Source organism: Bidens hawaiensis, unplaced genomic scaffold, assembly GCF_021521415.1.
Source record: "Bidens hawaiensis isolate Kalapana, Puna unplaced genomic scaffold, B.hawaiensis_p1.1 tig00053942_1, whole genome shotgun sequence".
Lineage (NCBI taxonomy): Eukaryota > Viridiplantae > Streptophyta > Magnoliopsida > Asterales > Asteraceae > Bidens > Bidens hawaiensis.
In genome coordinates, this window is record NW_027499707.1 from 14622 (window position 1) to 82907 (window position 68286).

Genomic DNA, 68286 nt, shown 5'->3' on the forward strand with positions numbered 1-68286 from the left:
CTTTGCAGAGTGGTGGGAACTCTTCAAATGTCAAAAAACCGGCTGATAAGAATCAGTTTTTACGCAGGAATTTGTCGAGTCAGATGAACAGGCAACAGTTGGGTCAGTTAAAGACGGTTAAAACGGAGGCACTGGCCAATACAATGCTTCCTAGTAGTAGAATAACAAGTCAACAAGTAGAGAAGCCCGTTGCAGACGAAACTGAAATACTCAATCCGAGACAAAAGCAGTATGATCATACACCAGATGAGGCTCATTATCGTTTTGATAAAGATGGGAACTCTTCGGTTGTGAAAAAACCGGCTGACAAGAATCGTGTTTTACACAGGAATACGTCGAGTCAGATTAACAGGCAACAGATGGCTAAAACGGAGGCACCGGTCAACACAATGCTTCCTAGTAGTCAAGTAACAAGTAAACAAGTAAAAGAATCTGTGGTAGACAAAACTGAAATGCTCAATCCGAGGCAAAACCAGTATGATAATATTCCAGATGTGAAAAAGCCAGCCGACAAGAATCGAGTTTTACGTAGGAATGTGTCAAGTCAGACAAACAGACAACAGTTGGATCAGTTACAGATTGCTAAAACGGAGGCAGTGAGTAGTTCTGAGATTACCGAATGGCGGGACCCGTCTGTTGGATATGGTAGACCTTCCAATGAACAACAAAAAGCAAAAACTAGTAAGACATATACGGATCAAACGGATTATTATAGAGGGAAACATGAGGTGGTTGACCCTAAAGTTTTAACCTCTGTCGCAACTCAGCGGCTTCCGGAGAATCCAGTTTCCAGCTCAAACTATTCAACTCAGGTTCAAAGTCCAAGTCCAGGTCCAAGTCGAAGTCCAAGTTATCATAGTTTGAATGACAGTGAAGAATCTTTACATGATCATAGGGAGGTGCATTCGGAATCAAGCGGAAGTGAGGCTCACGGAAAGAGTGAGACGAAGTTGGCCTTGGTTTTAAGTTAGTATCAGAGTCCTAACAAGGGTGGTTCATTTGAATCTTCCGGGTCAACGCCAAGGACGGTTCCTAAAAAGGGTGATCCGAAAGAATCGAATAGGAAACTTGAGAACAAATTGACCACAGTTTCAAGTCGGGATCAGAGTCCTTACAGAAACAGTAGCTCAAACGAATCTTTAAGTTCAAATGCAACTGAAACGATACCTAAACGAGGTCACAAAATAAGTAATCAGAAAGAACCGAAGAGGAAAGATGAGAGCAAGAATAATACGGTCTCAAGTAGATCACACGAATCTTCAGGGTCAGGGTCAGGGTCAGGGTCAGGGTCAGGGAGGATGGTTCCTATTAAGGGTCTCCAAAAGAGTAGTAAAAAAGAACTAAAGAGGAAAAGTGGGAGCAGCAGCTCAAACGAAATTTCAGGGTCAGGGTCCGGGTCAGAGAGGATGGATCCCAAAAAGGGTAAACAGAAAGAACTACAGAGAAGAAAGAGTGCTAGCTCAAATGAATTATCAGGGTCAGGGTCCGAGTCAGGTTCCGGGCCAGGTTCAGGGTCATTGTCAGGGTCAGGGTCAGGGTCAGGGTCAGGCTCAAGGTCAGGTTCTGGGTCTCGGTCAGGGTCAGGGTCAGGCTCAATGTCAGGTTCTGGATCGTATTCAGGGTCGGGTTCTGGGTCACGATCAGGCTCATGGTCGGGGTCGGGGTCAGGGTCGGGTAAAGAGAAAGAATCTGATATGAACACGGTTTCAAGCGAGGATCAGGGTTCTAACACGGGTAGTAGCGCAAACGAATCTTCAGGGTCGAGTTCAAGCAAAACGGATCAGAAAGAACCAGAGAAAAACCAAGGTTGGCGGCTGGGAAAACTCAAAGACAAGTTAGCAGTCATCTTCCACCATCACCATCATCACCACCACCACCATGGTGATGATAAGGATGATCATGATGATGATAACGATAACGATAATGATGATGATGAGGGCAGTCACAAAGACAATTACAAGAAAGCCTGGAAGCAGACTAAAAAGATCATTGGTCATAGCAGTAAGACTGGTGCGCACGCTGCTAAGATAATCGGGAAGGAGACTAAAAAGATCATTGGTCAGGGCAGTAAGACTGGCGCAAAGGCGGCCGTGATTATTGGGAAGGAGACTACAAAGATCATTGGTCAGGGCAGTAAGACCGGCGCAAAGGCGGCCAAGATAATTGGGAAGGAGACTACAAAGATAATTGGTCAAGGAAGTAAGACGGGCGTGAAGGCGGCCAAGATAATTGGGAAAGAGACTAAAAAGATCATCGGTCAAGGTAGTAAGACCGGAGCACACGCAGCCAAAATACTTGGGAAACAGGCGTTGGTGTATGAGGCTCATGCTGAACACGCGGTCAGGAAGATTGCGGTCAAGAAGGCGTTGGAGGCTAAGAAAGACAAGCATCATGGTTCACACGCGTCCAAGAAGAGCGTAAGCAGGGGGTTGGAGATAAACCAGGCTCATGGTGAACACGCGGTCAAGAAAGATGACGTTCATGGTGAACACATGGTCAAGAAGGATGCTGCTCATGGTGAACACGCAGTCAAGAGGGATGCGGTTCATGATAGCAAGGCGTTAGTGGTAGTAAATGATCATGAGGCGCATGGTTCACATGAGGTCAAGGACGAGAGTAAGGCGTTGGTTCTAGTGAACGATGGAGGGCATAGTGACCACTCGGTCAAGAAGAATGAGAGCCTGGCGTTGGTGTTAGTAAATGACGGAGGTCATGGTTCACACTCGGTCAAGAACGAGAGCAAGGCGTTGGTGGTCCACAAACCGGTAAGTAAAACTAAAACAGATAGCAAGGCACTGGTGGTTCACAAACCGGTAGTTAAAATCGATAGCAAGGCGTTGGTGGTTCGCAACTCAGTAGGTAAAAAACCGACAGGGGTGCAGTCACTGATGGGTGGATTATTAAAGCAATCTAAAGATTCTACAAAATCAAGCAAGTCTAAAAGTGCAACAAAGGGAACTAGTGGTGCTAGTAGCAGTGGTAATAAACCCGGTGGTGGTAGTAGTAGTGGCGGAAAGTTGAAAACTAGTATGGTGTGCTTGCAAATGCTACGGCAGAAGCGAAGACTAGAGCGGATGGAGAAACTACGTCGCAAAATCGCCACTGATAAGAAGCATTAACTGCGCATATATGATTCTTGTAAATGTTTTTTTTACTGGTAGTGACATGTATAAAGACAGATCTTCATTTATTTCCATGCATATCGAGTTAATGAAAACGCAAGTTGGGGTGTTAAATGAGTCGCATTGTCGTTGCACACATTAACCAAACATGACACGAGTATTTGCATATTGATGCGATAATGCGAACTTGATCCATTTAACCTATAAGTTTTGTTCAAACTTTTGCATATTAATATTCTAAAATCAAGTTAATTTATGATAGTAAACTTTTTTATTCAAATATATAAAATAAACGGGTCAATCCAAAACGACCCATGCTTGTGGGTTTAACTAGAAACTAAACCAAACCCGTTTAGACTAAACTTAAACACGTAAAAATATATGGATTGACAAACAGGGCAACAAGAAACGCTTGGAAACGAGTATGTTTGTAAAAATGTAACGTAAAATATGACCAATAAGTTATATTACTACACAATATAATTTAAAAAAAAAAACATAACATAATTTCAAAAAGAAAAAAAAGATTTATGAAGTTGCATTTATAGTATGCCATAAAAACCAAAACTATCAATATTCACCAATAAGAAGCGACTTTAAAATGGCTTCTTTGTTACCATTATAATTTGGGAGCAAATGACCAACACCCGGTAGCTCATGGTAATGAATCCATGGTAGCTTTTTCGCTATGTACCTTTCTAAACTCACAGGTACAAGCCCGTCTTCATCCCCGTGCCATAAATGCACACGACCCTCATTGTTTGGGAACAGGTTCTCTATCTCCATTGGGTCGAACTCCCATTTACCAAACCCAACGATCATGTCCCTAAAAATCGACTCCATTAGTCCTTGTTGCCTCACATAGTCCTGTTTACAAGTACTAGCTCGAGTTAGAGGTCGAAAAATGAGTGTGTTAGATTAGCTTGCCAACATTTTTTTTCTGTTATTATTTTATTTTTGTTGCATACAAAATGTTGTTGTTTTGAAGATAAAAACATTACCCAAGTTTATTTTTCTTTCATACTATTACAGTAGATGGGTTGAAATGGACTGACATAATAAATATTTTAAAAATTCCTGCTTTTGTGGATTTTAGTTACCAAATAATTTGAAAATAGATCAATTGGAAAAATTAAATAGTCAAAATAAGACTACTTTGACCCGTTTTTTTAGTTAAATATTTGTTTGACCAGACTCATATAATAGATGACTTAGAAGTCATACTTTTGTTGCTTTTACTTTAGTTACCAAATAATATGAAAATAAATTAATTGAAAAAGTTATGTAGATGACTACTTTGATATCTTTTATTTAAATTATTATTTCAGCATCTTTTTATAAATAAGACCATTAAAAATAAATTTTCGTGATATTCCCATTAGTTTTACACTTTTACCTTTAGGTTCGGCTTTGATGTTGGTGACCCTTCGTTTTGACGCTTTGCAATAAGCTTCCAGTCTGAAGCAGAGAAATTAGGCCTTCCGGCTATAACGGTAGAGCCCATAAACCATTTTTGAGTGTTCCACCAATAGACCAGCCATGGCGCATAGTGTGACACAGCAACTGCCAACTGATCTTGAACCGGTTGCAACGTGTAGGCCGCCAATGTTAAGTTTCTTGGAAAACTAGGCCACCAATAGTTCACAACCGGAGCTACCAATGCCACTCCTGCTAGCCTGTTACAAATACTTATTTTATTATTTTTATTTTTCATTTTATAAATACTTTTAATAATAATGCAATTACATAAAGTTAAATGTTAAGTATATTTTAAGTTGAAAGATATATACCGGCGTAATTTGACTTTCAACTTCTTCCTTTTAAAGAAAAACATGAATAAAAAACTAGAAAAAGTATATGACGTCTAGAAAGATCAAAGATATTGGTTATGTTTGGTTTACCAAACAATAACTTTTAAAAATAGTAATAATGAAAACAAAAACCAAGAAGTGTAATAATTTTGTTTAATCCAAACACAACTCATATTTTATTCACGTAAAACAACATAAACTCTAACCCACACACACTTATAATCGTATAATTTTAACATGTCTCTTTAACCCATTTATTTGAACGTGTAAAACTAAGTTGATAGTTGGTAATCCTAGTTATTAACGAGTTAACCGGGGTATAGGTTGTAAAACCAACTTAAAAAGATTATTAACGGGATTAGAGAACCGACCTGTTAATTTAAATGGATTAACATGTCAATCCAAACACACCCATTTAGTTAATCCTATCAACATATTTTACCAACCATATGAAAATTCAAAATTTTATAACCTATCATACAACTCATCGATGCTGACGTGTTATTATTAGGAATCTTCACCATGATCTTCAACATTCGCGTGAAGAAATAATCTAATTATATGTGGGCCACTACAAACCTTAACTTTTAGGTGAAAGAAAGTAACATGTTACCTATGAGGAATGTACTTTAAACTGCCCCAAGCTCCTTGTTGGCCCATGGAGTATCCAATAACATAAAACTTTGACCCGAGTTCCAGTTCATCAGCAAGATTTTCTATATCCAAAGCGAAACTCCGAATCGTTCGCTTCGGATCCGGGTCACTCTCTCCGTAACCCGGCCTATCAAACGTCACCATGTAGATCTTTAGTTCTTCAAACAGTTCCTAAAAATTGTTCACAAATTCACAAATCATTTTATTTAGTATTATCTTTTTAAAACGTCTTATCATACATTCTTTAACTTTACTCTTAAATTTTAACCACTCTAGAATTAAATAAATAATAAAAGGTTATTCTAAACTAAATTGATTAACCATTAAATCCACATACCCAATTTATATTTAAAATAATTAAGTTTAATTACCAACCGACCATTTTCAACTAAAAAAATTAATCTAATAAATAAAAATGAGAGTGCAACATTTTTATTTATAACAGGCAGTGTTGCAAAAATCCCGACTAGGCGTCGGTTAATCACTAGTCTCCACTTCTCTAATTAATTTTGGACAAATTGGTCAATGGTCAAATCCGGCCAAAATCGACGGTAGATTCCAACCAAAATAAGCGGCTTCCAGCAAGATTCAATTAAAAACTAACGGTTTCCAGCAAGATTCAAGCCAATTTCCGTGCAAAATGTGTTTATGTTATGTATAAAATTGAAAATTTTACATAAAGCCCGGTCCGATTAACTGCTAGACTAATGATTTTTACAACACTACTCACAAATAAGACGTTTTAAACTAAAAACTCAATTGATGACGGTCTCCGGTTGTAGGGGTGTGTATGAGTTAGTTTTTAACTTTTGGACTAAGAAGACAAATCAAAACTGAAAATTCAGGTTTTATAAAACCCTTCGGAAATATGAATATAAAATCGCACTATTTTTAAAATCCATAATAAAATGATTTCTCAACATGTGACTCAACCCGATTGTAGAAATTTAGATACCATGAAAAAAATTTCTGGATCTGACGCATTTATTTTAGAAAATCTGGAAATTACCGTAAAAAAATAAAGTTACCCGATGGAAAAGCGATTCGTCATGGCGGCAAGACCCGAACCCATGAACAAATACAATCTTATAATCAGCTAAGTTTCTGGCAACACCGTATTCACTGTAAGCTAGATGTCTACCGTCTCTTAAAGTGACACGTGGTCCGGTGACCGGTGGACCACCGGGAGAACCACAGAGTTGTGGTGGTGGCGGGGTGATGGTCTGGTATGCCCATGCTAATAATCCGATGAAGAGTACCACGGCGGTTCGCCGGAATGTTTTGTTTTCCGGCTGGTGTTGCTTCATCTTATGGTGCTCACGTCGCCGGAAAGTGACGACGGAGATGGCAAGGTGATTATTATTATTATTAGTAACAAGTTGAGCGGAAGACTTGTTACTATTTGAATTATTAGTAACAAGTTGTTTGATTTGGTTGTTAATATTTGAATTATGGAAACTAAAAGTTATATATATAATAGAAAAATAGCCTACGTGTGAAATTTGAATTTGTTTTATATTTAAAACTTTACATTAGTTTTATATTTTGAGAAAATGATGAAAGTGACCGTTTTGATCAAGTAAATTCCTTGATTAGCCCTCATTTTTACAAATACCTAAATTGGCCATATAAGAAGTTTTTATATGGCCAATTTAAGAACATGTAGAGATATAAAAAAAAACCTAACCTGGAATCGGACCCGAAAATATAATCTATAACCGGGTTATTTTATATCCGGGTTTTTAATACTCGACCCTACCCGTAGGGTATAGAGAGGGTATGCATTTCAGTACCAAAACCCGTACTTGGAACCGGACCCGATTTGTACCCAGTTATACCCTAAAACCCGAACCATACACGGAACCGAACCAAAAACCGGGTTTTTCAAATACCAGAAACATATCCGGAAAAATACTCCTAAAAAATGCAACCCCTTAAGAAATCCAATTTATACCCGAAAATAGGGTATTCAAATACCCGGTTCTATACTCGATCCGAACCCGATGCATATTGTATGGTTTTTAAAGACAATACCTTAACCCGACCCGCAATACCCGGTCATACCCGGAACTGTGTATTTGGAAAAGCCGATTTATGCACCTCTAAGAATAGATGAATCGTCCTGTTAAAATCTATCATCTGACAGGTTATGCAACCATTCACAACTAGACACATGTACACATAAAAAGTCAGGTCCGGCCATTTAAAAAGAAAAAAGACGACACATTTTGCTCAAAACCGATAAGTTATTAAACTGTACGTGTCGCTGTTTAAAGTTATGTTTTCATCGGATGCGACTGTTTTAAGTTTGGTCAGGTGGCCAATCTAAACGATCGGATTTGTATAAAAATGGCTGGATGACCAACCGTGTTAACAAATGAAAGGATTTTATTGGGTTACAAGTCGGGTGGATGAGATAAAAATGAACAAATGGCAGATGAAAACGGACGGCCAACGATTTTTAAAGTAACCATTTTAAGAATTTTTAAAACAAAGGTCTAGTCTTAAAATATCTTTTGTAAAATGGCACCACTTTGGAGATTTTCGGTTTTATAATTTATTAAAGTTATATCAATATGCATCTATATTGTTATTTTAAAGCTAAATAATAGTAAAATGAAACTGATAATACAGCAATGATTAATGACATATATAGTAGTATTGTTCGGTGGTTGAACGTGTTATAAAGAGACAAGTTTTAACGTGTGGTGCTATTGTAGTTGGTGGCGAACTCATTTTAGGAAAAAGAAAAACGGATAGTATATATAAATATAAAATGATTAATATAATATAATTAATATACTAAAAATATTAAATTGTTTTGTTCGTCCGTATAGGTAACACGTTTTTTACTTAATTGTTTGGTGAAAGAAAATTATTTTTTTATAACTAGAAGTCTAGAACGATAGCAATGATAACTACTCCAACAAATAAAAACACGTATTATAGAAGAGGTTTCGGAGTTTAACTCGTTCAATTTTGACGAAACTTTTCGACAAAACTATCAACCATGTTTTTAAGAAACGACAAGTTGGCCTGTCAGGCCTACTTGTTTTATTGGCCTGACAGTTTATCCAATCTGTTTTGACTGTTTATTTTTTTTTATATACAAAATCATTAATTTGTATTAAAAGTTTTAAAATGATAAAGATGATTCATGTTAGTATTTTAGTGTAATTGGATAAACGGGTCAATCAATGTAATCATAGTAAGCATTAAGCAAGTTAAAGATATGCGGAGTGTATGCTTGCTTTAGTTTGCCATGATGTTATGGGTGAAACCCCTAACGAATAAGGGACCAGGGGCAGCGCCCCGGTTAACGGGGTCCTAGGGACGGCAACACCTAACGGGGTCCAAAGGGCAAAGCCTAATTGTTACTAAGTGCTTCATTAAAAATTCATTTTTATAATATGTAACAAAATTATAAGTTTTAATTTAGAGGTAATATTAATGAAATTTCAATTTCAAAATATAAGTGCATAAGACAATTATCATAATCTAAATTGTTATGAAGATATACATTGTTCGTATCGATTGGCCGTCTCTCTGCTTCACAATTCTTACGAAATCCATACTAAGTTCTTGATATCATTTATAGAGTTTTTTCCGATTAACGTATTTGAAAACCATCATATAACTTTTAATCTGAAAATTTTCATACAACTCTTTAAATTATCCAAGTCAAAATGCCCAAAATCCCCATCAATTCATGATTAATAAAATAATCATAAATACTACACGTTCCATAAATGAAAATGAAATACATTAATAAAAAAGATCAAATGTCCGGTTTTCTAAGTTGCAAACCCGACAACACCTACTTGATTCCAGTTGTTTACGTGTTGATACTACTAGAGGAAGCTTCCATTTAATCTCTTTATGGTTCATTGTTATTATATGTGCCATTGGATCGTGGTGGAAGATAACAAAGTTTAATATTAATACTTGTATCTTTAAAGCTTGTAAAATGTTTTGTAAAGGCGATCAAATACAAGAATTAAAGATCATATACAGTTTTTAGTTTTTTAGTAGTTAAAGATCAAGTATAAATTTAGAGAACAATATCAAATATAGATTGTATTGAAGATCAACTACAAAGAGTCGAAAATCAAAACAAGATGCAAAAATCAATGAACACATGAACATGATAGAAGTTGTGGCGGACAACCGGACACTAAAGTGTTTTGTTTTTATTTAGTGTAAAAACTAATGATCTCTTTTAATTTTTCTATAAATTTAGAGGTTGTTTATGTTAATCATATCTGATCGATTCATATATAATTCATCCTCTTTCCCACTCCACATCAATCTAGAGCCAACCGATTCAGACTTAATTTTGTTCCATTCAGATGCTTTTTTTTTTTGAACCAAGCGGTCGAAGCTCTGATCGAATCAGACGTCTCCTTCTTAATGGTTTCGTTCAAAAGTAAACATAAAGGTTGTCGTTTATAAAACTTTATGTATTAACATGTATAAAACATATTAACATAATTACTTATAAAATGCTATGTTTATGTATACATCAAAATATGTCAATAATACCTAATTCAGTTCACACATCTGCCTCACCTATCTCTGAGGCACCCCTTTCTGTTTTGGACCACAAGTTATGGGTAATGGCTTGTGGTCTTTATGTATGCATGATAGTGTTTTAACTTTTTTTGAAAGGTATATATGATTATGTTTAATATTCATATTGTTTGTAGCTTACCAATCTCTCATCACCTAGCTACTTTTGTTGTGGGCCATTTTGTGAGACTATTTAGATACCTAATAAGAAAAAGATACCTCAATCCTCATACTGTCATATACCTCTCACCCTTTAGCCAAAAGTTAAATTGATATTTAAATCTTGTAAATTTTAAAAATCTTAATATCTCATTTCTATTTAATCCAATGTCTTTTTAATAGCAATTTATAGATTTTCTATGACCAAAACATGCACCTCTAACCTTTTGGTAAGGGGCCGGGTACTCTACATGATTGAACCCATAATTTTTATTAGATAAGTATTATTTTATTTTATTTTGTTTTCTCCAATTATTTTGTCTTTCTTCCATTTACAAATACCAAGAGAAATAAGAAGAGTTGATAAGAGTCCCTCGATACGAGTATTAAGAAGTGCGCTTTTAAATTTCATCCTAATTTTTTAGAACGAGGTTAGTGTTAATTTAGATGAAATGCTTAATATATTTCATCAAGTTACTAGGATGGACGATATGCATGAATTAGGGATGACAACTAGTCGAGTTTGTGATACGCATAGGTAACTACAGTCTTTAGTCTATCCGACTGTAAAATAATATCTATACCCGGTCCAATACTTTTGGGTATCGGGTTTAACACGGGTATCGTGTATACTCGTTGCTTTGTTAAAACTACATGTTGTGATTCCAACTACATTTCTTACTATTCTATTTTTATAGAACTTTATTACACAAAAGAAGTCAGAAATACAAAATCCAAAAATTCATGGGATGAGTGATTAAAGAAAAGAAAAAACTATTCCCGAGTATAGTTCGAATAAATGACTGTATGTTTTGAGTAACTAAGTTAGGTATCATTAAATACCATATTCATGACCCATACCCGTAAAATAATTTTAAAGTAACTCGTACTCATTCCCATGTTGTCAAATGTGGGCTTGTCTGCCAACGCTAGCATGTTTATAATTGAGACATACTAATGAGGTATGTTCCAGGAGACAAGTGTGTATATAGTCAAAAAGACAGATTATTGGAGATGAAAATATAATTCAAATAAAAAAACACTAAGGTCGGTATTTGGATATTATATTGATAATTTCTATTTTTTTTCCAGGTTTTGTGCGATACCTGACTTGATTATGCGAAACTATGTACCTGTTTATTCTAATCGTGTATCCAAAAGATTCAAATTTGACTTTTCTTGACCTTTATCCAATAATATTTCGTTCAGTACTTTTATAATGTGAAAAATAAAAAAAATTAGTTTCGTATACGTTTTATTAGATTATTTTGGTATCAAGTATCAACTTGTCTTTTGAAACTTATATTGTCTTGAAATTTACATGTTTTAGATATTTCAATATTTGTTAAAAACATGAAATTATATAAGAATGGTAAAAAAAGAAAAGAAATATACTTTGAAAAAAAGGTCTTATGAACCACGCAAATTACATTTTTTTAATTAAAAAAATAACTTTGAATGGTAAAAAATTGTCTAATGAGCCAATGAGTTTTAACTCAATTGATATTGTACGAGAAGTGATGGTTTATCACAATGTGTATTCCGTCAAGTGACAGGTTTTTTCAGAATAGAATATGATGGGCTTGGGCTACCTAATGTTGTCTGCGCTCACAGACGTATGAAGTCGCATTTACCATTAGGTTATCCCAAATAACCGACTTTATTTGTTACTCCTTCTAAACAGGAAAAAAAAGGTCTTATGAACCACTTAGAGCATTCACATCCCGTTCCCCATCTTCATCTCTATAATTACACTACAAAACACTACATTTCTCTTTCCTGTTTAATTAAATAATACTTTTATTATTACAGTTTCTCTCTCCTCTACTCACAACCAATCCAACAAATATTAAAAAATAAATAGGGGCAAACAATGTTCCCCAAATTTATAAAAAATCACTACATTTCTCTCTCCATCCTATAATTTACACCCACAATCATTCAAAACTCCATCCTATAATTTATCAATTCCCCTCACATAATTATGAGGGATGGGATGAGAATGCTCTTAGATTCAATGTAGGCGTTGAATTGCTACATTGTCACATAGCACACAAATTCTTACTAGATTAATTTTAATTTACAAATTTAATAAACATGTGTACTATACAGTCAGAAGTTTGAACAAAAGAATATAAGCTTATGCGTAGTGGAGATGCTACAAATAGGGGCATATTGTGATACGTGACGCCCAGTCAGTAAGGAGTGACAATTTGTTTTTTGAATGTAATGGTGTAGGAGCTACAAGTTGGGCCCACAGTATATATTTTTATTATTTTCTTTTTATAATTAAACTAATTAAATAAAAACCAATTTATTTAAATAATTAAATAAAAATGTATTAAAATTAAAAAATAAATACAAAAAATACATAAAACTAAAAAAAACACATCAATAATAAAAATAAATTATAATAAAAAAACACACCACAACAAAATACATATAAAAATACAAATAAAAAAACTAATCTATTCATCTTCATTTTCGTCTTCGTCCCCGTCCTCGTCTTCGTCCCCTCCTCGTCTTCGTCCTCGTCTTCGTCCTCCTCAACGGGACGATTATCCCACACGTGTTGAACCAAATCCGCCTTCAGTTGGTTATGTATATCACTTGATGTGAGCTGGTGAATTTTATACGTTCGTTGGTCTTGGGTTGGTTCAAGGAACTGTTCTAGAACGCTTCCTGGTATATAGTGTTGACATATTGCGTTTCCCTCGTCTTCTAAAATCATATTATGCAATATGATACACGTATACATGGTATCGCTCATTTTTGCCAGCGTCCACACACGACAAGGGTTTTTCACATAATGCCAACGTTTTTTTAGAACCCCGAAACACCTCTCGATATCTTTTCTCGCGGACTCTTGCTTCTTCTTAAAATAATCTCTTTTTTCTTCGATCGGGTCTTGAAACATCTTGACGATGATCGAGTACTCTGGATATATCTCATCTCCCAAATAGTATCCGTGACGATAGAAGTATCGTTGGCATAAAACGGTAAGACCGGTATGCTACGGCTGATGTAATACTCTAGCACGGGTGACGCGTTGAGAACGTTTATGTCGTTGTTGGACCCGACTGAGCCGAAGTAGGCTGACCAAATCCAAAGGTCGTGTGAACAAATGGCTTGAAGACTAACCGTTGGCACTCCATGGTCGCCACGAGTGTATTGACCTCGCTATGCGGTTGGACAGTTGACCCACTCCCAATGCATGCAATCTATACCCCCGATCATGCCTAGAAAAGAATGTTTGCTTTCGTGTACATCTTATATGCGAGTCATGTCGTTTGAAGTAGGAATCCTCAGATAACGACGAGAGTATAATTGTATTATCCCTATACAAATAAATTATTAAAAAATATTTATATTAAAAACAATAGTTAATACAAACAATTTAAATTTTACCGATGCAAAAATTCTTCAATGCATCTCTCGTTGTTTTCTCAGCCATCTTTAAATACTCGTCATTGATATCGGTCGTGTTTCCATATGCGAGGATGCGTAGAGCCGAAGTACACTTTTGGATGGCGGAGAATCCTAAATATCCTCTTGCGTCGGTTTTCTGTTGAAAATACTTATACTTCCGCTCCATATCTCCAACGATGCGCAAAAATAAACGCTTGGACATCCGAAAACGACGTCGAAAAATAGCGTCGTTATATTTAGGTGTGTCGTTGAAGTAGTCCTTCATCAAACGAGCGTTCGCTTGCTTAAGATCCCGAAGGATATATGACCGTCTACGTGGTAGCGTATAGCTAGTAGAGCCGGACACCATGTTATTGGCGATGGCCCGAACCGCGTTCGTGACCTCTAAATGCTCTTCTGCCACTCGTCGATGAATCTGATGAACTCTTCGACTCTTGTTGATTAATTGATCCCAAATCTCGGCAAAATTCGTGGAATCCGGGGAACTCATTGAGTTTGAAGAAGTATGAAATGATGAAATAGATTGGTATTTTTATGTTTGAGTTTGTGTATGATATAGTGAAAATGGTTTAATTGGTTTGATATTTATATCAAGTTTTTAATTTAATTTTTTTAATTAGCCGTTATCCAACGGTATAATTATTATTATATTATTATTTTCATCTCTCGCCGGCAACAATATAACCCCGCCCCCACCCCAATTCGCCCACATATCGTCGGGAGGGCGTTGTTTGCGCCCTTTCTCGCCCAACTCTCATCCAAACTCACGCCCAATATACATGACCTAATGAGGATCCTTCAATTGAGATGACACCACACGTACGATATAGGGACTTCAAAGTTTGGCAATCTATATATTCCAACTATTGGTGGTTGTCAGTCCACATCTTCACAACCACAGCTTTTAACATAATACAAAAACGAATAAATATATAAATAAATCACAATATTCTTAAAAACAGACAAGGATGACTCAATGCCCGTAGAGACTCACAAACGGCAAGGTGGCCCTTTGCTACAACCGCGACAGTTGCACCATGGGTTCAAAGAACATGATCGATCAAATACTTTATTATTGCAATGGAAAACTGACACAAAAACTCATTACAATAAATCACACATCTAATGATCTATAACCTCTAACCAAACCCTATAGTACCTTAAGACCAAGACATTATCATAATAACCGTATTACAATTAGGAAACTAAATCAACTTGTCAACTTAGGTCCTTCCACATTTACCAACTTGTGAACACGGTCCGGACTTACCAACATGGTTCATGCATAGACGAGTCCATTTGTGTTCGTATGTATTCATTTTAAAGGATTCTGGTGGTTGATGGAAAAAGGGGGAAAGAAAACGTAAGAAAGGAAAAAAGAAATTGTGATATGAGGGTGTGCATGTAATTGTTTCAGTTTTGAGCCGACCCAAACCGAAACTAAAATCTTGGTTATTGGGGAATGCTAGCATGTTGATTTTCAGTTAATCTGTTTTGCGTATGGTTTGGTTTTGGCTAGATTAAACCAATCTCTCGTTTTGAATGGACGGATCTTTCTTAGATGATATTATTTGCGTGTATGACGTGTGTGTTCTTACAACATTAAACTCATACGCCAATTAACTTTATAAAGAATAAAGGTAGAGAACATTGTACTATGCTCCTAATGTTCACTTTCTCATAGGCATGCAAAAAACCGGTTTGGGACCAATGAACCGGTTTACAACCCGACCCTCTCGCACTCTATAACCGGTTTGCCCCAACCAGTTTGGTTGAAGACCCAGCCCGTCGGTTTTCCATCAGTTCAGTAGTTAAGATTGTGAAACTGATTTGAAAAAAATTCCGTATTGCGACCCGATTATAACTGTTAAAAACCTGGCTTTCAAGTCCCAACAAAAATATTGCCGTTGGGGACCAAATTTTGACCCTTTTTGTCCACATTTTTGTACCATTTGGCCACCTAAGTGTTGGTATAAATATATGGTGGATGCTTTTGTTCAGTCACAACACTAAGAAAAAGCTATGTACTCTCTCAAATGTAAAAGAAATACACATTAATTATTTTCTAGAACGTTCAAGCAAAAAATCTCAAACGTCTTCATCTAGTATGCAATCTTCCTTTGGCTATGGCGTCACTAAAAGCGAGGGGATGGTTCGAACAATTCCTATGAAAAGGAACCAAGATGTTTGGCAACACTTCGGGTTATGTGAATTGTGAAATGGAAGTCGATCTAAACAAGGCTCATTGCAAGTATTATGGTTAATTATCTAGAATACATGCGAACACCACCTTATAAAAACCACATTCTACTTAAATATTGCACGACATTGAAAAACGAAGTGGCTCGAGGTTAAACATCAGTGGGAAATGACGGAAATACATTGGTTATGCCTTACAACATTGATGGGGGGTTAGGAAGCAAATGACACATTTTGTGATTCAAGTAAGCTTGTAAGAAGTGACTTTAGAATGGCTTCTTTGTGATCATTATCATATTGTAGCATATGACCAGCACCTTGTAGCTCATGGTAGTGAACCCATGGTAACTTTTTTGCTATGTATCTCTGCAAACTCACAGGCACAAGCGTGTCTTCATCTCCGTGCCATAAATGAACACTACCCTCATTATTTGGGAACGGGTTCTCTATCTCCATTGGATCGAACTCCCATTTACCAAACTCGATGCTCATGTCTCTACAAAGGGACTCGGCTAGTCCTTGTTGCCTCACGTAATCCTGTTTACAAATATTAGCTCGGGTTGACGCCTGCATAAAGATTCAAGGTGGAAAGACGAGCGTGTTAGGTTGACTTACAAACACTTTTCTTGTCGGTTATGGTTTTTGTTTTGTAAAAAGTTAATGTTTTGTTTGTGATTACAAAAGTAACTTCCTTGTACATGTTTATAAAGAATGGTTAAACTAATTATATATAAAGAAAAAAGTATTTTAATTAAAACGACCATTAATATGTTTCACTATAGTTTTACCATAAGCTTCATGTCCGAAGCTGATAATATAGCCCTTACAGCCATAACACTAGAGCCCGGAAACCATTTTTGAGTGTTCCACCAGTAGACCAGCCATGGCACGTAATGAGACACGCGAACTGCCCATTTGTCTTCAACAGGTTGTAACTTGTAGGCAGCCGTTGTTAAGTTTCTTGGAAAGCTAGACCACCAGTAGTTCACAACCGGAGCTATCAATGCCACTCCTGCTAACCTATTACAAACACTTTTTTTAATTACAATTTCTTTCATTTTATATACTTTATAATATAATATACATATATAAAAACTCGTTATATTTTCGCTTTTACCCATAACCTGAACACGACCCGTGCTTTTAATTATTTAAAAAACATCAACCCTAACCTGCACACACTTATTAACAAGTATCCCCGACCCATTTAGCCCATTTATCTAAGCGCAACAAGCGGGTTAACGATTAATAATCAAGTTGTAAACCATAAACATGTTGATCTGGTTGATGAATTGTAAAAATAGGTTAAATGAGTCATAATCAGCTACGCAACTCATCGATACATGCCTTGTTAAAATCTGAACAAACCCGTTTAATTAAACATGTCAACCTGGATTATGTACTAAACAAATTATATATACAACTTTATCATCCATCATGATTCATGCAACTCTTCCATGCAAAAATATCATGTGTTGACAACCAAAAGTCAAAACCTCTTACCTATGAGGAATATACTTTAGACTTCCCCAAGCTCCTTGTTGACCAATGGAGAATCCAATTACATAAATCTTTGACCCGAGTTCCATTTTATCAGCAAGTTCTTCAATATCCAAAGCAAAACTCCGAATCGTTCGCTTAGGATCCGGATCACTCTCTCCATAACCCGGCCGGTCGAACGTCACCATGTAGACCTTTAGTTCCTCAAACAGTTCCTACAAATTATTCACAAAAATTAAAATCATTTCATTTATTATTATATTTTTATAACGTCATATCATGTCACGTCATACACTATCTGATCATACTCCTAAGTCCTAAATAAATCACAACTTTTTTTTTCAACAAAATACATCAATGGTGGCTAGGATTAATTAATTACCGGATGGAAAACCGAATCATCATAGCGACAACCACCGAATCCATGAACGTAGACGATTTTGTAACTGGCTACATTTTTGGAGACACCGTATTCAGAGTAAGCTAGATGTCTACCGTCTCTAAGCGTGACACGTGGCCCAGTTACTAGCGGACCGCCAGGGGAACCACATAGTTTGGGTGGTGGCGGGGTGATGGTCCGGTACACCCATGCTAAGAATCCTATGAAGAGCACCACCGCGGTTCGCTTGAACATTTTATTTTCCGGCCAGTTGGGCTTCATTTTATGCTACTCAAGTGAGTAATTTAAGTAGGAAACTTATATATATAGACAGAATATTAACATATGTGTGACATTTGAATTTATTTTATAATTAAAATTTAAAACCAAGATTAGTTTTTGTATCTCTTATCATTTTAAAGTTTTATTAAAAGTTAGGAGACACTAGTGAATTGAAACATCAATGATTAATGACTATATATAGTTACTTTTGCTATTTATATGACAACATATAGTTATATTGGTCGGATGATAAATGTAACAAAAATGACAAATTGTAGCGTATGGTGTAGTGTTAGTTGGTGGTGAATTTGATTTGAAATAAAATGTATCATTGGAGAATATACAAAACGACATATTTATGCATTTAATCGACAAACGGGTTAGAATCATTAGGTAGTGTGTAAATAATATCTCAAACACATAAGAGCGGATACTTTTCATAAAAAAGCGAAAAAGGATTGTTACCAAAGTAAAGTTAACTTTTCATTAGAAAAATAAGGAAAAAAATAACATTGATATCAGATACATTTATTTAAGTTATGATCGATCAATACATCTACAAGGTTTTAAATCTTTTAAACCGAACCAAGGTCCGAATTTAAATTAATTTCATTTTTGGTTTAGAATGAAAAACAATAACTTTTTTTTCTTTATTTACTATTATATGTAGGGGTAACTTTGTATAATGTTAACAAAGTTTTAAAAGTGTTTCGATTAGGTTACATAAGTTTAAAACACGTTTCAATTAATTCACTAAACTTTCATATTTTATTAAATTATAGATTTTAACATGCTTTTTTATCATGTTTTGATTTTGTTTCAATGAAGATATCATTTTATCTATTTTTTATGTTGATGTCGAATGGTAATGTGATTTTTTTTATTTTTAATATAATTAGCGTTTTAAAAAAAATTAAAATATAACTATATATATTGCAAATCCCGACCCTCATATGTTCTCCTTCATTGCTTTTTAGACGCACAAAAAATCGGATAAGGTTCGATTTGAAGATTTATTGACCCGATTTGAAGAAAAATTGTATGTGTGGCCTAATTGAAACGCTTTGAAACTTGGTTACTGGCGTACCCGTCAACATAATTACAAAGTTTTGGCGGTGGCGGGGTGGCGGTCTGGTACGTCCATGCTAAGAATCCGATGAAGAGGACAAGTCAGTAATTGAAGCAGGAAACTTATAAATATACTATTTTAATATATGGGTGGGTGAAATTTAAATGCATTTTATATATTCAAAAAACTTTTTGGGTTAATTTTTATATCTTCTATTATATTGAAGTTATGTGTGTATCTATATGTTTAATAAAAGTATTTATAAAAGTTAGACACTAGTAAAATGAAAATCAATAGTTAATGTATATATATAGTTGCTTTTGCTATTTATGTGATAGCATATAGTATATTGTTCGGCTGATAAATGTATTAAAAATGACAAATTGTAGCGTATGATCCGGTGCTAGTGGATGGTGAACTCTTTTTTGCCATACAACAGCCTATATAATATATGTTAATCTTCAAGCAAAATAACTTCATTTAACATATACATATATGCAAGTGTTTCAAGTTAACATATACATATATGCAGATTAAAGAGTGTTTCAAGTTAACATCTTGTGACCCGCAACAAACATCACATTCGTGCTTTTAGTTGCCAAATGGGTCAAAGTCGTTAGGCAGTGTGTAAATTATATCTCAAACACGCAACAATGAACATTTTTCATCCAAGAAATGAAAAAAAATAAAATTTACCAAAGTAATTTAACTTTCCGTAAAAAAAACGCTAAGTAAATTTATTTTTAGTTATGGTTGATCAATACATCTTACAACCAACCAAATTAAGGTAGTTTAAAACTGAACAAAAAAAACAATTTAAATTAAGTTTGTTTTTGCCTTTTTGGTTTCGAACGAAAAAACAATAATTTTTTTAGCTTTATTTATTATTATTTGTAATTGAATTGGGTTAGACTAAAATTATAGTCGGGTTGTGGTATATCCGTATATGACAAAAGCGATATAACTAATAGTTTTTATGTAAACCTAAAGTTGGTCTTTTGGAATCGAAAACCGAATAAGCAATTCGGTTTAATTTGGTTTAAAACTTGAACTACAAAAAGATAATATTAAAAGGTTTGACGGTAGATTTGCAATTATATATTATGATTTATTAATAATTTTAGGATTGAGAACGTACCAATGACCATCCATTGTTCTCTCATAACCCCTTTAGAGTTGAGCACACATTATGATACTTTTCTTTTTTTTCTCTATCAAGCTTATTCACCATATACACTCTAAAAGTGTAACAAATACCAAAATTTAATTTAATTACATAAACATTTTAACAAATACAAAAAGGATTGAAATATATATCATGATGAATGTGTAAATCACCTTTGATGTTTTTTTATTTGTGCAACTTCTAGAGAGGCTAAAACTCTTACACACCTATAAGTCCAATATTACAAAATACAATTAAAGGTCATAAACCTAGCTAAACGCAAATTGCAAAATATATAGGGTACGATCATGATGACATATATGAAGTCTTGCCAAAAAGAAGACACTCGTATTTCTAGTTTGGGATATGTTTCGGGTATCCGTTTTCGTGTTCCATTTTGTACAAATTAAGCTGCAAAACCACGTTCAATTTGGTCAAACGTAAGAACTACAACATGTCTTTTAAGGTATTTAACTATTTAAATGCAAATTGCGAAAATGATGATGAATTTATTTTAATTACAATTAACTATTTGTATTGATACATTGATGTGTTGTTATTAGTGGATAATTTACTTCTCAGCAACACTAATTAACAATTAGGTGATTTCTCACAAACAAAAGTAAAAAAAAATGGCTAAATTCATAGTGTCAACTCCATCCTCTCTCAACTTAGACTTTGTGTTATGAGCAACAAAGCACATGTGAGAAATCACACGTTTTAGCGAAAAGTTAGTGAATGCCACATGCTTACGTGACAGTGACGTGACTATATTTTTGGTTAACCGCCCCCCTCCACTACACTTGGTCTTACAACGTAATCTTCTTTCTAAAATACTAGTAGGAAATCCGTGCATTGCGGCAGGAGACCCACACCCTTCTCTTTCAAAAGTGTAACTGAACGCCATTAGGGACTCAGTAACTGTTAGTTAAACCTTCACCCACTAAACTGATAACATATCATAACATTGAAGACTCAAAATAATAATAATAATAATTAATAAATAAAACTAACATCGCCATTTAGCAACTTAAACATCCTCATGTTGAAGCTGGCATGTCTAAAGCAACCTCTAATTACCAAAGAAGGCAGACATATCAATCAAGCAAGTAACGAGCGAACACAACACCTACTAATTAAATAGCAAACTCGAACGGACCATTATGACAAAAGCCTTATATAAAACTAGTAGTATACTACAGGACGCAACTGAAATTCGGTCGATTAATACAGATCACCTTAATATATATATGTAGAGGGTAAGGTTATAATAAAAACACATTGTTTTATAGGAATGGTATGAATAAATATAGGTCATTAGATCAACCAATCTAATGGATGAGATTAGAAAGCTAGTTAAAAGCATGGTGTTTCTTAACTTTATCCTTAGTTATGTGTTCATTTAGGGCATTTTTGTCCATTTAGTATAATTACAAATGAACCGCCAATATTTTTAAGTGTCAATCGTAGCTATCAATCTGGCTATATTCTAGCATTTTTTGAAAAAAAGTTTATCACTTAATTAAAGGATTATAGTTCTTGTATTTATCATTATTAACCTCCTGATAAACTTTATCGGTGTAAATTGGATATATTTTTCTTCAGTAGTTTGTGAGGAGGAATCAAAGTTAGAGACCAAAAGGTTTGAAATTGATACAAATCTTTTATTAGTTAATTGTTTTAAATACTTATTGAAGGTTGTTAACTGAAAGTTGGTTTTTATTATTTGCAATCAATATGCTTAGGATGGCTGAGGAGTTCGAGAAGTCTACAAAATGTGAGATGGCAATACGCAAAGGTGTGCTTTGGATTCAATGGTGTTTATTTTTTGTTCTTTGGTTTTTGTATTTAACAAAAGTTCGTAGTGTTTATTGAAAGTTGTTTAAATATAAGTGGAAATTTTTTCCAAAACCTCATTGTTGACTTACGTATGTGAATGTTGTGTTTGTTTAATAATGATCTTAGTATCTAACACACTAAAGAGGAGCCCCCGTATTGCGTTGAATACCAGTTTCAGTTTCAGTCAGAACGCGAACACTTTGGATTCCGCGATTGACTTGACTATGGAATCCGACGGATCTGCAATACCTAAAAGAAGTAGACAAGGTAGACATGAGAATTCCCGTGTTAATAGTTATTCATCATTATATAATTAACAGCTTAGTCATAATTTAGTTGCTATTGTTCAACAAACTAGGTGAAGGGGTTGAAAAGAAGGTAGTTAGTGTCAGAGGAGAAGGTAAGGTTGTTTATCGTGCTTTGAAGACACCAATTAAAAGTGTTTTACCAAATACGAGATTGGCTAATGACGGTTGTTTGTCAATTTTCAATAAGACTCCCACACCAACAAAAGAAACGGAAGAATTCTTTAAAGGTAAATTTATAGTTGTATGTAGATATTATTGTATTTGGAATGTTTTTTGAAATATTTTTTTATGGTTATGTGTATGAGTTCAGCTCTAACGCCGAACAATGATTCGGACGATGATTTTGAATCACTGCCGAATAAGCGATTGAAAACAACAAAGGCAGCTATTCAACATGTATTTTTTAAGATGGTACTAAAATACGACCGATAATTAAAACCTTTAAGTTTTTTAATTTCATTAGACAGCTCAATGACAATAAAAAAAAGCTTGTTAAAGAGATCGGGTTTGGCACAATACTTGAACTTAAGATAGACCAGATACCAACAAGTCTCGGATACTGGTTGGTGAGGAACTATAACCATAAAACTAGTATCCTAGACATTGGGGTAGCTAAGATACATATAACACCACAACTGGTACATATGTTGCTCGGAATCCCGATGGGTGATACTAATGTGAATGAGATGAGTAGAGCCCGTAATTCGGATGAAGTAGTTAATGAATGGAACAGTCAGTTTAAGCAGACGGCTCAAATGTTGAGGCCGTCAAGGTTTTTTGAATATTTGGGTAGGAAAACAACCATTGATCGATTGTTTGTGTTGAACTTCTTGGTTGCATTTAACAAATGTGTTCAATGCCAACTGGTTGGTATGCATTATCATCTATAAAACACATGTACTTATTTAACATACACAACTTAATGAGATTAGAAATATTAATGTATAAAAATAAAGAACCGTAGTTTAACTATGTGAATTCCCTATCGAACTATTATGTGGAAAATTACATAATTATATCAAGTAAAAAAATATGAAAGCACAAATTCAATTGCCATTGAAATACATTAAAATAACACACGAAATCATGTTAACAGTTGTTTCCATTTACTCTTTTGATTTTGTTAATTTGTAAAACTAACTAACAATGACATGTTAAATGGATATACTTTTACAATACCACTTGAACAAATTCAAGTATTTAATAGAAACACTTTTTTTTCCGTAGACTAATAATTTAATTGGGATTACAAAATCAACTAGTATTCCATCGAAACATCTTTTAGTTATATAATCATATAATCAACAACAATCGTAAAAATTAAATAACATACTTACCGTTTTCACCATCCATCATCGAATTCATCTTCTTTAGGTTTCTGAAAGCTTAATCACGTATACAAAAGTGGGAGAGGAGGGTTGACAATTACATACTTATCTATATATTAGAGAATGAGTCTTCTAATAAACCCATAAAAATAGGAAGAACACCGGTGTTGTTATTTTTAATTATAAATTAATATATTTTAAAGTTACCTAACTACCCTTTATTGTTATTTTAAAACAATGCCATGTGTCACTACTGTTCTTACCATTCTTACAAAACTATTTATTTTTATTTAAACCCTTTTCTATATATATATATATAACTAATCATAATAAAAGTTATGAATCTTTTCATCAATTGAGATGTTATACATGAAAATGGTACAAGTCACAAAATATACAAGTTGAGTGGTATTATCATAGTTCAATACACGGGTATTTTTAATGAACATGAATCCAAAACTATGCATTTTTAATATGCCATTCATACCATATTAGTAGAAATAAAAAATTCACGTAAAGGACATGCATACTTCATATGGTTGAATGAAAAGAATAAATATTTATAGTCTAAAAGACTCTCTTTTAAAAAGGCTCAATTTTGTTCTTTTAAAAATGGTTGTTTTTTACCCGAACAGATCCTGTATGAGCCAAACTTGGCATGTTACATTTTCTGGTACTAAAGATAAATAAAGAGGCGTTTATGCAAACATACATTTTGGCCAACTTCCAACCCATTTTGACTTAACGTTTTAGTTTACCATTTACTCTATAAATGTAAACAAACGTGAATTTACTTGTTTCATAAGTAAATAACTTATCATGTTTTAATATGACTAGTAAGTGTGCCCGCGCGTTGCGGCGGGAATGCAATGGGGATGTGGTCGATATGAGTTTAGTTTGCGGTGCATGAGTGATGCAATGGGAATTCAGTCAGCAACTATTTAGGGCACTGTGGCGGGGGCTTGACAGACATTTGATTGTGTTGGATTAGACTCATGGGTCTTGTAACTGAACAAATTATTTATACAGTTGTATCTGAAACAAAACTATTAGAATTGTATCTGAAACAAACTTTGGATCAAGAACCAAAGGTTTACTTTCTTGAAAATAAACTAACTTGACTTAAGCATAAAAAAAATGTTTGCCCAGCTTCCCAACTATAATAAAAAGACTAAGCATCAACTTCCTTGCCAATATTTGCCCAGCTTCCTAACTATAATAACAATAAAAATGATATCTTTTAAATACCCTTTTGTTTCTTTAATGTGGTTTTGTTTCGTTTAACAAGAATTACCAATTAAATTCATCAGAATCATGAGCTAGAAGTCATTGTCCGTGAGATCAAAGTGTAGACGAATTAGAGCACTCTAAACCCGCAACAAAGACGGAACTGGTTTCTCGGGCACATCCGAGAATATAGATTCTTCTTCGCTTTGATTGTAAATTAATATATCAGATACAACTTTGACAGCCTCGTCAAATATAAAAATATACTTTTGTAACTCTGAGAACAGTGGTGGGTCACTGTTTGGCTGGGAAAAAGTCAAAATTTACTGGTCATTACAAAATAAATACATAACAAAAACATTAGAACACAAAAGTACCTAAATTTCAAAGAAAATGTATGCGCTTCAACGTTGTAAGAAGTAACCTTCACGATAGGTGTACCCGCTTTTGAATACCTGAAAACGAGTCACAAAAAATAATCATTTTATCCAAACTACAAAAACTGAAAATTGATTAAAAACATACCATAATAGAAAATTACCAAAATATGACTCATTAGCATATTGCATAGCAACAAAGATATCTTCACAAGTTACTGCTTGTCCATCATGCCTTTGAAAGTACAAATCCATTCCCTAAAATAGAAATGTGACAATTTAACCACAAAATAACCACATAAACATCATACATTCAAGTAGGCCTGTAAACAAACTAATCTTTTTGCAAACCATTTCGTATATGTAATATGTTCGTTTATTTATTAAACAAACGAACATAAACGCATGTCTCGTCGTTCATTTAATATTATGTATGTGAACATTCGTTTAAGCTCGTTCATTTAAATTCCTTTATGTTTATTAATTTACGTTTGTTTAAGCTTGTTTGCTACGTTCATTACTATATTCATTTAATTGTTTAGGCTGGTTAAAATTTAGGCTTGGCTTAATAACTTTTTAGGCCCAGTTTATTGTTGTTCACGATCACATTTAATTGATTTTAGCTCAGTCACATTTGTTCATCAATGTTCAGTCATTCAAGTTCACGAATCGTTCGTTTATACTTTAAACGAACGAACAACGAACACAAACATGTACACGCTCAAATTTTTAACAAACGAACACGGGCAAGAAAACCCTGTTCATAACTTTCTGTGTTCGATCGTTTGTTTAGTTAAAGTTAAACGAACGAACATGAAGATGCTCGGGTTATGTTGTAGGCCCGCATTCAATCATCATGCCATCTTTTTTACCTTTCGGAACCCTTGACTTCCCAGTAATATTTTGTACATGCACACAATGTCAGCTCCCTTTTCATAAACCTGCAATCATACATTTAATAAAAACAAATTTGACATGGCTTTTATGTTAAAAAGTAATAACATTTACATACCAATGACAAAAAAAATATTCAAAAGCATATTGTCACTGTATAGAAGTTGTCCATCTAGAAAGAAAAAAAAATGAAAACATAAAGAGTTGGAAAATTTAAAATTATCATGAAACTAAATACAGTGGGAAAGAGTTTGAACCTTGATGTAAGAGTGAGGCCTCAAGGGGCGAGCCATAGGACCTGCAGCCTAAAATATATGACAAATACGATATTTCAAGCTTAACGTATTTGAAATCAATGATATGATGTTACTAATTTTTTTTTAACTAAATCATATTTAGTGTTTATGATAACCTGTGGAAATTGGTATGTACGAAGCCTTGAAACAGCACCGAACTGTGTGACCGTATGACCTCCCATATCAGATGAAAACTCTTGCAACACGTAAAAAACTTTTTAACTTAGAGTTAAAATAAAATCTTTATGAAAGTTAAAAAGCGGTTAAAGTGTGCACATGATCACGGAAAACGGTAAGACCTTTTAAATTCAACTGGAACCAGTCCCTACATGTCACCCTACAAACATTTAGAAAACTTATAAAAAACCGAATAAATTTCTATATTTTAATAATAATTTACAAATGGATATAAACTTGTTGCTAGTCCAATTATGAAATTACTGCAACATAAAGAACGAATTAGATGAACATAATTATAATTTAAACAAAAGTATAAAAATAAATAAGGAAGTTAGATAAGCAACATACCTCGTGGCCAACAACATTCAAAATCTTAGCATTATTTGCATCGGTAGCAGTTTCTGGTGATGCCAACACAAAATCTGAATTGAAGATCTATTTGAAAAAAAAGATTATTATACGCAAAACAAATGAAATAATGAAAGTGAAAATTATTAATGCACATACGTTCATGCTCTTGTTTTCCATGGCTCCCCTGTGACAATCACATAGTAAACGCAGAAATTAGAGTTCTGAGTTCAAACATAATGCAGAAGAAACAAATGCTAATTTAATCAACGAACCGCTAACAACACTAAACTTAAAGTCAACACCAAATTGCTATCAACACTTTAACATACTTTGTTGTTTAAGACTGAGCACTTATAAAAAATTTAAGACCGATATAATTCCATTTATAATACATTTTTTAAAATCAGAATTACTTACATAAGTAATTGGGAAACACAGTAAATGAACTTGTTGGCAACCTCGTTCGATGTAGCCAACCTGCATAAGAAAAAAGAAATCGAAATTCAAACCCTAAATCGTGAATCAAAGAGTGTAAAGTAAATAACAAAAATAAAACTCAAAACCCTAAATTCTATCCATATCCCTTTACCTTGAATAATAATAATAATAATAATAATAATAATAATAATAATAATAATAATAATAATAATAATAATAATAATAATAATAATAATAATAATAATTCAGGGTGTTGTTGGTGATACATGTACTGGATTCTGGCAAATTCGATGCGTGATCCATTCAAATTAGAACAACAAGAACATCGAAAAATCAATGCTTGTCATCAGCTTTTAAAATAACTGTAAGTAAAGTAGAGTACTCACATTAGTCGTTGATAAGACACATGCTTGGAAGAATTAAAATGATTATTTACCCAAGCCCTAAACTCAGACAAGGTTGGCAGTTGGTTCACCTATCCAACCAAAAATTAAATTATTAAAACTTAGGGGAAAATCAACATAAAGAAAATTGTATTGGTTATTGAAAGTTTGCTATCCAACCAAAAATCAACATAAACTTAATTGGTTATTGAATAAACAATTAAGTTTGTCAAACAATTATTTTTGGTTAGCAAACTCTCCAATTTAGTTTCTAAAACTAAACTACCATCAACTTATTAAAACTAAATCTAGGTTACAAAACACGAGCAAGTGTCTATGGTGCAGTTTGATGACTTTTCTTATAATCATATATTTTCAAATGCATATTTTTCAATTTTAATACTCTTATTACATATACGAGTTAGCCATAACCAAGCTGTTAACCCAAAATCAACAAAACCGAACCGAAAATAACAGAAAATATTTATCGTTGTACACTCGGTTAACCAAAATTAACAAAAAACATTTGTATTTTTCTATATTTGTGACTTTCATTGATTTTGGTTATTAACCAAACCAAACCAAACCAAAGTTAACGAATAAACTGAACCGATCAGTCAAAAACTGATTGGGTAATTCAGTTGAGAATAATAGTCGAAAACATTGTCAGGTTCATATTTAGATTAACTCAGACCATTACCTTGTCATAATCATTTTTTTCATCTAGAACGGGCTTTTGCTGTCAAAAAACGGTGATTCAAGTTATGATCTGAACCATCAAAAAAGAGTTTTACCCGTTGTACACTTGTAATTGTAGCTTTCTTTATCTGTTCCAACAAAAAAATAAACAAATATTTACAATAAACCTAAAAACGAAGTATGTACCAGCCTGGTGAAGTGTTCATCTATAATCAATCATCTCCTGTGGTATCGATGGCATGAAAGGTGCCTATCTCTATTATAATCTAATACAGATATAGATTATGTTATAAGAAAATTTGTGACATCTTTAATTTATTACATAATGTCTAAATAAATACAACAATATTAATTAAATTAATGTAAATGTTTACGTCTATTTATTATCGTTTGTATATAAATAAAGACTTGGTAACTAACATTCACACAATACCATACTACTAGCTAGTGGAATACAAAGTAAACATGAATTGATGTTTCATGGGGTGTTCATAATACTCACAATGATATCATCATTTAGCATTGCTAATGTTACAACCTCGAACGCCGTTTATATATGGAACATGAGGATGTACGTCCATAACCTCGTTGACGAAGGTATTACCGTTAAAGTCTCTAGTAGAGATGGCGAAGACGATCAAGAAGAACGTGAACTAGTTTTCAATGAAGGGTTTGATTGGAGGTTTGGGGTAACATTCGGCACGTACTACAGAGGCGAGTTTTGGTGGGGATTAAAGTATCAATCCATCAGTCTTTTTAACTCCAACATTGATTGTCTTAGTGTGCATGTTTTTCGTGTTCAAAGATGTTATTGGTTAGTAAGGCGGGATTGATTTTGGTATAGTAATAGTAATGACACGTTTCCTGATAGTTGGAACAAGGTGTCAAGTTGGCCAACTGAGGAGAATATGTAATCAGTTGCAAAACTAAATAAATATATGATATATATTTATATATGTCGAAATCTTCGTGTTCACAGTTTTGAGATTTATTTATGTATGTGTGTTTGAATGTTTGTTTGTCGATTTGCCTACGTGTTCTTCTAACCAATTTATCATTCAAAACTATATGCATTGTAATCCTAATTAAGAATACTATAGATGCTGATGTTAAAGTTACATCTGCTAATTCAGATGCTTATATTATAGATGATTTGATTATAAAGTTAATATTCTGATTCATCAAACTTGACCTTAGTTATTATATTTTTAAGTTTATAACATAGATGGTGCTAAAATTTTTCTGACTTACAATCTTACATTGCTTCTGAAAAAGATCTGTGATTTCTTTTTATTATACACTTTTTTATTTCATTTGGAATTCTTAACTTCACCTTAAAGCCTTGATTCATTAATAGAAAAACAGTTTTATCGGTTTCGTGGAAAATCACCGGCCAAGAAAATGTGATTAATGATATAATCCCATTACCTCTGAGGTAATTAGTATAAGTAAGGTTAATTTTGTTTGTTGCGCAAGAAAATTGATTCTAAGTTTTCTACTGGCTACTAGATAACGAACGAGAGAAGGGTAATTTTGTAATTTGAACCTTTTTATGTCCTGATTGGAATTAAGCCTTTTTTACCATTTTACCATTCTTGTTGCCACTGTGAACTAAAATACGTGAAACTAGAACGGCTGATATAGCGAAGAAATATAGTATTTGTCATCATAAAGCTTAAAAATGCAGCCATCGAACGGTCAAAGTCAGTTGACTCTGCTGTTTATAGAAGTATGAAACATTTGACATTCATGGAGTGAGTTATGAAACATTTGACATTCCGCGAGTTAATGCCCATTATTAATGTGGGCACTCTTTTAGTGGTGATCAAAATGGATCGGGCCGGGTTAGATTGACCTGCAAATGCCTTTTCTTTTCTATTAATCCATATGCTTTGAGTTTTATAAATAATTAATGTATAAAACTTGATTACAATTCCTGCATAATAAAAAGAATAATCTAAGTTATTTTAATATAATAATTCTAGAGGTTCCAGGCATTTCAATACACCTTGGAGGACTTTTGACCTGTTTCATTTAAGTTATCAGAGAATGTATGATATGAATATATAGGAATAACTATATTTAGCATTTTCATCAAATATTATCCCAGTCATGAACACCTTTCACATTCCCATGCCATGATTATTATAATTGCTACAATATTTCAACATAGATGTTTATTTTCCGTGCGTTACAATTCACACAAATGTTAAAATGTTACACAATCTTCACATTGTCAAGTGATTGCTTCCTCTTGTTCCAAAAGCCTACTATAAACGAGTCGATGATAACCTACACAAGATATTTCAAATGTTAGTTATATAGCTTTCTACAAATAGAGAGAATACAATAAACCTGGATTATATGTGCCGCAATACACGGAAGAACAAGTAAACCGGCTTCACCAAAAGCACCACCAAGTTGTTCCACAACCGCAACCAGCACCGACATAGTTTTCTGCACATAATAAGCTTGTAACATACCAGGTCTCATTTAATGTTAACAGTTGCTATTCTATTCAGGAGTAACTAAACTATCAGCTGATTAATGTTACCTGACTTGCAACAAGCAGGACTGTCTTATAATTATCCTCCTTCGCAAACATTGATTTGCGGCCACCCGACACAGCACATAGGATTTGTATTAAGAGGGCATTAAAACACAACAGCATAAGGTGAAGAAGCCTGCATTTTATAATATTAATACTTTAAAATAGTAACAAAATCTGAAGTGATAGATCCCATTTCGGATATTCAATCTTGTTTATTCAAGCGAGCATGCGATGTAAAATGCATAAATTAAAATCATGAAATTTATATGAAATAACCATAATATGTAAAATATCAAAGGAAGTTAATTTATAAGAACATACGCTCCCATTAAGACCGCTACAAGAGCGACTTGAGGTTTAACCATTAAAAGCAGTGGCCTTGATTTGCTAACTTGTACCCAAGGGATCTGAATACAGTTATAATCATAAAACAAAATAGTTAGATTCAGTTCCTCAAGGCACAATAATGACGATAAGTTATTCATTCATTTAAAACTTCGTTATTAATCTGTTTAATCTCCACAATATGATCTACAAAAAGGTGGTAGTTATTTCTGTTGCTATTAAAGAAACATATGAGGTATTTTTATTATAATATTTTTGCCATGGATAAATATAAAAATCAAACTAATACAAGAGACAGCTTATTCTCACCAGGCCCAACAAAATTGCACTCAGTACGGATAAGCGCTTACGATTACTATCAACAGCATCTGCCATGCCTGCAAAGAACATGTTTGAAGAAAACATCAAGGCAAGTGAAGTAGTTAAAGATATTAATCACTTAAGTTGTAAAATATTTGACCGAGTAGGAAAATCACCATTAATAGATTCCCGAAAAAGCTGTTATAAAGAAAGAAAAGAAAGTGTTAATCTTGTGAGGCTTATAATATTGAGGATCAAAGAAAATATAAATTACGAACAGATCCGGATTAGTTATTTCTTTTTTTAATAAAATTTGTTGGGGTACCGTCCCTTAAGTTATTTCTTTTTTTAATAAAATTTGTCGGGGTACCGTCCCTTGAAAAAAAAAGGAAGTAATACCTTTCCCAAAATCAGAGGTATCAAAACTGTGACAATAAGGCTTCTAAACATCTCATCAGCCGGAACGGTTGCACCAACTCCACCAGCAATTAATCTTGATATAGAAAAAGGAATCTACAAATTAAGCTATAGTTGGTGATTATAATGTACAATATGCAGCAGTTAAAAAAATGAGCCAACATTATTATTTTTGAACTTACAATCAAAATTCCTAACAGACTAGATAATACAGTCATTGCAAGAGCCAAAGTCGAATTTCCTCCGGCAAGCTGCATCATAAATAATAAACCTTGTTAATTTTTATTGCATAATAATCAAAAGAAAATTAGTAACTATAATTTTTTTTCTTGAACAATCAACTAACCCTGGTTAGAGCAACTCCACTTGAAATTGCTGTAGGCATACTGTTATATAGAGCTAGACCTGCATATATAACAATTTGTAAATATACAACCACCAATATCATGTAGTTTAAGTATCACATAATCATTTTTCAAAGGCTGCGCAGACCTGTTACAAATTCTTGAGGTTGTAAGTGAACTTGCATCATAAATTTGGAAAGGATGGGAGTTAGCAATAAAATTGAAGTCTGCATTGACAATTATAATACATTAGAGTGTAAGAAAATGATAACAACTTAATAATTTAAATACTATTGGGAGACTCGTAATGACACTAATAAGTTTTGAGGTTCATACGAGTCCGAAGAGTCCAACTGGCCATGCTTCAGCAGCTTTGCCAATTTCTTCACTAGGCAGCGTTAATCCTGTCTCATGGAGAGAAAATGTGATTAAAACGAGTTAGTTATGACCGAACAGAGACATTGTAACATACACTAGATAAAGTTTTTTAAGTTGTTACCTGATATGAGGAAAATTCCAATAATGCTAAACTTGGATACTTGATGTTTATGAGCGAGACAGCCTGCGCTAGGATTTATGAGGGCGAATACTACACCTGCAATAAGAGCTGCACCAAGTGGACTAATAAATTAGTCGGTAATACGATACTGAAAAGCATGATCACATCTTGAAAGCAGGTAAATTGTCAAACACAACTATGTTGAGAATGTAAATTAACATAACTAATTCTTGTTTACCATTCAAATATTATAACTTGATTTTAAAAAAACTTTTAACCATTTATAAAAGAAATCACCAAATTGGAACTTTAGTTTTCATTATTAAATAAAGTGTTTACTAAAACATTATTTTTTAACGGCAACTCACACAATCTCTAATCTACTCTAATTAATATAAGCCTTTTACTGACTACATAAGCAAATAATATTACCTGATGGTAGAAAACTGGAGGAGGTTGCAAATTTCACCAGAGGTTCTACAGATACCCGAAATTTTGGTAAAACCGAGCCTTGAAGAAGGTGATCACGACCCACACTTTCCTGAAACTCCTATTACATCAACCAAGTTAATTATTTATAACGAAAAGAAATCTTATAAATGAAAAGTACCTGATCATGATTTTTGCAGCTTCTGATGATTAACGTTCTAGTAACATAACGGAGGTTTGGTGGAGGCAATGTGGTTTTGCTGATAATATTGGAACCAGTCGAGTGATGACTGCGGTGTGACAACGGACATAAGTGGTTCGTTGATCGGAAACGAGTGGTTCCGATCATTGTAGGAGTGATTTTTGCCATGATTTGAAGCATTCTGGTAGACTGACTGGTTGTTTCTTAGACCATGCACAAATGACAAACCTTCCTACCTTTAATATCATCATGGCTCCTTTACCATAAAGTTAAAGAAACTATTATGCATAGACAGTACAACTATGCTTTATATCACCAGCAACATAGACTTAATAATATACATATATTCATAAATACATATAAGATTCGGGTACGAAATAAGTGAAGAAAGTGTGCATTGTACCAAGTCATGGTATAATTATGCAGTAAGTGTTTATAATTATTTAACGTATGTTAATACTAACATACATGCATTTATATATATAGTTATGTGTAATCTCCTTTACCATAAAGTTAAAGAAACTATTATGCATAGACAGTACAACTATGCTTTATATCACCAGCAACATAGACTTAATAATATACATATATTCATAAATACATATAAGATTCGGGTACGAAATAAGTGAAGAAAGTGTGCATTGTACCAAGTCATGGTATAATTATGCAGTAAGTGTTTATAATTATTTAACGTATGTTAATACTAACATACATGCATTTATATATATAGTTATGTGTAATGTGTTCTCTTATGGAGGTAAATTTGTAACTTCTGATTTTTGGAATTTATCAAATATAACATATAAATATGATGAATGATATTATTTACAATAGATGTTATATTTTTTAAGTGTGTTTAATAGGTAAGATAAGCATGTCTATATAAGTTTTGTTAAAGCATAATCCATTCTATAGTTGCAAAATCATATAAAATCAACCGAATATCCATTTGATGTGTTCTTTAAATGATTCAAAACCTTGATTAGTCCATTTTTACTATTGTTAGCATGAGCTAATATGATCAGTAAATAGGTCACATTTGTTGAATAGAGTAGTTGCATAGAAAGCAGGGCCGTCTCGGAAATTTTGAATGCCCAAGACGAGAACTAGAAAAAGACCCTTATACAAAAAATCCCCTCCGAAAAAGGCCCAACGAAACCTATTATTAGGTATATTTATAACTTTTTTTAAATATTTCATGCTCTTATCGAGACTGTGCCGTAGACGTCGGTTGAGCCCTGCATGGGGCGTGAGACGACCCTAAAAGAAAGTATGATCGAATAATCAAATTTTGGAAATGTTAATTTAAGATTTGTAATTTAGTGTTGGTATATAATTGAACTATACTTGAGATATTGGATTCAAACAATCAACTTTCACTAGCCTGCATAGTGCATACATATTAACATAAATTTTCTGGCTCATATATATGTGTGAATGTTATTTTATTTGCGTCCAGTTTACTGCATAATACATCAAATTGTGTATTTTTAAGTCGGTCTGCGCAATCCCACTGACGTTTTTGCTGATGATTTTCGGATACACTTAGATGAGATCTCTAGAATGGTAGAAGTACCTCGAACGTTGATCGTAATGGTTCCTCAAATTTTGAAGACATAGGAAACATCAAACATATATTTAATCAAGCCATTCCATCCGATGTACAAGATTTTCGCACCTTGTCCCTTGATATAATCCAAATATCCTATCTAGCTAACCCGTTAAATTTAAACAAATATTAAACAGTTGCTTTGATATTATAACTTAAACGGGCTAGCTAACAAGCCAGTTTCCATTGGCTCGAGCTTAGGTCATCACTACAAGAATTTGGTCTTTTTGCGACGAAACTTATCCCGACAACATGCTGTTGTCGGTATAGCTAACTCTATCCCGACGACATGTTGTCGGGATAGAAAATCCCAGAATTCGTTACAAGTGTCAATCGTTAATTCGCGAGACCAACTTTGACCAAACCAAATTTTGACTCGATTCTTTTGCCGACAACATGTTGTCGGGATAGAGGGTTTATATTTTATTTTTCCTACTTTAAAAGCATCTTAAATTAGAATCAAATAATAAAAAAGTAACTACCCAATCTCAACGACATGTTGTCGAGATAGAGTGTTTATATTTTATTATTCCTATTTTTTTTAAATCATCTTAAATTAGAATAAAATAATAAAAAATTAACTACCCTATCCCAACGACATATTGTCGGGATAGATACTTTATATTTTATTTTCTTTAAAATCATCTTAAATTAAAATAAAATAATAAAAAATTAACTGCCCTATCCCAACGACATATTGTCGGGATAAACTTTATATTTTATATTTTCTTTTCTTTAAAATCATTTTAGAGATGGTTACATACATACATACATAGAGATGGTTGCATACATACATACATGGGGATGGTTACATACATACAAACACATACATACATAGAGATGGTTACATATATACATAGAGATGGTTACATACATACATACATACATAGGGATGGTTACATACATGCATACATACATACATACATACATACATACATAGGGATGGTTACATACATGCATACATGCATACATACATACATAGAGATGGTTGCATACATACATACATAGAGATGGTTACATACATACATAGAGATGGTTGCATACATACATACATGGGGATGGTTACATACATACAAACATATATACATACATACATAGAGATGGTTACATACATACATACATACATAGATGAAGATGCCAAGAAACAATGGCAACATCGACCTTACGAAAGCGAAGATGAAGGTGACGATTAAAGGACAATGGCATTTTAGTTGTGTTTCATTTGGATAACTCTTTTTTTTTTGTTCTTGAACAAATTGACGGGTCGAATGTTGTATGTTTGGTATGTTTGATGTAGGATAATTTAAGTTTATTAATTGTGTATTATGGATTTTGATTTTGGTGTTTTGGAATTAGCTGAAAAACAGGTCGAAATCTGGAAAATAGCGAAAAAAATACAGCTGAATGAAATAATTTTAAACTCTATCCCGACAACATGTCATTGGAATAGTAAAATGAATAAAATAATATTAAAATTTATCCCGACAACATGTTGTCGTTATAGAGTTTAACATTATTTTATTCATTTTACTATTCCGACGACATGTTGTCGGTAAAGATTTTAATATTATTTTATTCATTTTACTATTCCGACGACATGTTGTCGGGGTAGAGTTTAATATTTTATTTATCTTTTTATTAAAGAATAAAACATTTTCTTAAAAATGTTTTTTGTAATATTTATCCCGACGACATGTAGTGGGGAAAGATTTTATGTTTTTTTTGGGGGACGAGCTATTACAACTAGACGTGCACAAATCGGGTTCAACTGGAAAACCTGAACCGGTTCGAAACCGGTTTTTTCACACCGGGTTGTAAAATGGAACCGGTTCCAATCAAGAACCGGTTCGGTTCCCGACCCAAACCGATGCCCAGATATGCTAACTTTTAAGAACCGGGTAGGGTATGAACCGGAACCGGTTTTTACGTAAAAACCGGTTCCACCGGTTTTTTTTGAAATTTAAATATCATAGCCGTTAGGAACCAGTTCCAACGGCTATATAGCCGTTTTTGACCGTTGGAACCGGTTTTTTAACTATAAATAGGTTATTTTTTTACTCTAAATAGCAAGGTTTGTTTGTGTACTTGTTAAACCAATTCCAAAACTATAAAACACACTTCAAACCACAATTAACCTTAAACCGACAACAAATGGCAACTAATGATGACGTTGTTATGGTGATCGAAACAACAAGATGCCCCGATGTTTGGGTTCATTACGATTTGTGTCTCATGACCGACTCACATGAGTTGGCACGTTGCAAATATTGCTCGAAGTTTCTTAAAGCAGGGTCCAACTCGACATTACGAAAACATACGAATAAGTATTGTCGAGAGAAAAGAAGGTTGGAAGCTAAAAAAACGGAAGTGGGAGAGTCGTCCGGCTCTACCACCCCAAAATAAATATTCCCGGATTAAAATGACGGACTTTGTTTTTTATGTTTTAATTGTTATGTTTAGTATCGTTTATGTTTTAATAATGTTTGTAATAGTTATTTTTTAAATAAATAAAATGTTCGTCGTTATTAAAAAAGTAACAAAAATTAATCATGAGTAACAAAAGTAATTATAATAAAACAAATCAAAACTAAATATTAGTTGAACAAGTTACAAATAATTTTACCAAAACAAATAATTACAACTCTTCTTCGTTTTCATTCTCGTCTTCACCCTCGTCTTCGTTATCGGAAGAAACCCCATCCTCCGCCTCCTCATCATGAATATGACGCTCTATTGGTATTTCGTCTTCAAAGTTCGCCTTGTGTTGTACACGATCCACCGCATCCAAATGGTCCTTTAGGCAAATGCAAACCTCTAGAGACTCGGGAGTTAGTTTTGTTCTTCGCATAGATAACACCCTCCCACTAAGAGAAAAAACCGATTCGGAAGCAACCGTTGAGGCTTGTACGGCAAGCAAATCACGAGCCATGGCGGATAGAATGGGAAATTCGTTTTGTTTACCTTTCCACCAAGCCAACAAATCAATATTGCGAATTTCGTCGACCGTTGCGCCCTCAACATAGTTTGCTCCACTATATCGACCAAGTTCGCTACTTGGTGTGTTTCCTCTTTGCCTCTTAGATGCCGATTCACGAATCCCATTCATCAAGTTTATAAGTGGGTCATTGCAGGCCTACTAGTTGTTGTTTTTTTCACAAAAGACGATCTCGTGCTTGGACCATACATTTGAAAATAATGGTCATAAAGGTCTTGAAGGTTTTTGTTGAGCTTGTCCTTCGCTTCCGTCGACAACTTCGGGTCAATCTCGTGCATACCTAAGTTGTCGAATATTTCCTCAATCGTTGTTTCAACCCCATTAACATTCCAATAGGGGTTTAATGCGGCGGCACAAGTAAAGACCGGCGGTATGTTATCAAAATATTTTATGAACTTTTCTTTCATCACCGAAACAATATTTTCGAAGAGTTTGTTCTTCTCCGCAAAGCTTTTAAAAACACAAGACATATAGTACAATTCTTGCAAAACCCAACAACTAGTAGGGTAATAGACTCCCGATAATTTTGTTGTTGACTTTTTGAACACGTCAAGATACTCCAACAAATAACCGACTTGGACCCAAACACTTTCCGGAAACATATCGGCCTCGCGTTCTTCAACAAGATTGTTATGAAAAGCTTGTAAAGTTTGGCGTTGGGCAAAAGCACACTTTAACATATGACAAGTTGAGTTCCAACGGGTTGGAACGTCCCAATTCGGCCCCAAATACTTTCTTTCAACCGACTTGCAATAGTTCTTATATTCAAGATGTCTTCTTTTACCACTTTTGAAGACATCTTGTAACATAAGTCTAAAGTATTTTAAATCATCACAAATGTTTTCATTGTCAAGACCTATTTGAACAACCAAGTTGATGATATGTGCAACACATCGGACATGAAAAAAATCCCCGAAACAAGGTGGTGAATATTTAATGATAAATTTTTCAGCCGCCTTAGTATTGTTTGAAGCGTTGTCAAACGAAATCGAAAATATTTTATTTCTCAAGTTGTAAGTCGTTATAACTTCATCAAGTAATTCAAACAATTTTTCGGCGGTATGTGGGAACGGGAAGTTTTCAAAAGCGATGGTGCGTTTCATCAATTGCCATGTCACCGGATCAACCCAATGAGCGGTGACACATATGTATGATTCGGGCAACCCGTGTGGTGCCGACCAAACATCGGTAGTTAAACTAACCATGGCTTCTAAAGAATGAAAAGACTCGATTAACTCTTTTTTAGCACACTCCCACAACCTGATACAATGACGTCTTAAGGTAGTACGACTTACATGTGTGTATCTCGGTTGTAGAGTTTCGCGAATCAACGACGTCAACTCCGGGTCATCAAAGTGGTTAAACGGCAAACCTCGTTGAATAACGAACTTTGCCATTCTATCTTGAACTTGAGTTGTGTTGTAACGAAATAGTGTACCATCTTTACCCAAGTCAATTTGATCGGTCGTGCCAATCCCTTTCAACGCCTTGCAATATGGCTTCTCGATGTGCTTTCTCAAAGTAGAGTTGGAATCGTGCTTTAATATTGAACCACATAGTTTGCAACGAGCCTTTTGATAACCTTCGTCATCCACAATCAAATCCCAATTCTTCCATATGTCTTGGTTGCGGTTATGGTTGACTACCGTAACAACCCTTGGGTCCTCCGTAACAGGAACGGGGGCAACAAAAGCACTCTTCTTAGCCTTCTTGTTAGTTTTTTTGATGGGTGCCATAATAATATTTAGTTGGATGGTCGGGTAAAGGAACGGGTTTGCTAAAGGAGTAGTATTTTAGTTTATTTTTGAGTTTGGTGGTAAAACAAGTGGCGGAAACAAGTTATATATAGGTTTGGGCATCAAAAACCGGTTCCAACGGCTATATTACCGTTGGAACCGGTTCCAACGGATCTATTGTCTCAAAAACCGGTTCCAACGGCTATATTACCGTTGGAACCGGTTCCAACGGCTAATTGGTGTCTAAAAAACCGGTTCCAACGGCTATATTACCGTTGGAACCGGTTCCAACGGCTAGTTTGACTTTTGTTTGACCCTTCAAAAAAAACCCGTCGGAACCGGTTTTTCCAGGTACGAACCGAACCGGTTCCAATTAAGAACCGGGTAGGAACCAGGTTGGAACTGATACTGACATACAAATAGGAGAACTGGGTACGATTTTCGGGTACAAAAATACCCAAACCGGGTATTGTACCAACCGGGTTGGAACTGGAACCGGTTCCGGTTCGGTTCCACCAGTTAGGTTCCGGAACCGGTTTTTTTGTGCACGTCTAATTACGACAACACTTTTCCTGACTATATATCGTCGGGATAGAAATTTTAGAGTTATACCAACTACATGTTGTCGGGAAAAGTTCAGAATTAGTTGTCGGGATAGGTCTGATTTGTTGTAGTGCATTTACAAACTGAGTCAGCGCGGTCCATGCAAACCAAGCCAGCTTGGCTTGTTTATAAACAAGCTAATTTCAAACGAGTGGCGAGTAAAGAGCTTTTAAGAATCACTAATAACAACCAAAAATTACTCACCCCATAAAAATACATTTCTAATTATGTGTAGATAATCTATTTTTATACTTTTATACATACATACAAATTTCCCACACATACGTATTCATAAACATGTAGTCTGATGGAGGAACAACTAGGGATGAGATCGGTACCGGTACCGAAAATACCGATACCATTAATCATCAAAAATGGGCACCGGTATCAAAAATGCTCGGTACAGTACAGTATCAGTAAAAAACCAATACTGTACAGAATTGTACCGATCCCGAAACTTCACAAAGTGGGTACCGAATTTTATCAAAATACCCGATACCGGTTTGGCTTTGGTAACCAGTATCATTTGATCATCCATGATACTCTGACAGCAACTCGTATTTGATGACAAAGAAATTTCATTTATAACAGGCATTGTTGTGCAAGACGTGTAAAGGTTAAAAAAGAGCTCAAATGAGCTAAAGTGCTAAACTTTAAAATTACTTTATAGGTAGTTGATAAAGGCTAAATGTATCAGGATTAATGATGTAAATATAAAAAGGTATACAATAAAATAGATCAAATTATTACTTTATTATGAGCAATGTAGTTGTAACACTGAAATAATATTGAGTTACACAATATGCATTTACCTTTAGTCTTTTGTATATATCGTAGTAAATTTGTAGATGGTAATTTCTAACTCTAGAGACACTTATTCGAACTGCCTTTCAAAAAAAAATCTAATGTTAAGTAAATCCTAATTACCCAATGAATTGATTACACTAAAATTACCAACTACACGAAATCTCAAATTCATTAACCCTGTCAAACCAAATTAGGGCAGTGGAAGAACAAACCAACTCAGTGCAACTAAGAATTAGATGGAATTTACATAAGACTTTACTTGATCGATTCAGGGCGGTGAATTAACACTTGCCTTCATCCATCAATCTTATTTCATTTGTTTGATTTGCATTTGTTGATGATATCTTCCATATAAACTTGGTCATAATGTTTTTAACAAACTTTGAGAACTTTTGTGACAGTGATTGCATGTTAAAGATAAAAAGAATATAAATATACCCTTACGACATGTTCTTAGTTATTGCAGTCGTTACACAAAACTATCATCGTTATCTTGATCACTGCAATTCCCAGTTATTGCAATCTACGCCACCTTGGCATTGCTAACTGATTGTTCCTTCTTGTTCCAAAAGCTTACAAAGAAAGAGTCCATGATAATCTACACACACACAACAAAAATAGAAAAGAAAAACACACACATTATGAGCTGTAACAGAAATTCTGCTGAATCCGGGGAGGGGGGGGGGGGGGTTGTTATTACAAATGATGTTGTCCTTAAAAGTGGTTATAAATTTATAATTGATATAGTTAAATAAATGGTCATTGTGGTTTTGTCAAAAGCACATGTTTGGGTAAAAGTTTTAAAAGTTGCGCTTTTGAGGTTTGTGGTTTCGATTTTATAGCAAGTTTGGGGTCTAAGACTAACCTCCATTGATTTTCTGTTAAATTTGGATAAATGACCAAATACCCTTTGACTGAAAAAAAAAAAGAAAATAAGCACCATGGACTGTTTATATCATCTACACATAGTTTATATAAATAACGTTTTTTAAAAGTTTTACACCCCCCCCCCCTTCTTTTTTTCTCTCCCACTCAAACGCAAATAGCCTCTCTAATTAAATAGACTTAATGACATAAATGGTATACTTGTTCAAAAAGGGTATGACCCTCATTTACACAAATATACAGAAGTTTTTAACGAAAGTCAGCCTTAGAAGTTAGACCCCACACTAGTTTAAAAAATCAAAACCACGAAACCCAAACTTGCAACTTTTAGAACTTAGTACCAACCACAAGGACCATTTGTGTAAATCACTCTTAATAACATGTAAACGTGTGTTAAACCTGGTTTAAATGTGCTGCTACACACGGAAGGACAAGCAAACCGGATTCACCAAATACACCACCGAGTTGATCCACGACTGCAACCAGCACCGGCAAGGTTTTCTGGAAATATGTCTAAATTTAAACAACTGTTTTCTTTTCTTTTTTCAACATAGTCTTATCATTGTCACCTGACTTGCAACAAGTAACAGTGCAGTAGCACTTTCCTTCTTTGCAAAAACCGATTTGCTGCCACCAGATACAGAAGATAGGATTTGTATTGAGAGAGCATTGAATCCCAACAGTATGAGGTGAAGAAGCCTGCAGTTGATGATATAAATTTATATTCAAACTCTATAAACATTATTTTATAAAAATAAAACATACGCTCCCATTACGACAGCTACAAGAAAAACTGCAGGCTTAACTGCTAGAAGCAGTGGCCTTGATCTGCTCACTTGTATCAAGGGGACCTGAATAAGATTAATCATTAAACACAAAAGTTGGATTAATTTAATTTGACGCATTGTTGTGACAAGATAGGAATATAAAATAATAAATAGAGTTTAGTCTTACCAAACTTAGTAAAAGTGAATTCAAATTTGATAGCAGCTTACGATTAGTGTCAACAAAATCAGCAACACCTGCAATGTGTACGAAATTCGATGATTCAGAAGAAGTTAAGTACACAAATGTCAAATGCATCTCAGTATTAATTCAAACAGTCCATAAAAACATGAAAATTAGGCAGAGTAAGAATAATCACCTTTAAAGGATTCCCGGAAAACCTGTCAAATGAAAGAACAAGGAACTTTTAAAACTCAAAAGATCAGCTAAACAGTAAGTAACTTACATAATTATATATATTTTGTTACACTGTTACCTTCCCTATAATCAGAGGTATTAAAAGTGTGACAATAAGGCTTTTAAATAACGGACCAGCAGGAACAGATGTACCAACTCCACCAGCTACTAGTTTTGATATAGAAAATGGAACCTACAACGTATAAAAAGTAAATCTATGTAAATATGAAATTATTTAAACGTGTAAAATGTCTCTGAACTTACAAAAAGAATTCCCAACAGATTAGATATAACTGTCATTGCAAGAGCCAGTGCTGAATTTCCTCCAGCAAGCTGAATCAAAAAGATTCAAACTTTGGTCACAGTCAAACTTTCTTCAATCTTATAAATATATAAAAAATGGTAATAAAAAGAAGTGTGAACAAAAGTCAACTAACCCGTGTTAATGCAACTCCACTTGATAATGTTGTAGGCATGCAACAAAACAGAGCAAGTCCTGTAAGGAATATACAAAATGACAAAATAATAAGGCAAAAGCTTAGAAAACGGTTAATTTTTAAGATTACCCTAAGTGAAAACCTTTTCAAAGTCTGCAATTAAAGCTAGTTACACGTAGAGCAGCCAGACCAAGTTTGTTATTATCTTAATAAGCAATTAGTCATCAAATTTATATTAGAAACGTATTGCACGATCTTGTTCTAAGGTCAAACATGTGACAAATTCTTGAGGTTGAAGATGAAGTTGCAGGATAACTCTAGAAAAGAAAGGAGTAAGCAACAAAATAGAAGCCTGCACTGACCATGATAAGAGAGTGATTCGAAACTTCATCATTTACCTTGATAACAAACATAAATTCTGAGATCAAATATCTGATTCAGTTAAGATACTAACAGTATTACTGCTGCTTAAGTGAAACTAATAATTATAAAAGTTCATAGTTCATACTAGCCCAAAAAGTCCAACTGGCCAGGCTTCAGCAGCTGCACCTATTTCATCACTACGCAGTGTCAAGCCTGTTAATTATAAACAAGAAGTAAAAGCTTGTTAATAAATAAAGATTTTGTCATATTGATGAATAAACTAAAAGTGTGACTTCTTTTTACCTGATATGATAAATATCCCAAAAGCGCTAACTTTTGATACATGATATGTATGAGCAAGACAACCAAGGCTGGGGTTTGCAAGACCTAATGCTACTCCTCCAATAAGAGCTGCATTAAATTAATCAGTAACTAATGCGGGCTGTGATAATACAATTACAAAATCAAGTATCAATAAGAGCTTTTGCCCTGTTCAAGTTCCATTTCATATGATATTTAACAATAACAGCATTAACAATAATCCAATTACACAAAAGCAGATGGCATTACCTAATGGAAGAAAATTGCTGGAAACAAAATTCAACAAAGGTTCTGCAGAAACCAAAAACTTGAATGGTCCAAGCTTTTCACCAGGTTGATTCGGACCACCGTTTCCCTGAAACTCCAACCACATTACTATTCTTCAGATCATACATTTAGGAATGAAAACGAGCCAAGCTACTTGAGATCGGATCAATAAAAATCTCAAAACAAACTGAGCCTTATCGAGCCGAGCCTGAGACTCAAATAAAGCTCGTCTAATTATCCAAGCCCAAGCTCGAGCCTTGTGTATTTCAAACTTTTAGCTCTTTTGGACTTTAATCTATTAATTTCACACCACACAGCCGAGCCAGGGGCGGACCTAGCCCCTTTTAGGGAGGCGGCCGCCCACTTAAAAATAAATTCTACTGTTATGCATATGTAGAAATTCCGACTGCGCCCCTTAAAATCAGTGTTAAGCCCCCGATTGCCCCCATGAAAAAAAATTCCAGGGTCTGCCACTGATCTGAACGCTAGGCTGAGCTTTGGCTCATTTAAGCTAATGCACACAAGCTCAAGCCAAGCTTAGGCTCATTTGATGTTTTCTCAAAATTTATAAAAATAATTAAAAAATTGTATACAACTTAATTAATAAATACAAACGAGCCAAGCTCGAGCTTAAAAAAACACGACTAACTAGCCAAGCTCGAGCTTTAGAAAAGAGAGCTTGAAACAAGCCGAGCTACTTGAGATGGGCTCAATAAAAAGCTCGAAACAAGCTGAGCCTTATCTAGTAGAGCCTCAGCCTCATATAAAGCTCGTTTAGTTATCGAGCCCAACCTCGAGCCTTGTGCAGTTGTGCATTTCAAAAACTTCTTTTGAACTTCTGTATATTAATTTCACACCACGCAACCGAGCTCGAGCCGAGCTTTGGCTCATTTAAGGTACTGCACTCGAGCTCGAGCCAAACTTAATACTCGTTTAAGATTTTCTCGAAATTTATAAAAAAATAGGTATATATAAATTAATTAACAAATATAAACGAACCAAGCTCGAGCTTTAAAAAAACACGACTCACGGAGCTCGAGCTTTAGAAAAAAGAGCTTGAACTGAGCTCAATACATATAACCCTAGCAGTTGTAATTTACACAGCTTGTGAATTAACTTAATGCATGCATTTAACAATTAAAAATTAATATAACTAAACAACCTGATCTGAATTGATGCTGTTTCTGATAACAATAGTTCCGGTGAATGAACGGAGTTCCCGAGGAACCAATGACTTGCTTATACTCGCGCCAAAAGAACAATTGCCGGAAAATATGACGTGTGACGGCTTGAATTGACGGTTGCCGGAGCGATGAGTTGAGATTCCGGTCACCGGAGAAGTGACGTGTCGTAAGGATTGAACGGTTCCCGCCATCTGCCCCTAACAACTGTGTGCTTGTTTGTTTTTTTTTTTAATATTATTACTATTATTATTTATTTTTTGTGATTGGTAGTTCTTTGAAAGATGCAAAAGGTTTGACAAAAAAAAAATGCTGAAAGAGAAAATTAACTTTAGAATTACTGAAATGTAAAAGCTTATTGGATTTATATATCTAGCAATATGATTTGTGAAAAGGTAAAGTGTTCGTCGTTTTAGAGTATTATGACATGTTTTTTAAGGATAGAAAATGCTAGAAAACTTAAGTCAATACCTTAAATTGGAGAGATTAGGAGAGAAAATGTTTATGTATATCATTAACTAACTATTAACTCCTACATTTTCTTTTCTTCTATTTTTCATTAAACTCGAGAACATGAAACGAAGTGATTATTTTCCTCCCCCTCTCTTTTTTTTCTCCTTCAATTCTCCTCCCTTTCTTTTCTCTCCTTAAATGAAACTCGGGAACACGGTGTTAAGGTTGGTAAAACTATAAAGCATGAAACATGACAAAGGAGATGTTTTTTACATGAAGATTTATTGCAAAAAGTATATATAAAACAATCAATGTATGTTTAAAATTATATATCTTTTACAATGACTTATGGATGCATTGATCTACTTCATTTTTACGCAATGTAAGGCCTCTATCATTATTTGTTAAAGGTGTGCTACATGGTTTATAACAATGCTAGTTTTATTTTGAAGATTGTTACTTAATAGAAATAGTTATACTCGTATTAATATATCTGACAACATCAATCGTTGTGAAAAAGGTAAGGTGTTCTTGATGTAGAACGTTATAACATGTTTTTATCAAATTTGTTATTGTATTTCTAAAAGGTGTCATTTAATAATTTTGAAGATAGTACAACAGTGTGATGCCACGTGGACCAATCAGTAATTACTAATTAGCAGGACCAAACTATCTATTTTTGTCACACCCTCAAATTCCACTAACGGAGTTTTACCGTCAGAGGATGTGAACTAACAGGATCGAAATCATTAGTTATAATCAAACCATAAAAACGTTTAAATGAAATTAAGTGCGGAAGCGTAAAAACCAAAAGACAAAAGTTGCGTCACGCAGGACGACTTAAAAACCCAAGTAATAATAGTTAAAAACATGTTTGCATATCAGAATGTTCAAAAACCATGCATGATCCTATACCACGCGCCCGCCTCGGCTACCTGAGAATAACATACTAAAAGTGTCAACACAAGGTTGGTGAGTTCACAAGTTTATATAAAATAAAGCGTTTAGCGTTTGCGTTCAGCGTTTTGCGTTAAGCGTTTTGCGTTAAGCGTTTTGCGTTAAGCGTTTTTCGTTACCAGATAGTGTTAAATCAATTATATATCGATAGGTAGCTAGCCTATACAACAAGTATTACTAAGTGTTCGACACCGAAGCTGACTGTTTATCAAGTGCCTTGTCACCAGGTCATCCAGACCATGGTACGTGTTAGCCAAAATTACACCCGCTCGACCTCCAGTCGAGTTTAGCGTTGGGTGGGGTTTGTCAAACCTAGTAGTACTACTCAACAGTGACTCGCTATTCCAAATATTAACCGGTTCGATGTGTAGGACTTCAAATGTTTCGTTTGCCACTTAGCCTTTACAAGTGATATATAATTTACTAACAAAATCTTAAATGCGTTTATCGGAGTATGTTATCTCCCCAAGTGAAAAGCGTTTAAAACAGTTTAAAAGGGGTAAGTGAAACTCACTGTTTGCGAAGAATTCCCAAAAATAAATCACCAAAGGATGCGCGTCACAGAAAAACTCTCTCTAGCGTTCTAAAACAACAAAGAGATTTTTCTAAGTGTCGGAACTATTATCGAGTCTTTAGACTCGGCACATAATACCCATGCACACAATATGTTTCGTGTTTCGTTTGTGAATCGTGTGTGACTTTAACAAGTACATTTGTGATACACTACATGTGTGAGCAATTATTTACGTGTCATGTATTAATAATGTACATCACTAGCAATTACTCCCCGTGAGGGCAATTTGGTCAACACATAACAATTAACTAGCAATTATTCCCCGCAAGGGCAATTTGGTCAAAACACGACAATTAATTAGAAATCATTCCCCTCAAGGGTAATTTGGTCAAAACACGACAATTAATTAGCAATCATTCCCTTCAAGGGCAATTTGGTCAAAACACGACAATTAATTAGCAAATACCATGTTTCATGCAACTTTTACAAAATTCAGCAACTAGTTTCTTAACGGCAGAATTCTACTTGTAAAACTAGTCTATTCCACCGATCATAGCATCTCAATTAATTTACCAAAAATCATCACAAAAGCATATATGTATTAGGTTTCCAGAACATATTTTATTTTATTTTTATTCCACATATATTTCTCACAATGATCGATTTACCACAGCAAACTCACAACAGTCAAATTTATGCGCAACAGAATGTTATTTGAAATTCCCGTTAAATGAAAAATCCAACAAGTGCAAGACCACTTGGGTTAGGTTCCTAACTCAACAAGTCAACTTTCAGAAGTGGAACCAACCCAATTGGTTTCGTAGTTCATGAGATATAACATTTACAAAACAACCTAACAGCAGGTCTAACAACACAGCTTTGCACAACGTTTTTGTAAAATCATAAAGGTTAACTTATACACGTCCAAAAATTGCAAATTTATATTCTATAGAAACTAGACTCAACCTTGTTTACCGTAGTATCAATAATCTCAACCAATTTTCACATTTACACCCAGATACAGTCAATTGAACATCAACAACACAATCTGTTCAGAAACTGTTTGCAACAAAACTCAACATATTAACCATCTATGGATCATAATCCATTCATATAACACTCTAAACACCATAACCACTATCCATGCATATCAATTACACCATACCTACATGGTTAGGGTTTTATTTGATCTCAAAATCAAAGACACAACAATTAACATGTAACAATATCAATTCTAGTTATCATTTATCATCAATACACCATCAAATCAAACAAAATCATATGAACACAATAACATATAGAAATCGGACCTAGGGTTTATAATTAACCCATTGAAAATCGAAAATTAAGCATAGAGGATGCATAGGATAGTTGTTTATACATTCCTAGCACCTTAATCTTCAATCAAAAGCTTGAAAGATTGCTTGTATGTGTGTGTGTGAATGGCGATCGCAAGAGAGGGAGAGGGGGGGCTGGCCGATCGGTCTAGTGAGGGAAAGAGGGAGATTAGGGTTTTAGGTTTATTATTATTAATAATAATAACATGTTACATCTAGGTCCCTCCACTTTCAAATGTTACTTTTCTAACTTAATTAACTAGTTCTAGCACATTGAGTTAACGTTTATAACAATGTTATCACATAACACATAAGTCTAACACATAATCATCACATAATTATTGTTTTGACGTTTTTCGTTTTTTCACCAATCGTTTGCGTCAACTCGTTTGCGTTTCGGTGCAAATCCCGAAAGACTACACATGTAGTAAGTGTTAAGCGTCATTTAAACCCTAGTTTAAATGTAATGAGGTGTACGTTATAGATTCAGTAATCTTTAAGTTTGAATTGCCGGAGTTGAGTTAATGGAGTTAACCTGAAATTGACGATTGTCACAATTTTAATCTATACATGTAACAAAACCTACGACCCGTTCACAACCCACAACCATACGGGTATTTGCCTCGTAGTCACGCCAAATCATAGGATTAAGCGTTGGCATAATGTATTTTTGGAGATTTCGTAGAAAAAAAATTCTTTATACAAAATCATTTATGTTGTTGGTTTTTGCCAATAAGATGTTTCACTATTGTATTTTATTTTTATTTTAAAGTTTTTCTTACAATAACGTAAATCATGTTTAAAATCCTATCATGTTGTGTACAAATGATATCAAAGTGCTCACAGTAATTTTTTCATATATCTACAATAATTTGAATTTATAATGATGTCTGGTTGGTTGCAGACATATTTTAACATTTAAACATTGATTAGCCAGGTTCATCCCTACTTTACTTATGAGTTATGATGTCTTTGTGAATCTTAATTTCTATGTTGCACATACACTATTAGCCATTAGCCAAGAAATATACTGCATGAGTATGATTTATGCAGACATATACACATGTCCGAGTCTTCATCTTAGCAAGAACAAAAACACATATAAGAAACAAGACGCGTTCTGTTGAGTCAAAATCATCTTCAATTCGACAGGAAGATATCATCCATAACTTCCTTTCATCTTTAAAGATCAGTATGCTTAAGTGCCACCACCCTTTTGACTTTGATCCTTCGCATTCGCATAATTCTCAATAACTTCTGATATTTAGCAACTTTGACTTTATTATCGACGAATGATCTGCATTTGACCATACATAAACTTTTCCAGTTTGACCACCTCTTATATTTAGCAATATTTTCTGCATTTATTTTATGACGGCATCAGCTTTGCATATTTAGTCAAACCCGATAACTTTGACCAGCGGTTTAAAGCACTGCATCATATTTTCAGAAATTCCCAAATTTCCCTTCATGCCAGAACTATTTCAACAGCACACTACCCACCTTTTTTGTTGGCATATCAGTGAGCTCTTTAAAAATATAGGTTCCGGAAATCCGATCCAAATAAAAAATGGTTTTTTGTTAACAAATGACAAACAAATATATGCATCTGCAGTGCAGTTCTAATAAGTTATAATCTACATTTCCCATCCTACAATTACTCCATTTGTTCACTTCCGGGAGCATAAGTGCATTCATTTGGACTTTGGCCTTGTGCAAGCATCTCATCGAAGAGTTTGCGCGCATCTTGTTAGGGTTGGAGACTCGAACAAAGGGTATTAGGGCAGCCGGCCCTAATTAGGGTTAGCCGGCCCTAATGGGTCCCATCTTATTTGTTTGGGCCTAACTTGGAGAACAAGTTAGGAACCCTAGATTTAGTCTATATATACCCTAGTTGTAATTGTAATCTTGTGTGCCTTGAGCTTAATAAGAAAACCTAGTTGCAGCCCGTGGACGTAGGTCCCCTCGCGGGGACCGAACCACGTTAAATTCTTGTGTCGTTTATATTTTCGTTTATGTGTGTTTATCGTTGTGCATGTGTGTGCTGTTTCGCTTCCGCGCGCCGCTTTGTTCCTAACAAGTGGTATCAGAGCTTTGGCTCGTTGTTGCACACGGTATTGCACGGAAGAACGATTCGTAAAGGAGAAACCCTAGGTTGCGCAAAAAGGGAAAGAAAACAGGGCTGTTCGGGGCTGATTTGGAGTGAATTTGCAATTAGAGTTCCGGTTTTGGATCTCTTGGAGTTGCTGGTCTCACTCGGGTTTGCAGGTGAAGGTCGGGTCAGGTGTTTCGGGTTATGACATCGCGGGTATAAATGGTTTTGTTTATAGTACCAGGTTAATCTCTTTGAAGCCGCCGATTAGGGTTTGGTTATAAAACTCTTGGATTCGTCGAATAAAGGTTAGAGATTTAGTTAGTTTCTGTTGACTGTTTATTATCAACTGTTTGAGAACCGAGTTACGTGAAAATCAATATTTGGGTTTAGATTTGTCTGCGAAGTTTATTGTAGGAGCAAATCGGTCAGTTGACAATGTTCGGTAGAGAACATCCGTCAAGTTCTGGCTCGTACCATTGATGTGTTCACTGTTTCGATTTGTTTCCTGATTGCTATTGTTATAGCTGAAGACGGGATGGGTATGATCGAAGGTTTGACCGGTTTGGATTTCGGTTGGTTGGTTTTGTCAAAGGAACTTGGATGTGGTACTGTGGGATAAAACAGGTGAAAATGGAACTAGCAGGTTGGAATGCTTTGGGTTTTAAGTATTCTGATTCTGGTGTGCTGGTGACGACATAAGTGAAAAAAAAGGGAAGTCAGGTTGAAAGGTTTATTCGGTTAGGATTAGCTGATCGGGTGTACAATCGCGGAATCCTTGGTACCGTTTGCTTTCGGTAAAGCTCTACTGCTGTTAGTTATAACCGTTTGCCGGTTAGCTGGTCTGGAACTATGAAATTATTTCTTGTTCGGTGGTGATCAGCAGTTCGACATTTGAGGGGATCCGGGATCTTGTGCTGGGTGAACACGTTTACCGGGAAAAGTACGATCGGGGATAATCTCATGGAATGTTGGTTTTGGTAATGGGTTGGGATAACAGGGACAGTGGGAGCTGGGCATAGTTGACTTCGTGGAGCTGCATGGAGGTTCGTGACATTCTTTAGAGTCAATGTCAAAAGATAATGAATTCTGCTTCTGAGAATGTGTCTGGGTTGATGCATTGGGACTCAGTGAAGGCAGTGAGACTCTTGGGTTCGAGATTCTGGTATACTTCATTTCATGTTACCCACTGTAGTGAAGTATTGGTGAATCTTATTGAAGACTTTGGGAAGGTACAAGTTTATGTATCGCTGGAAGAAGGGAACCAACTTCCGAGTATTAAAGTCTTGGCTCGCTGCATCGGGTAGAGCTAAGTGGATTCATTTTGCAAGTGTGAATCCTGGAGCCACCGGGATGTAGCTGAGTGCATTCGGAGGTTTAAACTAGGTCAGGGGTTTTGGAACAGTGGGAGCACGAACCGTGCTCTAGGTACAGTTCAAAACACCGTTGGGTTTTGAATACCGGAATTCCGAATGGGAAAATCTCTCCTGGGGTACTTGCAGGTTTTGGAGAGTGGTGTTTTCTCTGGGAGTCTCTGGAGCCGGTAGTTCGAATCAGTGGGAGCCGGTTGAGATTGAGGATGAGTCAATGGCGGGTTTTGCCATGGCTGGGTCATTGATGACTGTTGGGTTGGAGCTCAATGGAGCTTCAACTGGCTCTTCAGGTAATTGAGGAGCGGGCCGCTGCAACTAGGAGGATTAGATTGAAGTCTTAGCTTGTTTATGGGAACTGAGGCTTGGAGGACTTCTTTTATTTGAAATCATAGCTTGTTCTTGGGAGCTTGAGGCTTGGAGAACTTCTGACCGTGAAGTTTTAGCTTGTTCTTGGAACTGGAGGCTTGGAAGATTTCTGTTTTTAAGATTACTGGAGTTACAGGTATAGGGTTTGCTTGGATGGTGGATTGAGGATTGCTCGAGCCTCCAAGTGGGAGATTGTTAGGGTTGGAGACTCGAACAAAGGGTATTAGGGCAGCCGGCCCTAATTAGGGTTAGCCGGCCCTAATGGGTCCCATCTTATTTGTTTGGGCCTAACTTGGAGAACAAGTTAGGAACCCTAGATTTAGTCTATATATACCCTAGTTGTAATTGTAATCTTGTGTGCCTTGAGCTTAATAAGAAAACCTAGTTGCAGCCCGTGGACGTAGGTCCCCTCGCGGGGACCGAACCACGTTAAATTCTTGTGTCGTTTATATTTTCGTTTATGTGTGTTTATCGTTGTGCATGTGTGTGCTGTTTCGCTTCCGCGCGCCGCTTTGTTCCTAACACATCTACACAACGCCCAACCTGAAACAATTCTTGTAACATCGCGCTATAAGTGACCACATTCGGTTTTATACCTTTCCCAGCCATCCCACGAAACATTTGCATGGCTTTTTCTATATTCAAATTCTTGCAATACCCGTTCAATAAACTACTGTAAGTGATAACATCAGGAACAAGACCTCTAAGTGTCATTGAATCAAATATTTCCCTTGCTTTGGTCATTTCACCTCGTAGACAATAACCATCTATAAGTGAACTGTACGTCACTATGTCGGGAACCTGACCTCTCTCAACCATGATGTTTATAACCGCCTCAGCTTCTTCTACTCTACGTTCCTAACGCATCAACTAATGCGGTAAACGTGTGCACATCCGGATAAATCTTTTCATGTTTTTAAAGCAAAAAACGCTATTGAAAAATGTTTTTTTTAAAGCTTTTGGAAATTGCAATTTTTAAAAGCTTAGTCAGTTTTTAAGCAACATGATTTGTGAAAAGAAGTGTCGTTGTTTTAGAGTATTGCGACATGTTTTTATTGGACCTGGTATAGTATTTCTGAAGAGCGTTGCTTTAATAATTTTGAGGTTGGTAGAACTATAAAGCATGAGAACATGACACATGATATGTTTTTTACATGGAGATTTATTGAAAAAAGTATATATGAGAATGTGGAAGAATAGAGAGAGAACTATTCATACATATGTTCTACCAATCTTTAATTATTACACATATTAAAAACAATCATTATATGTTTAAAACTATACTTTGGGTGCATTGATCTACTTTAATTTTGTGCAATGTAAGCCCCCTCCCCTTATTATTTTTTGAAGGTGTGTTGCGTCCCGTTTAAAAAAACATGGGTTACGTGGTTTATAACCATGCTAGCTTTATTTTGAAGATTTGTACTTGAAACAATATGGTGCTTGCTCTTGATTTCGAACATAACTACATGTTTTTATCATATATGCTATAGCATGTCTAAACGGTGTCATTTTATAATTTAAAGTTAATACAACCATGAAAGAAAAAAGTACATCAACATGGCAATCAACGATTAGCGGCACCAAACCATCCATTTTAATCTATGCTAGGTAACAAAGCCCGCTGTGTTGAGGCGGTTATGTCACAGGGTCTAAACAAAATAAATAAATTCGTAAACACCCAAAATACAATAAATTAACATATAAAAAGCTAATGTGTTTTTTTAGACCAAACTTAGAACAAAACATTTCAATTATATTGGTTTTCTTGGCATTTTTTCAATTTTTATTCTAGCCTCTTACTAGTTTTAATAGAATCTTCATAAAAAAAAGAAAAAAATAAACGATAATAGAAACTATGACCCTCATAATTGGTAAAGTTGTCATTGGGAATGATGTAGCAGCAAAGGTTACGGTTGTTTTCATTGTCGGGTATTAGTGTAAGCGGTGTATTTGGAGATAAACCCGACTAAATATGGCCTTTTGATTAAGCCCGGTCAGGATTTTTACAACACTATTAAACGAGATGGTAATATCGTCATATTCAAGACTGGTTGACTTGACTTCACACATATAATTAAAATCATCACAACCTTCTTCAGTTCTGCAACATGAATGAATCCTCATACAAAACATTTGATCACCAAATCTTGGCAGCCAATATTAAATCATGTGCTGCAAACTCCAACATCAACTTAGGCAAATCTCTTCATACCACTGCAATCAAACTAGGTATACACTCTTGTATCCTCATATCCAAATCACTTCTTAATATGTATGCAAAATGTAATCTTTTTAATGATACCCATAATCTTTTTCATCAAATACCTCACCCTGATACAGTCACCTGCAACATTATGTTATCCGGTTTAGCAGCCACCTGGGTTCATGATACCCAAGTGATCAAATTGTATAAAGCTTTGAGCTTTAATGTCAGTTCGGTTACTGCAGCAATTGTTCTTCCGGTTTGTGTACGGTTGAATGGGTTGGTGTTAGGAAAGAGTGTTCATTCTCATGTTGTGAAGACGGGTTTGGAGTCGAAAACCCTTGTGGGAAATGCGTTGGTTTCGATGTATTTGAAGTTACGGTGTGGGTCGGGTGATGCGCGCCAGGTGTTTGATGAAATGTCTGAACGAGATGTTGTGTCGTGGAATGCGATGGTTGCGGGGTTGATTGAGAATGAGTTGGGGGTTGACGCGTTTGCGGTGTTTAAACGGATGGTAAAGGAAGGTGTGCGGCCTAATTATGCTACGGTTGCGAATGTTTTGTCTGTTTGTGCTTCGGTTGGAGGTGATCGTGTGTATCGTTATGGGAAAGAGATTCATTGTTATGTGATGCGTAGGGAGGATCTCGTTTGTGATGTTTCTGTTGTGAATTCGCTTGTGGGGTTCTACTCAAAAACTAGACGAATGAAAGAAGCGGAATCATTGTTCAGAGGAATGAGTTCAAGAGATTTGGTTTCTTGGAATTCGATGATTGCGGGTTATACCTCGAACGGTGAGTGGTTTAAAGGGTTGGAATTGTTTCAAGAATTCAATTCTCTAAGTTTAACCAAACCCGATTCGATCACTATTTTAACCGTTCTCGCTGCCTGTGCAAATTTACAAAACGTGCAGGCGGGAAAGCAAATCCATAGCTACGTTATCCGTCATCCTAGCCTATGTGACGTTACATCGGTTGGAAACTCACTCGTAAATTTCTACTCAAAATGTGGTGATGTGATATCTGCATTTCGGTCCTTCTCGTTAATTCATAAAAAGGACTTGATATCATGGAACTCGATACTGGATGCATTTGCGGAGAGTCGACTTGTAATAGATTTTATCCAGCAGCTACATATTATGTTCAAAGAAGGTGTAAAACCCGACTCCATAACTATTGTAACCGTAGCTCAACTTGGGGCAGATGCTTCTAAAATGTGTATGATTAAAGAAGCTCATGGTTTTTCGTTAAAATTTCATCTTTTTCCGGGAAATAGAGAACCTACTCTTGGTAATGCGTTGATTGATGCGTATTCGAGATGTGGTAAAATGGATTATGCGTTAAAAATATTCGAGAGCTTTTCTGGAAATAGGAATGTTGTGACATGTAATTCTTTAATATCTGGATATGTGAACAGCGGTTTCCATGATGATGCGGAGACTATATTCAAAAACATGACCGAAAGAGATCTAACCACTTGGAACTTAATGGTTCGAGCCTATGCAGAAAATGGTTATTTTGATCAAGCCATTGATTTGTTTCTTGATTTGCAGAATCATGGAATGAAACCGGATTCTATGACCGTAATGAGTATCCTACCCGTTGCTAATCAAATGGCATCGATTCAGATGGTTAACCAGTGTCATGCGTATGTCGTTAGATCTTGTTTTCAAGATGTTCAATTAAAAGGAGCGTTTTTGGATGCGTATGCAAAATGTGGAAACATAAAGTCAGCATGTAAGTTATTCGAGTCAACTCGGTACAAAGACCTGGTTGTGTATACATCTATGGTGGGAGGGTATGCGATTCATGGGATGGGTGAAGAAGCGCTTCGAGTTTATTATAAAATGGTAGAAAACGGTGGGAAACCCGATCATGTAATAATAACTGCTATATTGTCTGCTTGTAGCCATACAGGGTTAGTACATGAAGGTTTAAAGATGTTTAACTCATTAAACAAGGTTTATAACATTAACCCAACCATGGAGCAATATGCTTGTGTGGTGGATCTTCTTGCGAGAAATGGTCGAATTAATGACGCGTATAGTTTTATTACTAGTATGCCGGTTGAGCCAACTGCAAACGTGTGGGGCCCGTTGTTGGGTGCTTGTAAGAATTATAACGAGGTGGAAATGGGAAGTGTGGTTGCTGATCATTTGTTGAAAATGGAGGCGAATAATATGGGGAATTATGTTGTGATGTCGAATATTTATGCTGGTAAAGATAAATGGGAAGAAGTGTTGGAAATAAGGCGGTTAATGAAGACGGAAAAGTTGAAAAAGGCGGCTGGATGTAGTTGGATTGAAGTTGATGGGAGGAAAAGTGTGCTTATAGCTGGAGATACTTCTCATCCGTTAAGAATCAATATTGTTAATGTAGTGTGTAACTTAGATAAACAAGTCAAGGATCGGTTTCAGTTGTGAATAACTGATTTTGGAGGTGACAATATTGACCCGTTTAGAGGTCAAACGGGTCGGTCTGGATTGTGTTTTAACTCGAACAGATCAATGTAATAGCTTTCGATATTATTACAAAATCGGGCCTTCAACAGTTGAGATAAATCCAAAAATTATTTCACTTGGAAGTCTCAAAGAAAGACGCTTCAGAGTGAACGTATTTTGTTTTTAGTCGCTGTCTAGGAAACCTGCACATACCAGTATCTGAGTTTATGGCTTTGAGCTATCGGAGCTTCAGAAGTCACCACAATCAGCTGGATTTAAGATCGAGTCCAATGCTAGCGATTACAAATGCAAGTGATAAATATATTCTCAATTAATCAGGTAACTTTGCATCATGACATCATCAAACCTTATATTATGTTTAAACAGGAGCCCGATTTGAATATTGTTTATGATCTGAAACTTCTCATTTTTTGCATATTTTATCACAGATTATGGATATTTAGGCTGATTTCAACTTCAAAAGTCGAAAGTCATGTCCTTATCATGTTTGTTTAATGCTACTAAAATACTTTCAATCGAAAACGTAAGTTTCCACCTTATTGCCTAACATCCATCATTGTTTGAGTGATTTTATGCACTAACTGTAACTAATTTATTCTTTGTTGAAGATCCCAATCAATCCGCATCTCACGCACAAATTTCCAAGTATGAAGCATTTGGAGTTCGAGTGTTGTAATAAACCCTCAATTAACTCCCTGAAAGCTGTGAGATGGTTATGTGTATTACGGGGTTGTCAATGAGTTTCTTGGTAGCGTATCGAGTCATTAAATAATCTGATTTTCATGTTTTGCTGTTATTAAAAATTAGAATCGTATGTAAAACGGAAAGAGTCTCTGGTAGCGTGTCAAGTGATCAAGTCATTAAATCAGCTTAAGTTATTGTATGAATGAAAGAGTCCTGAGTCCTGACTTCTCTTTTGGAACTATAAGCCAGCTGCATTGATGGTTGTGTATTGTGTAAGTCGTTCTTGCTCCCTGTGTGTCAACTTTCAAAATATCATTGTTAAAATTTCATAAACTAGTAAACCAATTTTCATTAGCCTGTTAATGTTTTGTCAGGTCATGGACAAGTAGATCTATATGTGTTGATTTGATTATTAGTTGATTCGGTTCGGTTACGAGGAAACACCAAAATCGGTGAACCTTGACCATATGTGGGATGGCCTTATCAAGATCTGGACATCGCATGACGCTAGTCCAGATTTGGGATGAACTGCTTGGGGTTGGGTCGTATAAATATCAAGGCAGGCGAGTTCAAATCCATGGTCGCTTATTTGCATAAACTCTCATCCTTCATTTTTCTTGTATATTGGTAGTTTAACATCATGTTATTTGAGACTTGTACTATTTGATATTGTTAGCTTGTTACCCGAGACATGTATATGTAAAAGACCATCAATGATTGTCCTAAAAAATTCTGTACTATTGACTTTTGATTCCAAGTATAACTTGTGCCAACATTCTTTCAAGGCTTACTGCAGTTATGCAGTAGTAGGTTTTTCACCTTTTCTTCAGAATGGTTTGCTTAATTTCTTTCATATGACTTGCATCCTTGATTTAATAAAAAAAAAAAAAAAAGAGATCGATCGACCAAGACTCGAAGCACATTTTCTAAAAACTTCTAAACTTTTTATACATAGCGTCTCGAGTCAAGGCCAATAAATCAAGCGTCACGTACAAGAGGCAGCCTTCTGCACTAAAGAGTATAGATGATACCAACAAGTTCAGTCTAACCTAAACTAAGCCAAAAAGCAATCACTTTAATACTCGTTTAAGACCAACAATAAGATATCACAAAGCAGAACCAACTTAAACAACACTAAACTCTTTGCTAGCAGCATAAACATTCCCATTTTATACAATCATAAACAAAAATCACATCAAGCAAACACAACCAACACGATCAAATCCGATTTATATTCATACACAACTCTTCCGTTCAATCATAAAATTAACGTAGATCAATAACAAGTATCATCAAACTTATAGTAATTATCAAAACACAACTAACAACGAAAAGAGCGTATAAATCAAGAAACACGCGTACGCAATAAGCCCACGATGCTCATCCCCACACGACGCCAGCTCGACCAGCAACCTTGTACAAACCCGTGTCGCCCATACCACGAAAACCCCCATCATCACAAACACCACAACCCCACCTTGCGGCACAAACAACGCCGCGGCCGACAACATCACAATCGGCAACATACAATACCCGATCAAACTCAAACACCTGTAAAGATCCAAATTCCCATTCCGCCCAGCCAGCATATTAAACACCGTATACAAAAACAACGAAGCCACCGTCACCCACCCCAAAATAATCCCAAAATGCAATTTACCAGCGAGTAATTGAAACAACCCGAAACCCATCAGAAACAGAAACGGGCCGGAAAGATCCGGGTCCTCGTGGAGATCGGGTTTGACCCGGAACGGGTTTAGGATTGAGAGGGTTTTGTGCCAGATTTGTTTGGTGTTGATACCGAGTTCTTCTAGTAGCGGTGGCTCGTCGTCGAAGTTGGCGGAGATGCCGCCGGAGATGGGGTTGAATTGGGAGGTGGAGGCTGGAGATGAGCCGATGTCGAAGGACATGAAGGGGATGTTAGGGTTTGAGGATCTTGGGGTTGGAAGGGTGCCGTGGGGCGGCGTTGTGGGATGGTGGTGGGGTTTCCGGCCGACGGGAAGATCACCGGCGGGACGTTGAAGTCCTTCGACATGGTGGTGGGATCGGAGTGGTACGAGACTTGGAGAGGAAGAAATTGTCGAGAGGGATTATTATGGTTTGTAAGTAAAACAAATATTTGTATATGGAGTGCACATATCTGGTTTTTCAATACCCGGTTATGGGTATGAAATCGAGTTTGGTTATTACTGAGAATTGAAAAATCAGGTATTTGTTATATATGATCGGGTTTTCGATAGCATTATCAAGATGCGGGATGCGTAGTAGCTGTTGTCGGGTATAGTCTCTAAAAACTACACTCTATGCACATGGTTCGAGCCGGGTATAGAACTGGGTATTTGAATACCATGTTTCCAAGTATTAAAAACCCTATTTTCAGTTATTTTCGAGAATAGATCGAGTTTTTAAGGGGTTCACTTTTTTTTGTATTTTCGGGCATTTTTCAGGTATTTTCGTGTAATTTTGGTACATAATGGGTATTTGAAAAACCGGGTTTCGGTTTTCGGGTATTGCCAGGTACAAATCGAGTTTGATTCCGGGTACGGGTTTTGGCACTAAATGCATATTATATCCGTACCCTGCGGTATAGGTACCGGTACTGGGTTTCGGTATAGCTATCGGTACTGTGTACCAAATGTTAATCTCTATATTGTATCAGTGCTGGTAATGAAAATGTCGTCGTCAAAATTCAGGACATGTGAGTACTGAAACTGTATCGAATATATCGGTACAATATTGGTTCGCGGTATCAAATTTTCATCTCTAATTGAAACCATACTTAAAAAGTACTCGTCTTAAAAACAATTATAACGGAATGTTCACTTAAACATAAACATGTGTCTGTTTTTAGATTTATTTCTAAAAAGTTTGATTACTATACAAATATAAGTTTATATGTGAAATTAATTGTTGCGAAAAAAAGAAGGAAAAGATAGTGAGAAAATAACAAATCAAGTATCGACCTTTGTTAAGACACGGGTTGCAATTGCGTTGGCTCAATGACGAGGTTGTGAATTTAGCTTTATTTTTTTCTTTTCTAAGGTCACTGATGCACATAGTTGTAGGTCATCTGTAGTAGCTACTACACACAATAAGTATTAAAACAACACACACACCCAATCACGTACCTGTGTTATGTAGGCAAATGCAGTTTGTCCAATATGATATGTAATGGCTTCACTCACATAATTAATGTATAATTTAAATAAACAAAAGAATTTTTAAAAATATGTAGTGGATGATTTAAATTAATGGGGTGTACACGGAGTTTCCCTATTAAACTCCCTCTTAAAGGGTCCCTAAAAACCCCCCTATGTAGTGGTATTTTGACGTTTTATAGTCATCTCATTACGCATGCTCTTATTGAAGATTACGTAAAAATTTAAATATAATTTTATAAATTATTAATATTTATTATCATATCAATTGCGGTTAAGGAACGAATAACAAAACCAAATGACATTATAGGCTAATGGTTTTAAAAACTCAACGCACTATATGGATCCGGTTAAATATGAAACCAATCTCTTCACATGTCCAATGTTCATTGATCGGTAACGACTTTGGGCAAACTGGGTGGTTATCTTTCAATCAAGGTAATTATTGAACTGCTTGGAATGATGGGATAAAAATATCAAAGAATAACAACTAAAAACGAAAACTTTCTTTTGATGTTGATCAATGCAAGTTTATAAATACTATGAACCAAACACAATAGATTTATAAAGCAAAGTGAATGATCATTGTGTTCTCTATCCTTTGAAACCCGATTTTATCCTTAACTAGTGGGCCCACCCGCCGCGATGCGGCGTGGTTGGGTTCTGGTAATATATGTTTGCATAGATAATGATTTTATACATGTCTAGTTGGCATACATTTGAGTTGCACATGCTGGTATGGGTTACATAATACCTACACAATTTTGAAACCCATGTTGCCCTATATCATTTACTTGGGTATTTTCGGGTTTACATACGCAAAAAAATGCAACCTTGTGATGTTAGATGTCTTGTGTCTTGTTCTTCGCAAAAAGCCAAAAAAGCATATGTACTCATGTTCTTCACTGCATCTTTTGCTTCTTGTCTCCTAGATTTGTCGTTAGATAGGTGAGGTACATTAAAAATTAAGAATTGGAAGTTGATTGGCGTCTAGAGACAAAAGCAAACAGATTATATGACATAAAGGGTGTATCGGTCAAACTTCACTTTTAGGAAAGTTAGTCCAAATTGCGGTTCATATCAGATTTGGCCAAAATGCATATTTGTCCAACAGCATGGTTAAAAATTAAGTTGCAACTGTTATCAAGGGTTGTATGTTAAGTAATCTTTTTGTTATCAATTTACAACTACTTTATGGAACTGCATTTTGACCAAACTGCGCTTCATATTAGATGTGACCATCATGTCCTTGATAGCAGTTTGACCTACGCCTTGTAGCAATTTTGTTTTTAAAGAAAGTTAAGTACCTGGTGTTTCTTGCATTGGCTCTTGGATTAGGGTCTGGTGTGGGTGGTGGACACCCGATGATCTTGACGCGAATCACTATATGATAAAACCAACAGCATACAACATAAACAACGTGTGAAAACTGTCACAAACCAGAAAATGAGAAAAATCATCAACGAAAAAACGCAGCCCAACAATAACAAAACAACCTATGAGCTAATCACATGAAGAAAAATTATCAAGTATCTATCAAAAGGTAATTGAATGACACACTAAATGTCACGAAACACCACCACCCGCTGACACAAACTGCAAGCACTTAATCATTAATTCTAGGTGGATATTAATTTGAGGTCAAATCACTAATTATCATTTTCTATTTGATTAAATTAGAACGAAATGAGAAAAAAATCTCATTGAATTAATTAGTTATGTTCATTCATTTCATTTAATTGGTTATTGCTTTCTTCCATTTAGTGTTCTTATTTTATTAGTGTATTCAGTTAAGCTATACACTTTTTTATACAAACAGATACTAATATTATTGAACAAACAACAAGCGATAAAAAAAATTCAGTAAAACCGAATCATCAACCATACACAACAATATAGTAGCAAACATGACATAAACCCACCAACAACAACGTAACAAATGAATCAACTAAAACACAAAATAGTGACCCGCCAACCGCTGACAAACACATATGATATCCCACAAATAAATACAATACTCAACCTTTAACCAAAACAGAACAGACATAAAATCTATTATCAAGCCAAAACATTTAAGGAAAAAGGTAACTACAAACGGAACATTCATTAACATTAAATTGAAACTAATTTCATAACTCCACCAAACAAAGTAGAGTAGAAAATAACATCAAGATTCAAAACCAGTTGCATTTTATTGATCCTAAAATTGCATACTCATATCCTTTCACCGAAATTTTTCTAGTCTTACTGACCCAAACCCATAATGACCCAATATCATAATGACCTGAAGTCTTTCTGACCCGCAACTAAATTTAGAATATAAAAATGGCAACGACTAACATAAACTTGAAACCTGAAGCCTTTCTGACCCAAATCAATAGTATTCACAATTATATTGCTAACACACATACATATAAGAGCAACTATATAAGAAATCCATAAGACAGTAGGTTTCCTATTAGCTATCAATAATCAAAGTATCAAACTACTATAGTCATAAATGACACCAAGTCAATAGTAAACATCACGTAACTAAAATAACTTCATACCTTGTCTTCGGTAGTATGCCCAGTTGAAGCATTTTAGTTCCATAAGACTCCTTCCACATGTGCAACAGCATGCTAAATGAACTCCAAATGCCAAAGATAGCAAAATTAGTAATATTCGGTGAAATCAAAGTGTAATTGAACAAAAGCCAGCAGACTAAAGTGGTTTGTGACATGTATGGTACAAGTCATCTAGTTCCCACTTTGATTGATAATATCAACATAAACATCAACAAAAGACAGCAGACTAAAGTGGTCTTAAAATTTTTGTTACTGAAACCCTAACCAAAGCAATAGGTCACACAATTGATGGAGAAAAACTAAAAAAAATGCATACATGAATGTGGTAACCCTAAATGATGAAAAAGAAGGAAAATAAGCCGGATTAAGGTAAGAACACGCCGCCACACACTACCCCTACAGTTATGAAATCACCAGCAACCACCGTCTGCTATAACACCTTACAAAAGCCAGCAACGGACGCTAGGTGGAGACAGACGGTAAGCAGGCCACCGGACCACTACAACCGCTGTAAAGCATCACCGAACCACCACCGCTACCCAGGCTTTCCAATAGAACCCGACAACAATAGGTTTCTAAATACAACATGGCAGCAGTAGGTTAACCAGAGAAAAACACCAGAACACCACCAACGGTTTCCAAATGGAACCGGGGGTGGTGAGGCAAACGGTTGTAGCAAGTGAAAGAAGCCAGCTAAGTGGTGGTAAGAGAGAGTTAGAGGCTTATGTGTGTCTGTGTCTGCAAGAGAAACCCTGTCATTAAAACGTGTCAAATATGTTGGGTTTCAACGGTGGTTCGAGAACGAAAACGGATAAACAAAATTGAACCCCGTTAGTTATAAGTTTCGTTTCGATAAATATTAATCAATATTAATATATTTATGTAAACGAACAACAAAACGCAGCGGATATTAACGAGTTAAATCGAACCAAAAACGGAAACCCGAACCCGGATCCGATTACTACAATACGAGTACGAATAACAAATAAATAATCAACCATAGTTGGGTATTCGATATACCTCGGTTAACAAGAACACACCGAGGAGTTAACAAGACGGCTAGACTTGACACACACAATAATCAGCAACTCCGGCAACGTTGACGGCGGCTGGACAGCAGCGGAAACGGCAGCTGGACAGCGGGACGGCGACGGCGGTTGACGGAAATGAGGTAGACAGCAGCAGCAGCACCCAACGGTGACCTTGAGCTCGCCGGAATCTGGGTCTCTGGAAAAACGTGTCCACCGGAAACAACGAAAGTACGCCGGAAAAGCTTGCGGAGAACCTCTTGACAGTGCCGGAAGCTTGTACAGGACGTTGATTGTGTTTCCGGTGACTAATGGAAGGTCACCCGGTGGTTGGTGGCTGGCCACGGTTTTCCGGTGACCGGAAAACGACGCCGGAATTTATATGGAGGCTAGGGTTTGTTCTTGTTTTAAGTTGGTTACCATAAATAGATAAATAGTATGTATTTATAGGTAATTAACTTAGGGTTTAATAATTAACCATCTTGGGCTTGAGCCCAATCAAACAAGTCCCAGTCCATATAATTATTTTATGTGTCGGGCCTAATTAACCTTTAAGTAGGCTTTTATCTCGTTACCCCCCCGGTGTAACTCTATCTGGGTCACGTTCGGAGTCGGTCACGTTGACTTGACCCGAAACGTCCATTAAATCCAACAGTCTCCCGCTTGGACGTATTTGGGTCAAGTATCACAACGCTGACAGTCAGAGGCGTTCTAGCTACACATAGCTGTCCCCAACCGAATATGACATTTTAAATCCATAACCAAAGTATCTTGGAATACCATATTGCAAGACAATGAATTTATAGTAATCGTTGTCATCTATCCTTTCTGTATAAGACATTAAATGAACTATGAGACATGGATCATATCATTCTCATATGGCGTTCAATTATTGTAATTCTCGATATAGAGTCAAAGTGGTCCAATCAAACACACAGTAAGTTTGGGTGAGGCCTCACACTTTACCAGTTTGAATCAACGAGGGCGCCAATATGTCTAACTGTTACATTTAAATGTAAGAGTACAGAATCCCATCTTGACTACATACAACTCCCACTGAACTCCAGAACATTCCCAACCAATGCCTTTATGGCTGGTAGTTACGCAACAGCGGTTGACATGATCAAAGAGTATTCCTCGGTAAACGAAAGTTCTAATATGTATCTCAGGTCTAAGGATACTAAATGAGCATACTATTATCAAAACATCTTATGATTAAGATCCATGAAGATGATTTGATGCGAGTTACATCCAACGTCATTCATAATGAAGTTTGTGAGTTTGGAAGTCAACTACTTGAGTCCAAAGTCAGAATAGTCTTAATTCAGAATCGCTCCCACGAGTCTGACCGACTACGGATAATTTAGAATACAATATTCACGGATTAAACGTATTAAAATGAACACAGTTGTATTATTCAACGTTTGCATTTAACCATTAGATCAAAAGTGAATATAAAAATACAACTGATTAAACGTTCAAAACATCCAAATACTAAATCAAAATAAATCACTAGCAAGTCTAAGCCCGATAGCATCTCTATGCTGATCATGCTTGTCCTGAGTCATCGGCTTAGTGAACGGGTCGGCTAGATTTTGATCTGTGTCTACTTTGCTTATCACGATGTCACCTCGTTCCAATATTTCCCGAATAAGATGGAACTTCCTTATAATGTGCTTGCATCTGTGATGAGACCTTGGCTCTTTGGCTTGAGCAATAGCACGTGTGTTATCACAGAATATCTCGATTGGTTTGTGAATACTCGGAACCACATCGAGATCGGTGATAAACTTCTTCATCCAAGCAGCCTCCTTAGCAGCATCAGATGCAGCTATATATTCAGATTCGGTGGTAGAATCCGCCACGACACTCTGCTTGGAGCTCTTCCAATAAATAGCTCCTCCATTGAGAGTGAAGACGAAACCTGACTGTGAGCGAGAATCATCTCGATCAGTCTGGAAGCTAGCATCAGTGTAACACTTTACAGTGAGCTCCTCTTTTACTCCCCCAAACACCAAGAACATGTCTTTGGTCCTATTCAAGTACCTTAGAATGTTCTTCACAGCAGTCCAGTAGGCAACGCCAGGACTTTGTTGAAAACGGCTGGTCATGCTCAAGGCATACGACACGTCAGGTCTAGTACACAACATAGCATACATGATAGAGCCAACCGAAGAAGCATATGGAATTGCTTGCATACGTTTAGATTCAATGTCCGTTGCCGGAGATTGCGATTTGCTCAACACGGTTCCCTTAGTCATTGGAACAACTCCTTTCTTGGAGTTTTCCATTGAGAAGCGTGCCATTACTTTGTCTATGTAAGTACTCTGACTAAGCCCTAGAATCCGCTTAGATCTATCTCTATAGATCTTTATTCCCAGAATATAAGCGGCTTCTCCAAGATCTTTCATTGCAAAACAAGATTCCAACCATAGCTTAACTTGTTTAAGCATAGGAATGTCGTTTCCAATGATCAGTATATCATCCACATACAAGATGAGGAATGATATAGTGCTCCCACTAGCCTTTCTGTAAACACAAGGTTCATCTTCGTTTTTGACAAAACCAAACTCTTTGATTTTCTCGTCAAAGTGAAGATTCCAGCTTCGAGATGCCTGCTTAAGTCCATAAATGGACTTGTTCAATTTGCAAACCTTATTAGGATATTTGGATTGACAAAACCTTCAGGCTGAACCATATAGACATCTTCAGAAAGATGTTCATTAAGGAAAGCGGTTTTGACATCCATTTGCCATATCTCATAATCATAGTATGCAGCAATGGCAAGCAATATCCTAATTGACTTAGTCATAGCAACGGCGAAAAAGTTTCATCATAGTCAACACCTTGAGTTTGAGTGAAACCTTTCGCGACTAGTCGTGCTTTGTAGGTTTGCACATTTCCATGCATGTCGGTTTTCTTCTTGAAAATCCATTTGCTCCCTACTGCCCGACAATCGGGG

General features: G+C 35.5%; 5 protein-coding genes and 2 pseudogenes across 6 annotated transcripts; 1 reads left to right on the plus strand and 6 right to left on the minus strand.

The window, feature by feature from the left end:
* Positions 1-3665: 3665 nt before the first annotated feature.
* On the minus strand, positions 3666-6978 carry LOC143600317 (uncharacterized). The gene is made up of 4 exons (XM_077078044.1): positions 6616-6978; positions 5547-5758; positions 4519-4798; positions 3666-3989 (listed from the first exon to the last, which is right to left on the minus strand). The coding sequence occupies exons 1-4, from the start codon at positions 6892-6894 to the stop codon at positions 3693-3695; spliced, it is 1068 nt and encodes a 355-aa protein (XP_076934159.1). The 5' UTR covers positions 6895-6978; the 3' UTR covers positions 3666-3692.
* A 9178-nt stretch (positions 6979-16156) lies between these two features.
* Positions 16157-18182, minus strand: LOC143600323 (uncharacterized). Its single transcript, XM_077078048.1, has 4 exons — positions 17826-18182; positions 17447-17658; positions 16732-16963; positions 16157-16510 (listed from the first exon to the last, which is right to left on the minus strand). The coding sequence occupies exons 1-4, from the start codon at positions 18102-18104 to the stop codon at positions 16157-16159; spliced, it is 1077 nt and encodes a 358-aa protein (XP_076934163.1). The 5' UTR covers positions 18105-18182.
* A 6823-nt stretch (positions 18183-25005) lies between these two features.
* On the minus strand, positions 25006-27328 carry LOC143600318 (puromycin-sensitive aminopeptidase-like). 2 transcript variants are annotated; one of them, XM_077078046.1, is made up of 6 exons: positions 27295-27328; positions 27136-27222; positions 26290-26358; positions 25582-25675; positions 25418-25495; positions 25006-25345 (listed from the first exon to the last, which is right to left on the minus strand). In XM_077078046.1, the coding sequence occupies exons 1-5, from the start codon at positions 27313-27315 to the stop codon at positions 25467-25469; spliced, it is 300 nt and encodes a 99-aa protein (XP_076934161.1). In that variant the 5' UTR covers positions 27316-27328; the 3' UTR covers positions 25006-25345; positions 25418-25466. The 2 variants fall into 2 exon arrangements, with proteins under 2 accessions (XP_076934161.1, XP_076934160.1); XM_077078045.1 differs by having other exon boundaries at positions 25006-25495.
* A 3547-nt stretch (positions 27329-30875) lies between these two features.
* LOC143600324 (putative sodium/metabolite cotransporter BASS4, chloroplastic) lies at positions 30876-34160 on the minus strand. The gene is made up of 14 exons (XM_077078049.1): positions 33725-34160; positions 33547-33661; positions 33115-33222; positions 32952-33019; positions 32764-32842; positions 32618-32676; positions 32454-32522; positions 32254-32367; positions 32031-32052; positions 31864-31931; positions 31531-31616; positions 31213-31342; positions 31014-31115; positions 30876-30950 (listed from the first exon to the last, which is right to left on the minus strand). Exons 1-14 carry the CDS (start codon positions 33923-33925, stop codon positions 30876-30878), a joined length of 1296 nt encoding a protein of 431 aa, XP_076934164.1. The 5' UTR covers positions 33926-34160.
* Positions 34161-41912: 7752 nt separating this feature from the next.
* Positions 41913-46326, minus strand: LOC143600319 (putative sodium/metabolite cotransporter BASS4, chloroplastic). The gene is made up of 14 exons (XM_077078047.1): positions 46113-46326; positions 44933-45038; positions 44666-44773; positions 44508-44575; positions 44275-44351; positions 44000-44060; positions 43827-43895; positions 43642-43755; positions 43525-43546; positions 43335-43402; positions 43146-43231; positions 42950-43079; positions 42780-42881; positions 41913-42093 (listed from the first exon to the last, which is right to left on the minus strand). The coding sequence occupies exons 1-14, from the start codon at positions 46323-46325 to the stop codon at positions 42019-42021; spliced, it is 1299 nt and encodes a 432-aa protein (XP_076934162.1). The 5' UTR covers position 46326; the 3' UTR covers positions 41913-42018.
* An 8962-nt stretch (positions 46327-55288) lies between these two features.
* Positions 55289-57848, plus strand: LOC143600320 (putative pentatricopeptide repeat-containing protein At5g08490 pseudogene; annotated as a pseudogene).
* A 1933-nt stretch (positions 57849-59781) lies between these two features.
* LOC143600322 (uncharacterized) lies at positions 59782-60660 on the minus strand (annotated as a pseudogene).
* Between the last annotated feature and the right edge of the window lie 7626 nt (positions 60661-68286).

What these genes read in the sequence shown, in the direction of transcription:
- LOC143600323 (XM_077078048.1), bottom strand. Translation starts at nt 18,104, where the DNA reads ATGAAGCCCAACTGGCCGGAAAATAAAATGTTCAAGCGAACCGCGGTG. An exon ending in ATGATTCGGTTTTCCATCCG is followed by an intron (nt 17,659 to 17,825) that starts GTAATTAATTAA and finishes AATAATTTGTAG; the next exon opens with GAACTGTTTGAGGAACTAAA. An exon ending in CTTCGGACATGAAGCTTATG is followed by an intron (nt 16,511 to 16,731) that starts GTAAAACTATAG and finishes ATCTTTATGCAG; the next exon opens with GCGTCAACCCGAGCTAATAT.
- LOC143600318 (XM_077078046.1), bottom strand. Translation starts at nt 27,315, where the DNA reads ATGGAAAACAAGAGCATGAAC. An exon ending in TGGAAAACAAGAGCATGAAC is followed by an intron (nt 27,223 to 27,294) that starts GTATGTGCATTA and finishes TTTTTCAAATAG; the next exon opens with ATCTTCAATTCAGATTTTGT. An exon ending in TGCTAATGAGTCATATTTTG is followed by an intron (nt 25,496 to 25,581) that starts GTAATTTTCTAT and finishes ACTCGTTTTCAG; the next exon opens with GTATTCAAAAGCGGGTACAC.
- LOC143600317 (XM_077078044.1), bottom strand. Translation starts at nt 6,894, where the DNA reads ATGAAGCAACACCAGCCGGAAAACAAAACATTCCGGCGAACCGCCGTG. An exon ending in ACGAATCGCTTTTCCATCGG is followed by an intron (nt 5,759 to 6,615) that starts GTAACTTTATTT and finishes AACAATTTTTAG; the next exon opens with GAACTGTTTGAAGAACTAAA. An exon ending in CATCAAAGCCGAACCTAAAG is followed by an intron (nt 3,990 to 4,518) that starts GTAAAAGTGTAA and finishes ACTTGTAAACAG; the next exon opens with GACTATGTGAGGCAACAAGG.
- LOC143600324 (XM_077078049.1), bottom strand. Translation starts at nt 33,925, where the DNA reads ATGCTTCAAATCATGGCAAAAATCACTCCTACAATGATCGGAACCACT. An exon ending in GTCTGTTAGGAATTTTGATT is followed by an intron (nt 32,368 to 32,453) that starts GTAAGTTCAAAA and finishes CTTAATTTGTAG; the next exon opens with ATTCCTTTTTCTATATCAAG. An exon ending in TTGCGGCACATATAATCCAG is followed by an intron (nt 30,951 to 31,013) that starts GTTTATTGTATT and finishes TATCTTGTGTAG; the next exon opens with GTTATCATCGACTCGTTTAT.
- LOC143600319 (XM_077078047.1), bottom strand. Translation starts at nt 46,325, where the DNA reads ATGGCGGGAACCGTTCAATCCTTACGACACGTCACTTCTCCGGTGACC. An exon ending in CAACCTCAAGAATTTGTCAC is followed by an intron (nt 44,061 to 44,274) that starts ATGTTTGACCTT and finishes TATATTCCTTAC; the next exon opens with AGGACTTGCTCTGTTTTGTT. An exon ending in ATTCACTTTTACTAAGTTTG is followed by an intron (nt 43,232 to 43,334) that starts GTAAGACTAAAC and finishes AATCTTATTCAG; the next exon opens with GTCCCCTTGATACAAGTGAG.